General features: G+C 44.2%; 1 protein-coding gene across 2 annotated transcripts; it reads left to right on the top strand.

Moving 5' to 3' along the window:
• Nucleotides 1-20,598: 20,598 nt before the first annotated feature.
• Nucleotides 20,599-49,068, top strand: HS3ST1 (heparan sulfate-glucosamine 3-sulfotransferase 1). 2 transcript variants are annotated; one of them, XM_032333853.1, is made up of 2 exons: nucleotides 20,599-20,990; nucleotides 47,245-49,068. In XM_032333853.1, the coding sequence occupies exon 2, from the start codon at nucleotides 47,342-47,344 to the stop codon at nucleotides 48,287-48,289; it is 948 nt and encodes a 315-aa protein (XP_032189744.1). In that variant the 5' UTR covers nucleotides 20,599-20,990; nucleotides 47,245-47,341; the 3' UTR covers nucleotides 48,290-49,068. The 2 variants fall into 2 exon arrangements, with proteins under 2 accessions (XP_032189744.1, XP_032189745.1); XM_032333854.1 differs by lacking the exon at nucleotides 20,599-20,990 and adding an exon at nucleotides 20,997-21,105.
• The last annotated feature ends 23,021 nt before the right edge of the window (nucleotides 49,069-72,089 follow it).

Below are 72,089 nucleotides of genomic sequence, written 5' to 3'. Positions count from 1 at the left end.
CCCTAGAAAATGAAAAGCAGTCACAGTTCTTCTAGTCTTGACTTGAGTCATCAGGAGGTCACACATGAATTGGGCTCAGCAAGTGGACAATTAATGCTGGGGTTGGCCTTTGAGAGAGCAATGTTAGAGGTCAATTGTCATTGCCATGGTGGTCTGAGTAGGCCAGCCCATGCCCATGTTTGAGCTCTCCTATAGTCCTTGATGGTCAGCTCTTCCTGGTGATCACCCATCTCCATATCTGGTCCTCCTTGTTGTTCAACGAGCCCTGATTATCTTTCAATAATCCCTCAAATATGTTAGCACGCACCAGTCTTTGTTGCTTGTAAGGAGGTCTCTGCTTAGGCCCAATAAGCAGGGTCAGGTCACATGTAGCATTTTGGATTTTTTTTCTTTAGAGCAATAGAAAGCCACTAATGGGTAGGAATTCTTTCAGCACAGGACTGGTTATCTGTGGAGAGGGGAGGAGGATGGAGGCCTAGGGAATGAATGAGAGTTAAGAAGAAAGAGTGACAGCAGAAACAAAAAAAGCATATGTAGGTGAAGCCTTCAGGTCCACAAGGAGCAGAAAGCAGGCTGCTTATAGGAACAAGGGCACTCTCCCTTCTTCATTCAGAGGCTCTGGACACCAGGAAAGGAACATCAGGGGGATAAATGTGTCTGGAAGCAGTTACAAGGACAAATGAGAATGCCTGAAAAGGCCTTTTATGCAGCTCCTGTGTAGACTCACAGAACTGTGTTTCATCCACTTCATGGAGCAAAATATAATGAATAGTTTTATAATAATCTCTTCTTCTGACAGCTCTCAACCCCTCAATACTCATCTCTGACATGCTAGATAGAAATAGGCTACACCAGCATAATGCCACCTCTCCTAACTTCTAGAAGAATTTCCTAAGCTTCACTGATAAGATTCATCTGCAATTCTGGCTAAAAAACTTAGTTTCCCAGTCCCCTCCTTAAAAGGGGGTAGAACATGAGAAGGAATTTTAACAAGTTCTGTCAGGTAATCTTCGTCATCATGGAAGTTTGAGAAACATCCTTTGAGGTCTCTTACCTGGTGAAGGTATGGAATAGACACTTAGCAGAGATTTTTCCTGCTAGGTCCTCTGTAGTGTCATCCCACCAAGGGGTGGTTTGAAGACCGCAAGTAAGTGTTCTTGATTGTTCATCCACCAGCATTTCCAGGAGGGCTTGTAAAAATGCACATTGCTGGTCCCACCCCCAGAGTTTCTGATTCAGAAGGTCTCGGTAGACATCTGAGCATTTGTAGTTCTAAAAAAATCTCAGGTGCAGCTGAAGCTGTTGGTCCTGGACCACATTTTGAGAACTGCTGACATAGAAGGAACACAATATCCCCAGACACTCAAGACATAATTATCACTCAGTGATTCCTCCTGAGGAAATCCCCTCCAATCAACAACCCCTCAGAACAGGACAGGGAATCTTCTATACAGAGTTACACACTCTAAGGCACCTGAGACCTAGACCTCCTCTTTTACAGTATATCAGAAAATAAAACCTGGAATTCTCCATGTGGTCAACGGAGACTCAGAGATTCAGTCCCAATCCTAACCCTTGTTGGAATAAATTAAAACAAGTAGGAGATCAAAGGGAGATGAATACCTGCATAAAGGTAATGTTTCTATAGTACAGCTTTGGGAGACCCATAGCAAAGTTAAAGCAAAGAAACTGAGGCAAAACCACCAGGGCCTTGGGAAACATCCGCTCATGTTGGGAAGAGGCCAGCTGAGATACAGGGAAGCTTGTGCTGAATGTGGTGCCAAGGTGGGGGTTGGGGAGTGTTGACAAAGTCAAGCTGGAACTTCTCACTCTCCCCTACCATGTGCCATGCTCTGGTGGAACATAGAACATCAGGTACAGAGTTAGGACCACAGGACCTGAAGGATCTACCTTGGGAGGGCTTTGAGTAAGTCCCAGACAATGCAATGTCCTAAGCACTTTCCATGAAATAACTCTCTTAATACTCACACTAACCCAACAAGTAGATACAATAACCATCATCTTTTTTGGACTAAGAAACAGGGTCACAGAAAAGCCATGTGCCGTGGTGGATGTCATACAGTGAGCCCTCAGTGGAGCCACATTTCAAATCCAGGTCGTTTGACTTCAGAGACTACAGGCCTAACTCAATATACGGCTGTTGTTTCTTAACAGAATGCATATTTCTTGATCATCTGCTACCTCCAAGTCATTATTTTAGCTACTGGGGGTGGGGACTAGAGGAGGGGAAAATAAAATAGATACTTTCCTTGCCTTGAAAAGAGTAAAATCTGTTAGGATGGACAGACCCACTTACAGAACTCTGAAACTAGGCAGATTGCAAGTATAAGCTTCTATGTCTGGTTAAAAGCTACAGGGATTTGGGGATACAGAGAGAGAAATGGGGATGGGTGGATGGCAAGTTGTGGAGACCCTGGGAATCCTTTAATCGTGGCCCTAAGTGGATTGTAAGCAAAAATAAATAAATAAATAAAAATAAAAGCCAGTCCCTCTAGTGTTGACGCTTGAAAGAGGATATCTTGGAGGAAGAGGCAGCTGATTCTGAGGCTCTGACCTCATTTTTCAGATTCCCTTAGCTTTGCACCCCTCTCTGGTTCCTGCTATCACCATCCTACTGGCTTCTGAGGGTAGTAATGTTTTTCAAACACTCTGGCCCAGACAAAAAAAGATCTTTCTATTAACTCCCCACTGTACAGCTGAGGCCAGGCTGGAATTAACAAAAATGAAAATCAATAAGTCCTTCACTAAATGCTCAGGCATAGAAACAAGAAAATAAACTGTCCTATAATATCACAACTCTGTCTAATAGGACTGCTCTGTCCACACAGAACCACCCGGAAGAAGGACAGAACACCTGTGATGATACCTGCTCTTCTCAGACCGGGGAATCCTCAAGTTTACAAATGCTATTCTCATCCCTATCTGTAATCTGGACTCCTTGATGTCTAGACAAGGAGATGGAGAGAGGTCTTCCCTGGATCTGGTGCCTGACCTCTTAGGTCCAGCCTCCCATGTTCTATCTCACCTCTGCTCCAAGTAGTTGGAAGTAACTGACTTTCTCCTCCCGGCTTTTCTTTATGGCCTTTCAAAGAACACCATGGCTACCTTATCTGAAATCAAGTCTGGACACTTGTTAATTAACTGCCTAAGTTTGATCCAGATACCTCATCTTCCTGAGTTTCTGTTGGTGAACTTAGGGGTGTGAATTAGTGGTTAACTCAGTCCCAGTTCTGACCTTTCTATAATTCTAGGCCCATTTGTGGGCATGACTCAAGTTGCTCATCACATATATTTTGCCTCATCAGTAATACATTAAGGAAAATTGCCTGAACCTGAAAGGTCAAGTCTATGAGGAGGGCCCATGTGCCTAAGCTCAAAGATCCATTGCTTTCAAAGAATTAGACTGGGTGAGTAGGACCCGGGCTCCTGGATTCTCTATATCTACATTCACAGTATTGAAAGTGCATTAGGACTAAAGGAATCCTGGGGCCCTTTCCATCTCTGGCAAGCTCAGCCTCAAGTAAAAATAGTGTGGCCAGTATAAACACAAAAGCTGAGTCATCAGCTTCCCCTCAGGCCCCTGCATCCAGTCTGTAAGCCATCAGAAATGGCATGCAGGATTCAAGCTAGTGCTTTCCTATGATCTACAAGTCAACGCCCTGGTCACTCACCACAAGATGATTAGCATATATATGGAGGCAACAGAACTTGGATATGAGGATGAAGATGATGATAAGGCTCAAGCACTAAGAGGATAATGCCCTAGTGGAAATACAGAGTGGCCCAAGGTGACCTTATTGACATCACCATCATCATATCAACTGTGTGTTGAAGGCCACACCATTGGCAGAAGGCTTTTCACCAGTAAGGCACCTAGAACACTGTATGCTTCCACTTTGGCAGATTTGGGAGAGTCAGACCTGGAAGATACAACAGAACCAAGGTGGAAATGCCTCTCAATGACAGTAAAATTGGGATCAAAATCAGAAACTCTGCTCCAATGGAGAATCAAAGTTAGGAGACCAGGACGGTAGGAAACAAATATTGAGACCTGGATGCAGAACCAAAGAATTCGGAAGGTAGAAGAAGAGGAGAGCCAGGACCATTGAATGAGACAGAACTACATTCTGGACAAAAATGGAAACAAACAAACAAACAAACAACAACAACAATATACTCTATTTCTGAGGTTGGATATTAAGGTGGCTTTTTACATACTGGTGGAATACTACATGGGAATCATGAAAGTCTCTCTAAATCAATCCAACTCATCAAAAAGAAATAATGGACTTATGTTTTCTGGGTTCCATGGTACATTGGCTTCCAACTGAATTTGGTTTCTTTCTTCCTTCCTTCCTTTTTTTTTTTTTTAAGATTCTTATTTACTTATTTGAGAAAGAGAAAGAGAGAACAAGCTGGGAGAGGGACAGTGAGAGAGGGGGAAACAGGCTCCCACTAAGCAAGGAGCACAATGTGGGGTTCGACCCCAGGGCCCTGGGATCATGACCTGAGCTGAAGGCAGATGCTTAACCACCTGAGACACCCAGGCACCCTTGGATTTGGTTTCTACCACATAGTTGCAGGGTATATTACCTACATATCACTGAATAACAATTTACAACAAATCTAACAGCTAAAAACAGCACGCGTTTATTTTATCACTATTTCTGGGGATCCAGAGTCCAGACCCAGCTTGTTCTCTGCTTCAGAGTCTCCTCTGAATGCTATAGTCAAGGTGTTGGCAAGGGCTGCAGCATCCCTTCAAGATTTGACCAGAGGAAAAAATCCTCTTCTGAGCCCATGTGATTGTTGGAGACATTCTGTTTCTTGCAGGCCATAGGAGAGAGAATCTGAGTGTTCTGCTGACTATCAGTTAGAGGTTACTCTCATTTCCTTGACATGTGGCTTTCCCTGAAGGGCAGCTCAAAACATGCATGGCTTCTTTGTAGACAGCAAGAATGTCTCCTAGCAAGACAATTATAATCTCATATAACATAATTGTGTGCATGAAATCACCTATATGCCATCACCTTTACAATATTCTAGTTGTCCGAAGCAAGTCAGAGGACACATCACACTCAAGCAGAAGGAATTATGCAAAGGCTTAAATGGGAACCATCTTAGCATCTGTCACACATAAATAGACCTGCTAGTTGGGGTTGGATCTCAATGCTACTCTACTATTCTCCTTGAGGAATTAAACAAAGACACCATAGTATGTGATATAGTTACAGACTCCTAAACGAAACAGCATAACTCACTAGGTGTTCAGAGTTGGTGGGACAAGGTTATTTCTCCTTCCTGTTGGCTAATAGTTGAATTTCCATCACCAGGAATAAAAGCTTCCTTTTCCCAAATAGCCAAATGAGGCAGAGAACTTAACAAGGAAAATTATTAGGAGTTATATCGGGGTCCTCTAAACCTACTGTACGAGTTGAGGCAAATTTTGGTTATAAAGGCTTGTGAAGAAAGCTTAAGGGATTTGGTTGACTCACTATGAGTCAGTGGTGTGATGTGGCTGCCAAGAATAGCAAAGGCTATGTTAGACTCAGTGTAATTAGTCCAGATGGAGGATTAGTCCGGAGGAGATGACCCTTTCTCAATTTGTGCTGCTGCAGCCACACATGAAGGCTAGTGCTAATGTCAGATCCCACATTCTAGGAGGGACATGGTCAAAATAGTGTACCTGTAAAGGAGAGTCCCCAGGAGGTTAAGGAGGTTAAAACCATAGAAGATAGCTAAAAAAATGAGGACTGGGAATATTTAATCTGTAAAGATAAGCTCCTGAACTAGAAAGGAGTATTGTTTTGAAACACTAGAAGACTGTCTTATGGACAAGATATTGGGGAAGAAGTTCTTTATAGGAGCCTAAAGGTTAGAGCCAATGCTCTTAGTAGAAATCTTGGAGGATCATTTGTCTGCTCAGAGTGAGAAACATTCCCCAGGGGGTCCAGCAGTCATAGCAGAGGACAGATGTTTCTCACCAGAGGTCTTCATTGTGTCATTCAGTTACTCAACAAACACTTCTTAGGTCCAACTGATGACCAAGGACCAAACTATGCAGATGCCCAACAAAGAAAATGTATCCCTGTCTTTGACGACTGTACCTTGAAGACAAGAAAACAAACAATTTCAATGAAAGATTGAAAGTAACCAACAACCCCCAAGACTCAGACGTGCATTTCTTGGTCATGTCAAATCCAGGGGGCACAACTCACTTCCTGTGGCTCCATGTGCCTTCTCATTCTGGGACTTGGGACAGAAAAACAAAAGTGCTAGTAGGAATCTTGTGATGTCTTTGAAAATTTCCGCTCCAGGGAGGCTAATTTGCTCGCATTACAAAGGCCAGAGCGTGTCACTGCCAAGTCTTGCCACACAGCAATAGGCACCCAGGCTGTACAGGGTAAAGGAAGCAAATGTTCCTACAGGGCCCTCAAGTCATTCTGTGGGTGTTGAGGGGACATGATTTTGTGGAAGACACAACTACTTAGGAGGGGCTTCAAGGAAGAGGGGGTCACTCTTGGCTGTGTTAGGCCAATCCCTCTTTCTTTCTAAACTCTCTATGCTCAGACTTTTATGCGATATAATCCATTTCAGTGTGAATGTTCATAAATTAGTAATTTCTGGCCTGAACAGGATGGTTTCCTTGCCTGGGGAGAGGAGAGAAAAAGTAAACAAACTTTCCACTCAGGAAGCGAACTCACAGAAATTTAAATGAGGTAAATGAAATTTAACAGTTGAGAAATTACAACTGTGAAGAAGTAGGTTAATCCAGGGACAAAAGGGAGTGAATCAAGAGAAACATATAAGAAGTTGAATTTAATTAAGGGACCTAGAAGGAAGATATTAGTAGCCATTCTCCATGAGGAATAATAAATGAAGGATTGTGTGTCATATTGGGTTGTAAAGGCCTAAATTATGGTCCTCCTCACGCTCCCCTCCTGAAAAAAGAATTTATTTAATCTATCTGTGAAAATTTCACAGATGGAGGGAGCAACGCAGGCTGATTACAGTGTGTTTATTTGTTTGTTTTTAAGAAATTCTTATTGCCTTGGCCACCGGGAGCAAAGCAATTCCCAGTACGGGAGAAGAGAAAAATGGTCTCTTTTTCCTAAGTGTGGCTGGTGAACCAAGGGAAGTTGGATGAGGAAGGAATGGGCATGTAGCCCAAAATACTTCATTGCTCACATTGCACGTCCTTTAATTTTTAATACATTTTATTTCTGTGTTCAGGGAGGCTTTGTTATTTTAACCTCCTGATGCAAAACCATTCCTTTAAAACTTTTGGAATTAACATGCCAAACGCTAACTACAATGTGTAAGGGCTGTGAGATGTTTCTTCAGTAATTTTTAATTCAAAAACTACCTTGTTGTCCTCAGAGGAAAAGCACAATTTTAGTATTTTTAAAATAGTGTGGTGATGGTAATAAAATAACAGCAGTGTTTCCCTCCAAAGCTATCCTTGGGGTCTTGGGTGGGCACAGTGAGCAGTGAAGGTGGTGAATGCCTGTCCTTCTGGCCATGCAAAACAAAGTCATTTAGATAGAGGTGACTACTAGAAAAGAGGCAGATCTGAAGTAAGACAAAATCATTTATTTGGGTGTCTCAAAATCTGTTGATTTGGGGATTAGAGATTAGGGTAGAAATCCAAGTCATGCCGAGTAGGGAGCAAAAGTCAAGGGCTTTTAAAGGCAAAAAGGAATGGTTTTATAAATTGTTTACTAATAATTTGAATTGATGTCAGTGGTAGAAAACTAATCCTGGCCACCTGTAATTGGTTATTAAGGCTTTCATTCACTAAATAAAATACTATTACTGGGCAACTTGCAGGTTTTTGTGCATAGTCCTTGGATTACTTGCAGTTTGGCCCAGTTCAAAAGTTCATGGTTCTATCCAGTGAGAACATGTATAAGGCCCACCTCCTTAATGATTCCCCGGCTCCACTGTAAGCCCCTTGACATAAGTAACTCTATTTTATTTCAACTCTCACAGAAGGAAGAAGGCCTCTCGGGAGCTCTGTGTCCACAACCTGCTAGCAGTGATCTTGGCTAAGAATAATAAACATTTATTACACATGCCATATGCCACATATGATTCTAAACTTTTACATGGATTCACTCATATAATCCTGGAGATGGTATCATGGGAAGTAGGTATTATTCTTTGTCCTACTTCCTAGATGAGAAAACTGAGGCCCATTAACTTACCCTAAATATGTAAAGATCTTTTATAAGTGGATAACAAAAAGAGAAACAATCCAATGTGGGGGTGGGTGGGAAATGGGCAAAAGACATGAATTAGCACTTTATAAAAGGGAAAATCCAAATAGTCATTAAATGTAGGAAAATGTGATTGACCTCATTGTTCACCACAAAAATCCAAATTAAAACCAGAATGACACACCACTGCCTATTCCACTGAGTGCTTACAATTAAGCACCCTGATGGCACCAAGTGCTGGAGAAAAAGCAGAGCAATGGATACTCACACATCCCTAGGGGGAAAAGAGTTGGCCAAACCTCTCCGGATAACAGTTTGATATTAACCACTCAAGTGGGACATTTGCAAGTCCTGTTACAGAAATTTCACTCCCAAGTGTAGAGCAAATTTAAATATTTGCAAACAAAAAAACAAAAACAAAACAAAAACAAAAAATGAAAACAAAAAAACAAAAAGTGAAAAACATGCACAAAAAAATGAAAACATGCACAAAGGCATTTATAGAAGCATGGTCAGGAAAGTCCTAAATTAGAAACAATCTGAATACCATCAGCAGTATAGGATGACTAAGAACATTCAGTATACGCATACAATATAGTACTTTCCAGCAGTAACAACGAACTTCAACTCCAGGAAACGGCATGGATGAATCTCATAAACATCATTGAACAAAAGTGTGAAACACAGAAGAAAACTTTATGGTTGCATTTATTCAAAGTTCCAAAGTTTGCAAAATTAGTCTCCAGTTTTAAAAGTCAGGAGAGGCATGATGTTGGGGGAGGACAGAAGGAGTAATGATGAGGACAGGCACCAGTGTCTTGAGGAATGACCTCAGTGTTCTTTGCCGTGACCTGAGTGGTAAAGGAAAACCTCTCCATGTGTCTTGAACCACTTCTTTACTTCTGGTTCAAGAATTAGGTTAGGAGTCCCTGCGTGGCTCAGTCAGTTAAACACCTGACTTCTGATTTCAGCTCAGGTCATGATCTCAGGGTTGTGAGATGGAGCCCTGCTTCAGGCTCTGCACTTGGGCATGGAGCCTGCTTAAGATTCTCTCTCTCCCTCTTCCTCTGCCCCTCACCCCCTCCAAAACCAGATAATAACTGGGCTACTGGTCACTTGACCTTCTTCAGAATTCCACACACAATCAAATAAGAATTCTTTTTTCCTTCACCGAAAAATACTGAAGTATTATACAATAATTATTTTTTTTAAATCAAACAGCTTGTCCTTGTTTGCACCTATTTCCAAGAAACTGGGAATCCAAATGTTCAAGAAATGTTATGCTTAATAAAGTTAAACTTAGAGACTCTAACTACAATAAATTGGCAGTTTCAATTTCATTTTTTATTTTCCTTATCATTTACCAACTCTTAATCCAGGAATTGCCTTTGGGTGGCTAGTGGAATTATTGTCTTGTTTTGTTTTTTCCTCCTTTCTCATTTTCTGTGATTTTCCAAATTAGCTATAATGAGAAAATATTACTTTTGATAAAACAAGTAAAAAGTATACTTTAAAATGTAGCTTAACCCCCAGATAGGGAGAGGTGGAGATCTAAAAGTAGCATGGTCCTCTCTCATGTCTCACTCTGCTTCTGCAAAAGCTTCTTCTCTCCTCACTTTCACAGTAAACTCAGAATTCTGCCATTTCAAACTCCTCTGATGAAACCAAGCCATGATTCTAGGACTCTAGCCCAAATCCCACCTCTTTGTGAGGTTTTCCTTCCCTGACCAGCTAGCTGGAAGCTGGAAAGTCCCTAATGGTCAAGTTAAAATGATCTTCTTTCTCTGAACACATCAAACATTTTGAAGATTGGTACACATTCATAGGACATAGCAGTATCCATCTCTTGAATGATGGGAGGGCTTACTGATTGATAAGTGCTTCACAATTTGATTCTGTGTTTTTTATTTTCTTTATTAGAAAGGTCATGTGGAAGTTGGGGGAAGATCATGTGGAAGTTAGGGGGAAAATGTTATCAAACACGACTTAAAGGTGATATTCTCAGGATCTTGAAAAATAACACATTGTTTTTCATTGACCTAAAGATTTTTTTTTTCTTTTTACATTTTACATTTATAGAATTGGATTATTTTATGATGGACAGCATCTGACTATTATTGACAGTCATGTATCTATCATGACCCTAACATCATTTCCTGCTCATGGATGAACTGAATTCCATGCTTCCAAACTAGCCTCCATGATCTCTACTTCCTGGAGTTCATGCTTTTTGGTGACTTCAACCCCTTCAGCGTGGGCTGACTTGCTTCCAGCAAATAGAATATGACAAATGTGGCAGGATGTCACTTCTGATGTTAGGTTATAGAAAGATAATTCCTTCCATTTTGAGTGCCTTCTTTTGTTGTCTCACTTGTTCACTAGGAGGAAGCCGACTGCCATGTTTTAAACATCCCTACAGAGATGCCATCTACCCAAGGAATTGAGGGAGGTCCCTCCCTGAGGGCCAGGGAGAACTGGCCCTCAGTCCAACAGCCTGCAAGAACTAGATCATGCCAACCGCTGAGTAGTGAGTGATCCTCCCTCACTGAGCCTTCAGGTAACAACAGCCCTCTCTCACACACACACACATGCACACACACACACACACACACACACACACACATACACACACACACACCCCTTGCCTAGAATCTGAGCTACTCTGAGCCAGAGGACCCAGGTCAGCTGTGACTAGATTCCTGACTCACAGGCATTAAGAGATAATAAATGTGTTGTGTTAAAACAGGAAATTTGGGGGTAACTTATTATGCAGCAGTATCTAGTTATTTTTTTAAATACTTTTATTTATTTATTTTACAGACAGAGATCAGAAGTAGGCAGAGAGGCAGGCAGAGAGAGAGGAGGAAGCAGGCTTCCTGCTGAGCAGAGAGTCCAATATGGGGCTCGATCCCAGGATCCTGGGATCATGACCTGAGCTGAAGGCAGAGGCTTTAACCCACTGAGCCACCCAGGTACCCCAACAGCAGTATTTAGTTAATATACAACTTACTATCACTTCCATTGAGATATTAGCATTATTTGAAGTACATGTGGTAAATATAATTTTTTTTAACTGTCTTGAAAAAATGTACCAAGAATTAGCTTTGGAATAAAGAGGTAACATACATGCAAAAGAAACAGAAACAGAGCTTTGAGGTAATAGGACTTTAGGAAGGCACTGTCCTTATTTGTAGGAGTGTGACCCAGAGTTCTACATTCTTTTACAAAGGAAAAGCTGAGTGCTTTATGAGACTGTTCATCTAGGCCTACTTTAACAAGGTACCACAGACTGGGTAGCTTAAATGGCAGAAACGTATTTCCTCATTATTCTGGAACTCAGAAGTCTGAGATCAAGGTGATGGTAGGTGGGATTCCTCTAAGGGTGTTCATTCCTCCTTAGATTGCAGATGATCTCCTTCTCCACATGACTTCATATGGCTATTCCTTTGTGCATGTCTGCACCCTAATCTCCTCTCTTATAAAGACACCAGTCCTTGGATTAGGGCCCACACTAATCACCTTATTTTCACTTAATTACCTCCGGAAAGTCTCTAACTCGAAATACAGTCACATTCTGAGTGTCCTGGGGAGTTTTGGTATGGGCACCAGTCAACTTATAACATTACACAAGGTAACTAATGTAGTTCACCTTCTAGGTATGTAGGATACAGACATCTTTGGAAGTCATTATTCTGCCTTACTGTGGGTACATAATGGAAGAAAAAGCATGGAAAATTTCCTACATGTCCCAGCATCGAATGGCATGTCCCACATGTGAGGGGACTAGTGCTAAGCCAAATAAGAGGTAGAATACTGTGTTCTGCACAAGAAACAGCTCCTGTTCTGCATTATTTCAAAGGAAAGAAGCTAGTTGCTTGGTTTTCCATCCGGCCCTCTTCCTCTTGCTCTATTGTGCCCATTCAGTGTCAATCGCTTTTCAAGTGAATGTAAGTCAGCTCAGGCAATAATCAACACTCTGGTTAATGGCACTATTTAAGTCAGGCATGGAGGGTGCCTGGGTGGTTCAGTTGACTAAGTGTCTGCTGTAGGCTCAGGTCACGATCCCAGGGCCCAGGGACTGAGCCCTGTGCAGGCTCCCTGCTTGGCGGGATATCTGCCTCTCTCTATGTCCTTCCTCACCCCTGTTCATGCTTGCTCGTACTCTCTCTCTCCCTCTCAAAATAAAAAATCATTCTTAAAAATAAATAAAATCAGGCACAGAAATTAATATTTTCTGTATTCAACCAACTCAATATATATTTGCGATGTGCCACATAGTAGCTAAGTCATCTTACCTAAATCTCAAAGTACTGCATTCTGCAGGAATTACCATTGTATTTGTTTATTTTTTTAAAGATTTGTTATTTAAGAGGAGAGAGAGAGAGAGAGGTTGTGAATGAGCACGAGTGGAGTTGGGGGTTGTAGAGGAAGAGAGAGAATCCTTATGCAGATTTCCAAACTGAGTGCAGAGCCCAGGCCTGGCTGGATCCCTGAACCTTGAGATCATGACCTGAGTTGAAACCAAGAGGTCAGACACTTAACTGACTGAGCCACCCAGGCCACACATCTGCTTGTTTTCTAAAGGAAGAAATGAGTTCAGAGCAGATATGCAATGGACTGGAATCGCAAATAATCATACTCAGCTTGTCTGAACCCAAAGCTTTGCTCTTCAGAACTTGCTTTCTTTTCTCATCTGTGATTTTTTTTTCAAGCAACAGTGACTTCTAGGCTGATGTTGTCTGTTCACAAGAACTGTTTTCTTAAAGGGCCTGTAATCCAGAAGTCATTCAGGTTCTTACTAGTAAAGTAGACGGGTTTTGTTGTATTATTTTCTGCTAAGAAAACAAGGATCATCTGATTTAATTCATTTTTTACATGATTTTTCTAAAAATTTATTTGGCAGAGAGAGAAAGAGAGAACTAGCACAAGTAGGCAGAGGGGCAGGCAAAGGGGAGAGGGGAGAAGGAGGCTCCCCACTGTGCGGGAAGCCTAATGCACAGCTGGATCCCAGGACCCTGGGTATAACTGACTGAGCCACTCAGGTGCCCCTGATTTAATTCCCTTTTATAATAACAGCACATGTACCTTCAGTGTCCAATATGTGCCTGGTGCTTTGCAGGTAACAACAAGAGAAGGGTGTCATTATTCCCCTCCCCCCTTTTACACAGAAAGAAACGGAGGCTAAGAAACTCGGGTGAAATCTGCAATTTCTGCAGAGCTAATACTGCAGCACCCCAGCAATCTGATTCCATTACCTGCCCTCCTGGGGTTTGTGTTATCTACTGAATTCTGGGGGAGTTCATGTCAGGTTCTTTCTTCTAAGCCTAATAGGGCAGAAAGACAGACTATGAACACAATAGATTTACAACCACCCCAGGAAAAGACCATGGCCATGGTAACCATTAGAGAATAGGACAGGACATAATGAGCTCTGATTGTTGGCAAGGGGTCCATGAATTGACAGCCAAGAAAGAAAAGGATCAAGAGAGTTAATCAGTTTTGGGGTTTTAATTGGCCTTAAAAATGCCTTCCCTCTCCCCTGCCCCTGTTACAAAGACTAAGACAGATGAGAGATGAGTTAAGTCCGGTCTCACGGATAGAAGCTAGGTTGGACAACGTAATGGTGTGAGAGCCATGAGGCTCTGCTGGCTCAACCCCAGAATGGGTTGCACTTCCCCAGGGAGAAAGAGACACCTCCACCCCAGTCCAGACCTCCAAGCCACGTTGAGGACCCCAAAGGAGCAGGGAAGCCTCACAGGTTGGAGCTCCCTGCAAGCACCCCTGCTCCCAAGAGGAAGGGCAGAGCTGATGAAGCATCTACAGTTTCTCCTCCCCAAGTTTGCCAGTAACTTAGTCCCATCTGTCTCCCTAGGCAGGCAGAATATCCTGCCAATGCAAGCAACTTCCAGAAAGAGGTGAATCCATAAAGGCAGGCCAAGGGTACATAAGGAACGAGAGCTCAGAAGGGCATTGCGGCCACCGCAGGATACACTGACACCTTTCTGATTTCCAACCATGTGACGACTGTTTCCAGCTCACTTCTGATCTCCAGGGCTGGAAGAGAATAAGAGCTAAAGAACTTGGTGACACAGGGATGAGTGAGCAGGGACACCGGCGCTGAGATCGGAGGCACTGCGTGAAATCGAGGGCCCCAAGGTGAGATAAAGTTTGCCAGGAGCTGCATCTCTCTAGCAGCTTTTATTTTTAAGGGCTGATAGTAGGCGGGGAGAGAAAAAACGATTATACCGAGAATTGAGCTTTGTAAGCTTGGCTTTTCATTTTGTCAATTAGTTTACAAAATGCAATTATAACAATATTATGAATATTGGATTTAAACACCTTATGGATAGTTAAATTTCTAGAATGTGAGTACATTTTGAAGGCACAAAGAGGAACCCAGATCTCTGCTCCCTCATTGGGAGATAAAATATAAAATATACTGGAGACTTCTTTCTAGTTGTATAAAGTGAACACATGCAGTTAAAAGAGGAAAGAGAAAATTATATCATGAGACAGAAAAAAAGCATAGAAGGACTTGATTTTGACCTGGTTCTAAATCTAGCACTGCTAACTCGGTGACCCTCAAAAAATTATTTAACTTCTCTGCACTCATGTGAAGAATGCGGGTAAAAGAGAATGCATTCAAATCGCCCAGCATAAAGCTAATCAATAAATGACGTGATTTTTATTTACCTATACATACATCTTCCTTATTTCCCATACTGTTTGATGAATTTTCCTAAGTATACAAGTTAGCCAGTTTTACAGTAGTTCACAAATATTGCTACAAATAGATTGAGATATGCTCACTTGATCATTTAAAAAGAAAAAAAAATAATTTAAGAGTTATTTGCCTGAGCTTTGAAGCATGCTAAGAAATACTACCACCATAATGGGGGGGGGGGGGCTAGTTCTTTTGAGTATCACTGTAAACCTTTTCATAGGAACAGTATTCCAAAAACCTGAGGAAAGAGAACTCTAGTATCTTTCAAGAGATTCTTGCTTTGGCTTTGTTTTCAATCTGCAATCAAAACAAAGCTTAGAAAAGAGAAAGCAATGCTGTCAGTTTTCAGGGACAATAGGGCCACCCTGGAGAACTTCAGGAGGTACCCCCAGAGGAGAGAGCTACTAGAAGGGTGTGCTGCTTGAAGTTGAGAACAGAGAGGATGTTGGAGTTTGGTAGTCACAGTCCAAATGCTCCTTGGATCTTCCTAGTGTTCAGAGAACCGGGAGCTCATGAGAATTGTTGACTGAACTGTAATTTTTTTGTTCATGCGTATCTGTGAGCACCTTTATGTAAGGCATTAAATTTTATTCTATCCATAAATATACCTACTACAGGGCTGTGATACCTGATGGACATTGTCAGCAACCGTAAATGTTTCAGCTCATCTGATGGGGCTGGAGAGAAAGGAAAATATCTTTATTACTATTATTATTATTATTATCATTATCATTATCATTATCATCATCATCATCTTTTCTTTTTTTGGAGAGTTGAACTTTCCAGCATCCTTGAATAAGGCCTAAAAGAGAAACTCAGCAAGACCTGCTCATCAAAACTTCGGTCAGTTTTGGTCCCAGCAAACCTAAAACCAAAAGGAGTGCCACAATTTCCCACCTCCCTGAAGGCATCCCAGCACTCAGCAGGGCCTAATAATTTGAACAAGGGGGCCACTTCAGGCCTGCAATATTGTAATTTTTTCACTGATATGTGTGATTTGGGGCAAAATTTGACACGGGACCAGAAGTAAAAGCGATATGTTGCCTAGGGCTGTTTATCGAACACAACAAATGGACTGTAAGGAGTGTGTGGGAAATTGCGTTTATCATGCTTACTTCACCTGAATCAATTAGGCATTCACTCTTACATTAGTACAATGTCACCATCTGCACAGAGCCAATGATTTCTTCCTTAGAAGTCACAGGAGACCAGGGTACTTTCAGAGTCTCCAAAAATGTTTTTATTTCTTTTAGAGCTTCCAGGCCTCAACAAATATGGAAATAGATAAGAATAATATATTCATCTTTACACAAATGTGGTCATGGAACTTAATTTTTAATTTATTAGTTCATTTTGAAGGCTAGGTCCCACAAAGGTCAAAGTTATAACTCAACCCTGCAACCACACAGGCAGAAAACAAATCTGGTGTCACGAAAGGGATAAACATCCTGTTTTCAGAAAAAGGCATCAAATAATCTCTCAATCTGGATGGGTGGGTTTGTTTGTTTGTTTGTTTTGTTTTGTTTTGTTTTGTGTTTTGTTTTTAAGATTTTATTTATTTATTTGACAGAGAAATAGAGCACAAGTAAGCAGAGTGGCACGCAGAGGGAGAGAGAGAAGCAGGCTCTCTGCTAAGCAGGGAGCCCTATATGGGGCTCAATCCAGGACCCCCAAAAGCATGACCTGAGCCAAAGGCAGCCACCTAAATAACTGAGCCACCCAGGTGTCCTGGGTGGATTGTTTTTAAGGATGATAGTGAAGTTGGAAGTCAGGCTGGTGGGGGAGGCATGCAATGGGTGAGCTGAATCAGAAGAAATCTTGATCCTACATGTTTTCTGGATATGACCCTCATTCTCTCTCTCCCAAGCAGGCTGCTCTAGCTAATTAGCAAATCAAAAGAAATGGAAAAAAATTCTAGACCTGAGCACAATCAAATTAGCAGGAGTTATTTGAGGATACCATTTTCACACAGTGTAATCATGCTCTCTTTGTTTGGGTCAAATGAGCGAAAATCATCATGGAAACCCAATGCCCGCCTCCCCACTCCTGCCCAGCCAGCTCTCTGGATGGTGGCATTGCATATCTCTTCTCATATCTCTTCTCAGTTTTACACAGTCTTTTCTATAAAGACAGGGATGCACAATGTACAATTAGGCAATACACATCAAGCTTCCCCTACAACAGGACCTTTTAAAAATGCATCTGACTTTTCAGGTGATTCAGCAGTGAGAGCCATTAGTGCACCATCTAAATCGGGACTTGGAAAGTTTATTAAAATTGGATTTTTAACCTGATCCCAATTTCCTCTGCTTCTAAAGAATCCCATTGGACTCCTTAATATTCATGCTATTAACCTGAAAGATTCAAACTGTCATTATGGGAGGAAAGACGATCCAGGATAGGTAGCCCCACAGGCAGGAGTTGCAGATAAAGTCACAATGAACCCAGGCAAGTAAAAGGACTGTGGATCCTCCATCTTTAGGAGAAGCAAGCTCTCTCTTTTTCTCTCTCCCCTTCTTCTAAACTCCCTAGTCCATGACATATTTGGGGAAAGAAAGCAAACAGAAATAACAAAAGCAAACATAAGCAAACCACTTAATTACAGAAAGCACTAGACCAAGAGTCTAGTTTTTAATGGAAGGGTTGCTGCCTTGATAACTCATCTCCACTTCTGGTGCCCTAATTACTCCCACTCACTCACATCATGACTTTTAACTTCTGTGCCTTTGCTTTTGCAAGATGACGAAATCATAGGAACGCCTGTGTGGCTCAGTCAGTTGGGTGTCTGACTTTGGCTCAGGTCATGATCCTGGGGTCCTGGAATTGAGCACCACATAAGGCTTCCTGTCAAATGAGGAGTCTGCTTCTCCTTCTCTCTCTCCCCTTACCTGTGCTTCCTCTCTCAAATAAAAATAAAATCTTTTAAAAAATGAGGCAATTATAATTTCTAAGAGGTCTGGTACAAGGACAAAACATATACATACTGTAATTCATCTTGCCCACGTGCCGGGCCTCAAAGCTTTGAACGAATCCCAGCTGGTATTACTACTGATTGTTGGTTGAACGCATAGCTCATTTGGTTTTGTTTCCATTTTATTCTCTCAGGCTTTGTCTTCTGTAGAACACAGTTTGCCACTTAACTGATGCCAGTGAGTTTTGGTACAGTTGAGTTGTGGGGATCAGTCTGGTTTCGTCTTGAGATAAGACTTTCTGCTTCCCTAGGGCACAGATGGTGTCTTCACTGTCCACTTCTTGCTCAGTACCTGGCATAGAGTTGAACACATACTAGGTGCTCAGCAAAGACTCTGGTATCTTATGATAACAGGTAACAGATCATCTATTTAAACCATCTCATTTTCTAGTTGATGACACTGAGTAAGAGGGTTTTAGGCCAGACATGTATCAATGGCAGCCAGTCATCAAGAGCAACCACCACTGTGTCTCCTGTGAGCCTCCATTCTGACACCGACAGCCCTAATAGGGAAACACATCTGACCCAATCCAGCAGTCCTTGAGGGGATACACTGTTTTAGATACTGTGCAATGTTCTGGAGAGACAACACAGAGTTCTCTTTGGTTCCCATCATGGTCCCCATGATCTAGTGGGGAACCCAAATCTCTAAGCTGATATTTTCAATACAATATTTGTGCTGTTACACCAGAGCTGAGTTCTGGCAGTATGTAAATGCTAGGTTAGTAAACCTAACAGGACTTCCCAGGTTCGCCGCGAACGCAGAATCATGCAACCCACAACCCATGCCCAGAAGAGGTCAGAGAAGGCTGTTTAAGAGAAATGACAAATTCCTTGCCAGAGATATAAAGCTAACTAAGAACAAAAGAGCCAAATAATACTTTCTTACTTGTCTGAACAAAAGAATGCTGATCATTGATCAATGAACACTGGCAGACACTTAAAAAATGAGAGATGTTAAAATCCAGTCCTCAAATTCTTAATCACTTGCCAGATCTACTTGGGGTTGCTTCTTGCAAGTAAAGTTTCTAGCAGTGACTCAGGGCTGGGGCCTAAGGTTCTCCTTCTTTTTCAGGACTTGTAGTAGGGAACCAAGCAGATCTGTTAACCTGCTCTTGGCTCCCAGGGTGCTAATGGAATCACTGCCAGCATCCCTTTGCATCTGGCAAATGAGTAGTGAGACTCAGACTAGGTAACAGAAACACTTTGAACTCTCAAGGAAAAGTAACCATACCAACTTAGAACATCAAAGCCGCTCCCTGTTCTGAAGAACCCATGATCTGCACTGGGCTTAGTTGCTGGTAGAAGCTTAAGGATACCAGTAATTGGCAAAGGTTTATCTCAGACTACCATTTGACCTGTGCAACCTCCTGCATGATTTTATACAGCTTCATAGGATGGAGGGTGGGGGGGAATACTCCTCTTAAAGCTAACATAAATTTAAATGCTGAGGCTATTCAAAGTGGGGCTTTAAAGTGACTATATATATATATATATATATATATATATGCTCACATATTAACATTAGTCTGCTCAGAGAAGTAGCCAGGGTCACAGAAACCTCTAAAAGCTTATTTTCCAAAATAAGTCTTGTTCTTGGCCTCCCAGATGCTATTGACTTCATCAGATAGCCAGAGATGCTGGTCTTTGCTCTGCTTTCTTAAAGGGCAGTAGGTAACAACTCATGAGTAAAGGGGTCAACTTCCTATGGCAACCATTCCATAAATGGGAAAGTATTTTTAAACCAAGCAAAATTAATGACAGAATTTTTAAAAATTAATGACAGATTGAATGACAAAGTCAAATTCTTCCAAATACTTATCTTCCAATATTTAAGATATTGGAAGATCTAGTGAAACGTCAAATTACTTTGATGTTCATTTGGCAGTTTTCTTTTCTCTTTGCATGTTTCTTTCCTCTCTCCTTCCTTCTTTCTAACGTGTTTGCTGACCTGCCTTTGAGGGCAGCTTCCTTTGGCTCAGGAAAGCTGGTAAGCAGGCAGTGCAGCCTCTGTAAGGAGGCTGGAAATCTTAAATCTGAAGTTGAGCTACTTGGACGCTAGTCGAGTTCTCCCCCAAAACCTCCAGCTACAGGATCTACAGGATCGGGGAGGGGACAGAGAAACCCTGCTTCATTTCAGGACTGGCGTTTACCACCCTGGGGTACTAGTAAAAGAGGTGAATTCTCCAGGCTCTCCAGGTAAACCTGCATACACTCCCGGGCGCGAAACCGAAGTAGAAGAGCCTGTTCAATGGCGACCCCGGGGTGTTCCGAGGCCTGTTCCCTGTGCGGATTCGGGCTCCAGCTGCCTGGCCGCTGGCGTACCGGTCCGGAGGCGGTGTAAGTTCCAGGGAATGGCGCCTTTGGCCTCCAGGGCGGCGCAGGGAGCACCCGCACCAAAGGTTGGTTACGGACGAAGGAAACTGTGCAGACCACCTCGCAGGAGCACAGCTCCGGGAACACTGGGGCTGAGAGTGCGCAAGGCGGTGGGCTGAAGTTTGCGCCTACCCTTCCCCAGCAGGGGGTAGGAAGTAAACAGGACTTCCCAGGTTCGCCGCGAACGCAGAATCATGCAACCCACAACCGGCCCCACCCTCCTGCCGGTCTGGTCCCCCTCCTCCTGGACTGAAACAAGGAGCCGCGGAGCCGTGTGGCCAGATGGACTCGTCAGAGACACGGAGCCCTCCGGGCTCAGTGCAGCACCTGAGCGGGCCGGGCAGCAGTGGGCGCTCGCGATCCTCCTCTGCCCGGCTCTCTCTCCCTCAGGACCCGGCCTCCTCCGTCCCCTCCTCCTGCTCCGGCTCCTCCTCCTGCTCCTCCCCTCCGCGGGACTGTTCGCTGAGCCTCCCGCCTGTAAAGTCCCCGGCGCGAGGGCAGTCACCAGCCGCCGCCACTGCCTAGTCTCCGTGCGTGCCCGCATACCCCGCCTCGCCCGCCTGCCCCGAGGCGCCCCGAAGCTCGCTCCGCCAGCCGCCGGTTCTCCGCGGAGCTGCCCATGGCTCAGCCCGAGAGCCGACTTCGGGCGCCGGACCGGCTCCACCGCGGCGCTGCTCAGGTGAGTGCCGCGCGCTAGGGGCGGGGGCCGCCCAGCAAGAAGGAGTAGCAGGACGGGGAGCCGTCGGGGTGCCCTCAGCTGGCGCCGCGGATTTAGGGCGAGTGCAAAGCCCAAGGTGAGTCGAGGCTGGAGCAAGTGGAGTGGATGTGGGGGATACAAGGAAGGAGAGACACGGGGTTTTCCATCCTTCTCACCTCCTGTCTTGCTCTCTCAGGTCTGCAAATCCAGAGAGACTGTTTTTGTTGTCGTTGTTTTGTTTTAATAGGCAGGTATTCGGGTTTCTGACTTTGTGGATTGGATCCTCCCCCAGCAGAGTCAAGAGGCTCGCTCCTGCCCACCGCATCTCCCTAGGAAAGTGCGGGGCAGCCCGAGCGCAGCGCGCTCCAAAGCCAGGGTACCACTCCGTCTGGGAGCTGGGGCAGGGATACAGTCCCCAGAAGTCAGTGGGTCGAGTGAGCATTACGGGTGGGGAAACCTAGGTCTGTTTGCCCTTGCATTTGGTCGGAGTGGAGGAGACCTGGGGCATCTCCCGGGGGGCGGGGATGCTTGGGAGGAGAGATATTATAGGTAGCCTTTTTTACGAATGCCAATTCTATACCGTCCTGCTATTTCATTTTACTCTTTCCGATTTTTTTTTTCCTGCCTCTGTTTCTATTTCGAGCACCTTGGGTGGTGGCGGCAAATGAGGGTGCAGGGAGGCGAGGCGCCCACCCGCGGAGGGAGCGAGTACCCCTCTCTTAGATCCAGGGGCAGACTCGGCGAGCCTGACGTCTCCAGGTGCGCTCTCGGAGTCAGACCGCGGACTGCGCGCTACTCCCCCTTCTGGCCCCAGCCTGTCCCGGGAGCCCGAAAGCCGGCTTCCAGAGCCGGGAATAGGATGGGGAAGCCGGCGAGAGCAGAAGCAGGGATCCAGGACGCGGGTGTGGGGTGTGCTTCGCTCCGAGGTTGTGTGCCGGCGCTGTGCGCCCTCCTTTTCACTTCCTCGGCTGGCGGGCGTCCCCGTTTCCTCGCACACCCAGGCCCCTCTCTTGGGAGTGGGCTTGCATCCCTCCTCCGCCCTTCACTGTGCAGGACCAGACGTTGCCTTGCCTTGCCTTGCCTAGCGCGAGTCTCGCTCCTCCCCCAGCATTATCTGTCGGCTATTTTTATCCACTACTTGCAGGAAGATGCTTTTGGGGGGATTCTGGGGAGGAGACTCCAAAGCCGCTCTCTTCGCACTGCGCTCCCAGAAGCAGTACCCTGCTAAGAGGGAGCGGCCGTGAGGAATGGCCAAGGAATTGGGGATGGAGTGTACGCGCTCCTCCTCCCGCAGTCAGAGCTCTCGGAACCCGGCACCATAGGCTCGGCTGCGCGGCTCGCCCGGGGAGCCGGTCCGGGGAGGAGCCCCTAGCGTCCAGGCGCCTTCCTTGGCAGGCTTTTATGGCTGCAGCCCGAGCGCACGCATGATCCTTTGGGTCCTAACTCTTTTTGCGATTGCGCTTTGCAGCCAAATCTCACTTTATTGTATTGAAATGGAATTACCAACTTCCACTCAAGGGTTAATTACTGGAATTCCGTCTTTAAAAGGGGAGGAGGGACATAACCGAACTTCTGCCGGCTTGTATTTCTAAAACCCATCCTTTGGCATTTGGAATTATTCTTACTTTCAGTGTTTTCAGTAAAATTGGGTGCAATTGGAATAAGCCTAACCTCATGAAATTCCAGTAGATGGACGCCTCAGGGCCAAATTCCCGCTTTACTCTTTGTATTTCCAGGGCTTATATTCTTCTACTCCCGTAGGACTGCAGAACTAACACGTTCAAATGGACCCTTTTGTTACATAAGTTTTTCTCCCGCGCTAGAAAGAGAAAAAGATCAGCTTCTTAAGGAGTCTTCAGGGGCTTCCACGGGTCCCTCTAACTCTTGGCCGGCCAGAACTCTGCCAGGTGGATCAACAACTTAGTGACTAAGCACTCCTAAGTCCTAGCAGTTAATTAGGACAGGAGCATTGAGTGAGGATTGGTGAAGCTGCCCCGTGTAGGATGCAGTCTAGTTTTAAGATGTTTAAGATGGGAGTTTTGGGGTTTTTGTTTTTGCTTTGCTTAGGAAACTGGTGATAAAGAGGTACCTTGAATGTGCAAATGGGATCAGGAAAAGCCCAGGCCTCTTAGCTCTGTAATTGGTTCACCTACTATGAACCCAGTAGTCCTTCAGCTTGAAGCCATGCTTTGCGCAGTGTAGATGTTCAGAAACCCTTTTCTTGGACTCCAAAATATAGCTGAAGCTTGTGCTTTTATTGTCAAAAGAGGAAACCCCCTTCCTGGAAAAGCCCTGAAAGAGCCCTTTGAAGGGAAAGCCATATAGGAGCTTTTCTTACTTTGAATCACCATTTGATGGTGCTTGGAAGGGGCTGGAAATATGGACTGCCTTTCCCCTCTGCCAGGGCATCTACCCAGGGTAGCACATGCCTGCTGTGAGTACTGAGTCCTGTTCTCTCTGTTGAGGCTAGAGTTTGGGGAGAGCAACTCTAAACTGGATTCATGCCCTGATGGCCATGAACCTGTACCCAGGGTCAAGGCTCAGACATCAGGTTGCAGGGCTTGTCTTTAAGCCGGAGTCCTTGCAGTCTTAGAGGGGATGAAAGCACAGCTGGAGAGTAGTAATGTTCTAGCAGCTATGTAAAAAATGCAATAACTTTTCAGGGGGCATTGGAAAAGAAGGGGGTTGTTCCCCATCACTTTGATGTGTCCTCCTTCAGCACTAATGATGACCTAGTGCTTCCTGTAAAGCTGCCCTTTCTAAGTGGGGAGGCTGGGGAGTCTGCTAGCTGCTTTTGGAGCCAGCTTCTTGCCCCAGACCTGAAGCAAAGACTCCTTCCCTCACTAAGGGAAAGAATCTCTCGGTTTCTGTCTCTGAAAAATAGAGACTGAAAGGTTATTATGAAAAAGTGAGAAAATGTATGTGAAGAGCATTTTGGCAATTCTAAAACCCTGGTGGAAAATGTTAAGGGCTACTGAACATGCTTTTCCTTGCAAAGTTCATTTGGCCTATTTTAATTACAATTTGTGTATGTCTGTGTGAATTACATATGCTAAACATTAAAAGGAGGAGAGGCTTTCATGTAATGAATCAGTATCTCCTTGTGATCACCTGAAATCCATCAGTACCAGGCCTCAATACTTCTCAGAACAATTAATTTATTGTTTTCGGGGTCAGAGTTAATTTTTTAGAGTTTTTGTTTTTGTTTTTAACTTCATGGATTTTATATGTCCTCAATTATTTCTTTCTTTCTTTCTTTTTAAAGATGTTATTTATTTATTTGACAGACAGAGATCACAAGTAGGCAGAAAGCCAGGCAGAGAAAGAGGAAGGGAAGCAGGCTCCCCGTTGAGCAGAGAGCCAGATGTGGGGCTCTATCCGAGACCCTGAGATCATGACCTGAGCTGAAGGCAGAGGCTTTAACCCACTGAGCCATCCGAAGGCCCCTCAATTCTTTCTGTCTATCTTTCTACCTATCTGTCTGTTTGGAGGAAGGGCCCTGATACTGATTAATCAGAAAAGGAAGAAAGTTGCAAATGAGTGTATCAGTTAGGGAAAAGTGATACATGCTCAGTTTCAGGAGATAAGTTAGGTCTTCCTTGGCTAAAGCTGTCGCCAGTATAAAGGACTGGCTCTCTGTTGCATTTTCAGCTTTCCAGATTTGCCCTTAGGACCTAGCTTAGTGCCTGGTCACTTAGTAAAGTCTCCGTATTTTTGAAATAAGTGAATGAATGATTGAACAGCATCTTCACAGCAACCCTGTGTTGTGCACAGGCAGATGGCACGATTTCTATTTTAAAGATTTGGAATCTGCAGATCAGAAGAAAAGTTAACTGATTTTCTGAAGGTACAGAGGATTCCAGATTGGAGTTCTGGTCTGTCTGTTCTCATTCTGCTCCGCTGTACTACTTGCATTGTCCTACCCCTCCCTTCACAATTAAAACCCTCCTCACTCACAGTGGACGTTTGCATTTTGGAAAGGTGCTCACAGAGGGACTTCTCAGTGGGAGGTAAGGTGCTCTCTCTCTCTCTGCTTGTTCATCTGGGCCCTGCACGAAGGCTCAGTAGGATGAACTCACCTGGGACGTGGCATCTTGCGGGACTAGCTAAAGGATGCAAGGAGAGCTAAGTGTACGTTTACCACCCTGAGTCGTGAATCAGGTGGCGTCAGCCACAGCGTGAACATGTCAGGATTTCCCCAGAGTTCTGTTCCCATGGCATGATCCTGCCATATTCCCTGACACTAAAGTTCCCTCCATTCCTTCCCTTTTAACAAGCCTGGCTTCTCAGCTTCTCCTCAATTCCTAGCTGTAGCCCTTAGTCTTCAAGTCCATTCCGTTTTCTCTTTGAGTTAGCCAGAATTGTAACGAGCTGATGTGCAGCCTCTCCTGATCCATCTGCAGGCCTGCCTCTGGCATGATGCTTTCTCAGCTTCCTCCACCCACAGGGAATTAAGCTCATAGCTTTTTCAGTTCGTTAGAATAATATTTACTGGGCCATAGTTTTTCAATAGTTATGTGGTACCACCAGACTTCTAGAAAAATGAATACATTATTCTTCCGAGGAAATGCTGTAACATAAGGGAAATAGATCCCAGTTGGCATCTTTACTTTTTTTTTTTTTTTTCCCCCCATGCTGCCTGCTTTCTGGGAGCTTTCCAGCAGGGGTCACACACCGAAATGCCTTCAGTAGCCAGGCAAGTCACAGCCTCAGCAAACAGGCCTTACTGCCTCTGCCTGGGTAAGAAGTGTGTGTGTGTTGGGGGAACAGTGAAGCTCAGACCCAACATCGGTTGCCAGTGGGACCTCCAGCCCAGTCCTGCCACATCTGATTTTCTTTTTGTTTTTGGTTTTTTTTCAAGATGGGCTGTAAGTTCACAGTTTTATGTAGAATCTACTGAGTTTTAAGTGCCAGGAGCTAAGGCAATATTTTGAAATAATCCCATCTGGGCCATGCAGAACACTTCTGTAGACAGCCCTTATATCCGTGCCATGGGCCTCCAATATAGGGTCTGTGGCTTCTGGGGATAGAAAAGAAATGGTGAGAATATGAGACTCCGTGAAATCAGCTACCTGGCATGTTGGGACAAGGGTGTGTTGGGCTTGCTGTGTAGACAATAATCCAGTATATGGAGTGTTTGCTCCTGCTCTTCCTGTTCCTTTAGGAAGCAGTTGTAACACTACATTTAGACCTTTAATACATTTGTACTGAGTTCTGACCATGGACCCAGGATTGTGTGACGCCATAGGGAGTAACACAGATGGGAATCCTTGTCATTGTCTTTAGCTTCTAGTGGATGGGACAGAGGAAAGCAAGATAAACAAGTACAATCTGTCCTATGTTAGAGAGTGATGTGCTAAGGATAAATCAGGGGAAGGCCATCTGAAAATCCAGGGTGCTGGAGGTAAAACCTCAGGCAGGTAGCCAGGGATCTCAGAGTTCAGTCTCTGACACAACATATTCAAAGTGAAATGTCACCATCTGACATAAAAGATTTCTGAGTGTGGGCATTTGGACCCTTGATTATATTCTCGGAGTTGCTATTGTGGATAAACCCCCGATAATGGACTTCTCTTCTAATTTTAATGAAATTGACTACTGAGCCCATTTACTGAGTGCCCACCATGTACCAGACACTGGATTCAGTGCTGGTATGCATTAACACACAAAACCCACCAAGGACCACTCCTCAAGGAAATTGTAGACCAGCACAGAAGACATCAATAAATGATCCCAATAGAGTAGGTAACTAAGGTGAGCCAGCAACAGGGGAAGGCTGTCTTCACCATTGAGTCTGGGCACTCAGAACTCTGACAGTCAGCACCTTTTTACGAGCATCTGAAATGTGCTACAAAGAGTTTCCCTCTCTGTTGCTCTACCTAGTTGAAACAGGGACTCCATCATCAGTGAAGATATTTTGAAGCTTTCATTTCTTTACCTGGCAATGACATTTTGTATTATTACCAAAGCTCATTCTGCATCACAAAAATGAAATATTTAAAAAACTGATTCTATGTGTGAAACGTACTTGTGCCCCTTGGAACTCTGATACACCCTCCCCCAAATTGCCCCAACTTTTTATGTTGACTCTTGTCACCTGGAGCAGTTGTGCAGAAGAAAACAAACAAACAAACAAAACAACAACAACAACAACAACAACAAAAAAAACAGATCTTGTTCTTAACGAACTTAGAAATAGTCTTGCTGTCAGATAAATTAGAACATTTGTGCATGAGGTGGTGGTGGTGGTGAAGGCATAGTGCTTGGGCCTCTGCCTGGGTCAGTGGTAGCCCTTTCCGGGAGAACACCTCCTTGAAATCACTGTGTTTATTTCTCTCATTGCAGTCCTTTCTCTCACAGCAGGATTTGTGGCAATAATGATTATCTGGAGTCCTCTTGTTACTTTCTGTCTCTGACTCCACGTCAGAATCCGTGCCCTAGGCAAGCAGACATCTGGACCCACACCAGTGTTTCTCCCACCAGCTCCTAGAACAGCGTGCCTCCTTCCAAGTGGTTGCTCAGAAAAGAAACAAGAGGCAACGTTTCTGTCTGGGGGAACTAGGGAAGGCATCGTGGGGGAAGAAATATTTAAGGAAAGAGAGAGGCATGGAGGGAAAAGCCAAAGAAAGATGATAAAACATAGTCAACATGTGTGTAGACCACCCCCCCCCCAAGCCCTTGCTGAGGCTCATTTGTCCCAATTAGGGATTCCCCATGTGGTCAGCAGGTGAGTAACCGGCATGTTTACACACGCACCCTTCACTGAACAGATTCCGGTTGTGCAAAAGCACTCTGGTATGCAAAGAATGAAAAGAAGATTTCAAAAGAATTTGTAAAAGATGAAAAAAAAAAAAAGAGAGAGAGAAAAGAATGAAACTGATAATTCCTTATTTCTGTTTACTGGGCTAATACCCATGTTCTCCTTTTTGTACCTGGTGCTTTGAGGGACACAGGGAGCTTCTAGCATCTTCATTCTTATATTTAAAGAAATTGAGGTCTGGGCAACTTTTCTTAGATCCTCAGAATGAGGGCGGCAGACCCCAGATCCACAGCCGCAATTCTCCACCTGCAGTGAGCAGATGGCTCAAGGTGGAGACTCCTTAAGTCCCTGGAGGACCAAGGAGCCCATATTTTCCATAAATGAAGGAATATATTTAGATTTAAAATATTCGCATCTCCTTTCATTCGTCAAGAACCTCCATTTCAGCACTTTCCAGGATGCATTTTTGTGTCTTGTTGAATTTCCCCTAGAATTCCTGCAGATTAGGTACACCCTGCAGTAAGCTGTTTTATGTAAATGTCTCCACTCCTTAGTTGAGGAGAGTAAATCAGAGTCCTGTATCAGCAGTTAAATACAGCGGGAGAAAGGTGATTGCAGATGCAGCTGAAAGGAAAAGCACGCTTGCCTCGCTGTGCTCAGAAAAATAAATACTCAGGGTGAGGAGGAGCAAGTGCAGGCTGGGCGGGAGCGAGCCTGGTCTGGGCGCCTGCTCCGGAAACTTCCACTGGCACTTTATTTAAATTATGTCTTATACCAGATTTTCCTGAGTCTTGGAGAGGAAGGAGGGAGAAGGTGATGGTGACAGATTTCTGGGATTAGATTTGGAGTTATTCTTGTGACGGAGAGAGCATGGCTTTTGAAGTCACATCTGTCTGAATTTCTGATCTCGCCCTTACTGTGTCATCCTGAGAAATAGACGAATCTCTGGGCTTCAGTCTTGTCAGCGTTCTAATGAGAATTAGAGGGGATTGCCAATATAAAATGCTTAGCGTAGGGCTCAAGAAAATGTATATTCTTCTTGGGTAGCGTTGCCAAATTTTACAAGCGAAACTATAAGACATCCTGTTAAATTTTAATTTCGGATAAACAGCATGTAATATTTTAGTACAGGTGTATCCCAGATACGAATGTTAAAAAAAATTATTCATTGTTTTATGGAATTTAAATTTAACTGGAAGTCCTGTATTTTATCAAACATTCCTGTGCTTGTGGTGACAGTTCTGAGCAATTACTTTGGCGAAAGTCCTGTTAACTTTAGGAAGTTAGAGAGCAGGGAGCACATTGATCCTGATGGTGACGTAATCTTGACCTTGGACCTGGGTGTGGTCCAAGGAGAAAAGGAAGGGTTGTTTTCTCTGGTGAGCTAAGCCACCAATCAAACCAAGGCAACCATAATTATTTGTTTGCTCAAGGAAGTGAAAGAATTATGGGCCAAACCAGATCTCTCAGTGCATTTAGTAAATGAGACAGATTCCCTCCCAAGTGGTGAGGGCGTGCGCCCGATTATTCCCAACACCCTCTGCAAGACGGTGTTTCTCCCTGGTGAGGTCACCAGGGTGAAACACCCTCTGCAAGACGGTGTTTCTCCCTGGTGAGGTCACCAGGGTGGCAGGGAGTCCAGCAGCGCAGTTCCTTAATCCACACAAATATTGCTCAGAGCAGGTTCCTGTGGGGCTGGGATTGCAAAGATGAGGCCCACACAAGATCTCCACTGGGCCACTGAAGGGAACTCTGTGCTTTGAAAACCCACACCTGCAAATGCGTCCTCATCCGCGGAAAACTGTTCCGGGGCTTTCCAGACTGGCTCTTCCAAGTAGATGACCTCAGGTGATAAATTGAGTCAGAGAGCTCCCCTAAGACCCCTGGAGTAGGTTGTTCTGAGGATGGCAGTGAAAATGTTGTGTTTCCATTTTAGGTAATAACCTGGTGGGGAACTAAATTAACAAAACTTCTTTTGCATGTGGACGTTCCAAAGCAGTTTTATGCTCTCATCAGGACCGAGATATTACTCAAGCCCAGATCATTAGCTTCTGTTGCAGAGCACATTACTAACTCTTCATTTAACCCGAGCTGCTCACTAGCTGTGTGTTTATGGACAGCTGGGACCAGAAAGTAGGCAGAACGCCACAGCCCCTTGCACACAGGCTTACCCAGCAAGAGATCGGGTCAGAATCCACTTCCCTGCTCCTCAGCTGCCCTGCAGGGGCTGAGTTACTTCTCATCACCAAGCCTCCATCTCCACATCTGCAGAATGGGCACAATTTAAATGATCACAGATCCTTTACTGCACATTAAATCAAATGAGTATGACAGACATTGCCATGGCATCTGAATCTTAGTTAACATCACAAAAAAAAATGCTGTTATTAAGATGACAGGAGAAAGCCATAAGCTCTAGATTGCACACCCAATATCATCTGTAAAGACCAGGACATATCTCACATATATTCATGGGAGAGCATCTGAGTCTTTTGCTCTTTGTTTCTGTTGTCTTAATGTATATAATCTAAGCACAGGTTATTTCATTTTCTGGGCCAAGAGATGAGAAGCAGCAATGTAGAGAAGGTATAGAAGGATCTGTTAGGACAGGCATCCAGTAGACAGAGGAGGCGGATCCCCAGTGAGAGGGAAGGGAAGATAAGGAATTGGAGGAGAAGCCAGGTCAGGGAACCTCTTAAAAACAGACGGGAATTCGAAGAACGTGGAATGTTACAACGTGTTGTAAAGGGGAAGTCTTCTTAGTCTCTGCCTAAATCCCCATGCTGTCATTTAAGTAAATGCCACACCCCCTCCCTTCCCCAGAGTTTCTCAGGACCCCACGTGAATGTCCATGGCCTTGAGGGAAGTTCACAAAGTCTTCATGGGGATGCTGGGAAGAACAGGGAGCGGGATATAAAAAGTGAAGCTCTAGTTTCTCTCCAGTCTGTGACAGCAAAAACTCACAGATAAAGACTGAAGATAAGGGGACCCAGTGCCATCTTGTGGAGGGACTGGCCACGGTGCCTCTCATGGTCCTCCTCTGACTGCAAGGGGCTTAGTTCCTCTAGTTTGGTTTTAAATTCCATTCACTGAGCATCAGCTGTTATTAAAGAGGGTGTCGGGGGTATCTATTTTGTCCTGTTTCTCCCTGTGAAGTCATTATGCACTTCGCGTCTCCAAGCCCCGTCTATATACAGCTTAGGAACTGATCCTTTCTGTAGGTTGGGTGCATCCTCTTCAGTCTTTCTCCAGAGGAGAGCATCCTCTGGAGTTCACAGTGACTCTGGGCACAGGAGGACACCCTGCTCCAGAAGGGAGTATATCATTTGACTTCGGGGAAATGACTTTGTTTTTCTAAACTTATTTGCCTTACATGTTCACTGGATGCATGTCCTCACAGACCTTTGTGGTGAGAATCACATTGCATAATACCTGTAAAACACCTGTTTGAGAGCCTGATATGGACTAAGCCTCCATAACACAATTCTTGGTAGTCCCCTTAGCTGTTTGTGCTGGTCAGGCTGATTACATTTGAAAAGCAGGAATGTCCTTAAGGATCTAGCCAGGTATCACCTTCCTGTCTGCCTCTTCCTTCTGGCTGACTGTCTTGACTGTAAGGGGGTCATGCTGTCCCCGGGTGGCCTGTCTCATCATCCTGCTCTAATTTAGGTAGAGAACGGGGCGGGGGGCGGGGGCGGAGGGGACTTTCTTCTTTAAATCAGGGAAGGAAATAATTCTTAAAAAGCCTGTGCAAGATTCCTCTGTAGGGGGACACCCAGTTAGCTCAGTTGGTTAATCATCTGCCTTCAGCTCAGGTCACAATCTCAGGGTCCTGGGATCAAGGCCTGCGTTGGGCTCCCCCCTGAATGGTGAATCTGCGTCTCCCTCTCCCTCAGACTCTCCCCCTGCTTGCTCACTCTCTGTCTCTCTCAGGTAAATAAATAAAATCTTTAAAAAAAAAAAAAATTCCCTTGTAGGTCCCGTTAGCTAAAAACTAGGGTCACATGCCTATAGGTTAGAATTACAGAAGAGGAAACAGAGGCATACAGACACCTGACACAGTGGAAGATAGCAGTTAATCAAATATGGTAACCCCGGATGGTCTCTCTTGCCTTTGAGCAACTATTATACTCATGTTTGTACATTGCAGTCGGCAATTGATCCTGCTCCATTTCATAATGTCTCTTTTATTGCTGTCTTCAGCTGAAATACAGATCTTGTCTTTTTTCTGCTTTCACTTTTATTTTCCTGCCCAGCACCGTAACTTTTACCATCCTTTGCAATCTGTAGTAATTCTCTGCGTTAATCCTTCCCTGTGACCCAAGCAAATTTTGCAAAACCTAATCAGGTCCCTATCCAGCCCTCTGCCCACACTAGACTCTAGTATTTCAGTGCAGGACCTTAAACACAAGGAGAGATGCGGGGCCAGCCGTGTGGCTTCGTGGCAACATCCCCTTGGGCAAGGTCATAATCTCTCTAAACTTCACGTATTCTTCGTGACTTTTAATGATGCATTTTATACACTTACCTTTTTAATGCTTAATCTGTTTCAGTAGATTACATTGTAGGAGGCTGGAGATGTTGTTTAGAGCCCCCAAACCGGCATCAACCCCAAATCAATGCCTGGCCTCCAAGAAGTAATTAAGACCCCTGATACCCTCTGTTTCAGAGTGGTGGAGATGAAATGTGGTGATTCGTACAGAGTGTTTAATGTACATAGTGGATGACCAAGGGTGAGCTTTCTTTTGCCTTATTTTTTTTTTAAATAAAAGTAATGAAAATTCACATGCCGCAGCACGTCATTCAGGTTCCCATCTTCCAAGCCTCACCCCTGCTGCTATCTGTTTGATGCAACACCTCACATTCAGATCACAGCACTACCGGCCAGTGTTCCCCCAGATAAGCCAGGAATGTGGACTTTTCCGCCCTGAGCAGGAGACGTGTTCCCTTCTGCCTTCCTCCCTAGATTCAGACTCTCATTCTTTCAGGCTTGTCTTGGATGCTCTCCCGACCCAGGGCCCCCACCCCACTGCCTGATGAATAGCTTGTGTTTGTGGTTGCCCTGTGGACAGATGGGAGGGTTGCACTTTTTCCGTCTGGAGGTCAGCGTGGCCGTGTGACTTGCTGTGCACAGGGAAAGTAAGGGCAAGTGATGAGTGTCGCATCTGGCTCCATTTCCTCTTCCCTCTGGCTTGGTGATGGGCACTATTTGAGACAGCAGGTGTTCTATCTTTCTAGGTCTCAGAGAGACTTCAGTGAGCAGAGGCCTGCCACCAGCCCCCGTGGGACAGGCAGCCAGGGGAGGAGGCACTGCTTGGGGAGGGGGTATTTATCTCCCTTAGCATTACATGGCCCAAGTAAGGCCCTGCCTTTTCATTTGTCCCAGAGTGTGCCTTCCCACACAGGTGACATTGGTGCAATGACGTGCCAGGTCAGGAAACGGCTTCCCCGGAGAGCAGGACAGAGGATGGCTTCTGGAGCAGAGAAAATATCCACCATCCTCTGTAGAATGCTCCCCACGGCTGTGGGCCCCATAGCCTCCCCTAGCCTCCCCGAACCCCTCATCCCAGGGACATCTTTACACCTCCAGTCTTGAAGGTCGGGCCTACATTGCTGGCTTATGATCCCCGTCTATCTTTCCTTCTCCTGCCCAGATTCCAGCAGAAGCAGCAGAAGGGCTGTGGGTTGGCATGGAGCCTCCTGTTAGGATCCTGGTTACACAGGCCGCAGGCCCTGCTGATTTCAGCTAGCCCGTGTGTTCACAAGTGCCTTCACCTGCTGCCTTTTCTCACTTGAATCGTGCTTTATGGCCCTCTGCTAAAGATGGCACAAAGGCTAATTATCTCATAATAGTTGTCCTTTAAAAACATTACACGAAGAGCCACTTTGTGTTTTGAATCCTGGCTTTTTCTTATCATCTGCATCTCTCTGTATAGCTATCCGCACGGCAGAATTTTCTGCTTTCACCAAAGAACTCTTTTTCTGATTTGCCAATGGGGGAATGCTGCAGTTCTTTCTTAGGACAACTATTTAAGCAGCCTAGTTGTTCTAAGACCTAAATCACTGCTGTTAGTGCCCTTCTGTTCTTCTCTCCAAGCTAATGTCAGCTGACTACTGTTGGTTGAGCAAATACTATTGAGGCCTATGCATTAAGGATCAACCTGTCCTGTGTCGGGTGGGCTAGATTTTTTGTTTGCTTGTTTGTTTTTCCTGTGATTTTTAATTCTGATAGCCACTCAAGGTGGTAGGAAAACCATTCCCTTTCTTTTGTTGGGAAAACTGAGGCCCAGAGAGGAAAGTAATTGTTCCATGGACAAATGACTAAGGCAGGGGCTAAATCCCAGTAGATCTGAACTCCCTTACCTTGATCTTCCCTCACGATTCATTCATTTCCCTCTGTCCCTGTTCCTATGCTTTAACTAGACTTCGGTTAAAAGCACTGAACTTAGTTTTTGCCTCACCTCAGAATGCTTCTCAGGGGTCTCTTCCATGAAGCATGTCCCAAACTACCGTCTTGTTGGCTGATTTTTAAGTTGTTAAAATAGTGTCTGTCCCATAGCTGTGCATGTCTCAGGGGGTTGGAAGTATTTGTCTCCTTGCATTTTCCCCTACACAGTGGGTACCCTTGGGGGGTTAGAAGGGACCCGTCTCCTTCCTTTGTCCCTGGACAATGCCAGGGAGAGGGCTAGCACACAGGAGGCCTGGTATCTGTGTCCTGAGCGGGTGACCTATAATCCTGGGTAGCATCTGAGGGAAGAAGGAGGTAAGCAGCTGTAAAAGGAAACCCTCTTGGAATCCAGTTTGATGACTCACATAATTCAATGTCTTTGTCTCTAGGACTCTAAGCATTTGAAGACAAATTACAGAAAGCCAAAACCAGAAATCTCAGCATGATCTTCAGAGCCTTATTTAACTGGAACCATTGTCCCTTGTCAAGCGTACTCCTTTTCCATGGCATGTCAGACACTAGTAAGCCTGCTGGTTTAGGTTTGGTACCAGTGTGGAGCAAAAAGACCCACTGCGTGTTCAGACCAGTGGGTGTGGGAGGTGATGGTGGTTGTCAAAGTCAAAGGACAGTGTGGCTTCAGTCAGTTTTGTTCTTTTGACACCTCTGGAAACTCATGACCATAGAAGCGTCCCATGGGTTGACAGATTGCAGGGCCTCAAGGAGTGTTTTGGCTTCATTAATGCAGTTAATGGCCTTGAAGGGGTGTTAGAGTAGCAGGGAGCCTCAAAAACGTTCATCATCGGAGCTCTCACACAGGTGCCTACACACACGTGTGCAAACATGAACACGCAGGCACTTGCAGACACTCATACAGATTTGGGGCAATGGATTCCTTTTGGGAGGAATTGCCTGGGGTACCACATGAGTGAACCCTATTTGGGTCCCTGCAAATCCAGATGACATAGCTCCATGCACTCCTCCCCCACCAACGCCTTTGCTTTTTCCTTTTGGTTCACCAAGAGTTAGAGGGAAAAATACAGTCAGTGGGACATGGTCGTGCATTCCCACATCGTTTTTCATTAATCTTGAAGCACAAACATGAACTATTTCTAAATGTAATTCTGTTACATTTCTTATCTCATGACACATGAATGTGGACACATGATTTCATATATGATGCATGTATGTACATTATTCTGTTGCCCGTGCTTCATTCGGCCTTGCTAACAAGCAGCCTGGAAGCTCCCTTCCAGCCCTAAGCCCAGTGCCTCCTCCACACTCTTGGTGCCTCCTGCCCCTCGATTTCTGTCCTAACCCTGCACTCTGACATGTACCTGAGGTGTCTGAAGGAAGGGACAGGATGTCAGCTTTGTCTGCCGTTCCAGTGTCTGGTACATAGCAAGTCTGTTTATGCCTTGACTCTGAATTGTGGCTTTTCTGGGCAGACTGATGCTTTGGTTTTCTCACATACCACTATTCTTTGAAGGTTACTTCTTCATTTATTTAGAGAGAGGCTGTTCGTTATATGTGGTAAGAGAGCAAGTTATGTGACCCTGTGGGCCTTGTTTGGCCCCCTGAAATAGAAGGTTGGTAACAGCAATCAGATCCCTGTGGCAGGTCTCACCCATCCTCTGCTGTCATAAGCAATTGTGTTTACCCCCAAACTTCCATGCCTCGCTTAAGTAAGCAAAAGCCCTAGAGTAAACTGCCTCCATCCAACCTGGAAGGTCATTAAACTGACCTTTGGGGGCGGGTAAAGGGAAACCTTAGCTCACTACATGCAACCCCTCTGTGCCCACCCCAGGCTGAAGGGCTTCTTCTGATTGTATATTTTATCATCCCTAAGAAACTTTTCATATAATACTCGTTTCCTCATCTTGTTTTGTTCCAGTGATGGCTCAGCATTCCTTATAGATTATCCCCCAATCTAGCTGATCCACCTTTTAGTCAGACCTTAGGTTCAATTAATATTCACTGAAGGGACACTGAACATGATCTGAGCAGGAGCAACGGCAGCAGGTGCCGTTAGGGAGATCTGACCCACGGAAACATTCTCTTCCTACTGGAAGCTCTCTTATTTTCCATTATCCAAAAGACCTCAGCAGTGTAGAAACTTAATATATGTTACCACCTTTAGCTTAACTAACATTTCTAACATGAAGTGACGCATGGCACAAAGATGGCACAAGTGACAAAATTATATGGTTTACTTTCCATAGTAATCGTTTTGTTTGGAATTTTGTATAATAGTATCCTGCCATGACAAATAATTGTGTTTCTCGATTTCTCTAAAGCCTCCCCAGGTCAGATAGATAAAAGAGGGCAGATGATCGTTGGATTTATGACCCTGTTATTCCCCGATGTAAGTATTTCTGCATCCTCACCAAGGTCACACAGAAGTCAGGGTAGAACGTGGGACTAGACCTCAGCTTCCAAAGCCCCAGCTCAGCATCCTGTTCGCATGTGTGTATCATTGGCCCTTTTGAGCAAAGAAGACTTTATGGAGATGCATTTTATGTTCCAGTTTCTGTTAGCAGTATTGACTACCTGAGTAGGACCCTTCTCAGCTAGAACAACGGAGGCTAGAGATCAGTGACAATAATGGCATTTGGTAGGGGTGTTCTTCTTAGCACATCGTGTACTAAATTTTCTTGAATCCCCATGACAATCTACAAAGTTGTTGCTTTTGCCAACCTTATATTTCAGGGGACCAAACGAGGCTCACAGGATCACATAACTTTCTCCCGGTCACCCAGGGGGAATAAGGGATGAGCTAGAATTCAAACCCACCTTCTTAACCACCAACCTCCCCCATCTGAGCACTTGTAATTTATCATGATGATTCCTGAACGTCTTCACCTAATGCCAGGTTGTTTTATATGCTTTTAGTCATAAGAAATGAATAATATTTAAAAGCATAAGCTATAAATCATTTTGCATCAACATTCAGAAAGAATAAATGATCAGGCTGATGATGACTTAACCCTAGTATGATATTGAATCTGAAGATACTAGAACAAGATAACAAGAGATCACAGAGAAGGTTGTGTCCAGTGTGAGGTCTTGGTGCTCTTCTGGGTAGATTGCATGGCCCCTTAAGAGCGAGATAATTAGACTGGTCCTACTTGTTTAAGTAAACTCCTTATAAAGAAAGTAAAGCGACAGAGTCAGAGGAGATATGGACTCATTTCGTAGAGCTCAGAGCTTCAGAATAAAGGAATATTCAGCTTGATTGGTGTTTAATTTAAACTTTAATTTAAAGTTTATTAAGTGTGGGATAGAAAGAAATCATAGTCGTGTGTGTGTATGTGTGTTCAGTAGAGGGAAAAAAAAAACAAACATGTGTTCTCACTTTATCCCATGCCATCACATGAAGAGCAATGATTTAATTCAGGACGGGATGAAACATGGGAGAAATAAAATCAAAAGCAGCCAAGGCAGCCTGCTCTAATTGTCCCCATTGCCCATTTCCCCCTCAGCTCCTCCCAGACAAGGCCAGCTTGCTCACTGATCAGCTGGTGCATTTCCCGGTCCCTGTCAACGCTAAGTGCTCACTTAAATGTCTGTTTTTAAATGATCCCGTTAAACCAAGAACAGGCATATTCAAAAGGAAAGACAAAATCCTGGGCCAAACATGAATAGTACTTTCCACGATTTTCCATTAACTCGCCCCAGCTTGGAGCATGTAAGTGATGTTGCTGGGATTCAGGGTTAGGTCTTGATTCTTGATGCCTCCTTCCATCTCCACTGCTCTTTCCCCTCCCTGTCTTTCTAAATCCCTGAGCCCGAAGCCTCTCAGACACCACACCTGCTGGCTGGTGTAGTCCTGTCTCTACCACCGTGTCCCGCAGAGGGCACCTCCACACCAGACCCAGCACAGGAGCAGACCCCGAGTCTCCTCCCAGATGGGTGCCCAGACATCGGGGGCCTTTTCCAGAGGGACCGTACGGGGAATCCCCTCTCTACCTCCAGCTCAGTGTCATCCCTGGGCTGTCTCAGAGCTGTGCCCAGATATATGCTCACACTGAACATGGTGACCACTCTCCTTCCAAATGTGTCTTCTACTTTACAGGGTGCTTTGAGGACAGCGGCTGGATTCTTTTTCTATCCCCCGTAACTCAGAACAATTAGAGACACACTGTGGGTGCCTTGCGGAAGCGATCACCTCTGGGCAGAGTCTGGACCTCAGGCATCACCAGTGTCTGCAGGCTTACCCATCAGTCTTCCCCACCCCCCACCTTCACCTTACTTGGCAACTAATACCTGAGACCTTCCTAAAAATCAGGATTGCTCATGTAAATATCCAGTGGTGAACCTTAACAACTTCAAAGATCGGACCACCCTGGCCCTTCATCTCCACATCTGGGGAGTGACAGCAGCTGCATCCTTAAGACAAATCCATACATGGCTGCTTGGTGTGGTCCCCACCCCCCCCACCCCAACCAGCCAGCTCTGTCCCTAGATGTCACCTGTTACCCCAGGAAATACACAGTAGCCCCAAGAAAACCCCTTGTCTTTGCTTTTACCTGTGAGGGCTGTGTATTTGTTAGCCTGGGCTACTGTAATGAATAGCACAGACAACGTGGCTGAATCAATAGCACATTTTTTCCTACAGTAGTGGTGGTGTCTGGGAAGTCGAAGATCAAGGAGCCCCCAGGTTCAACTCCTGCCGAGAGCTCTATTCCTGGCTTGCAGGCTGTGTCCTCACATGGCAGAGAGAGCCCTGGTCTCTTCTTCTTATCACTAATCCTGTCCTGGGTCCTTCCCTTATGACCTCATCTAACCCCAATTATCTCCCGGTATCCCTACCTCCAAATATCACCCCATTGTGGATTAAGGCTTTATCATACGAATTTTGAAGGAACACTGATACTCAGTGCATAGAAGCAGGCTCAAGAAATGAGATAAACCCTCCCTGCACTTTGCTCGTCTAGGGGAAGAATGTCCTTTGGTTTGCTCATATTTACTTCCAGCCACAAATTATCCTAATGTTCTCTACCCTCACACGAGAGAAACACAGATTTCCATGTGTCTTGCGTCCAGTGGGGGTGGGAATCAGGTGACCTGGATTTCCAATTCACTTTAGCCCCTGTGTGCTTCACCTTGGGGTTCCCGTGCTCCTGCTCTCTCACACCCTCCTCCTGCAGGGATAAGGACCGGACAAGATTATGGCACGTGGCCCTTGAGCTTCTGATAGCCTGTGTTTTTTGTTGGCTACTTCTGGGGAAATGCTAGGGATTCATGGCTGTTGGCCACCTGCGGGATAATGATGACTGTCTGCCCAGCTGTGGAAGTGCCCACAGTCACGCAGCCCCCGAGGGGAGGTTGGGTCACACCCAAAGCAGGGACTGAAGCTGTACACCCCCAGGTACCCCAAGGCGACGGGTCTCTGTCTTCTTTCGGCTAGCGCAGTCCGCTTTCCAGCCAGCTGCACCGAGTAATAAGAGAGGCCCGTCCGCCCTCCTGTCACAGAGCTCCGCTGTGCCCAGTGTGTCTGCTTCTAATGAAGGATTTATTTAGGTCACCGCTGCCTTCTGTGCACACCATGCAGATTAAACATGTCAAGGAGCTCCTCCTCCTCCTCTTCCTCCCTCACTGGGGCCTTGCCGGGGCTGCACACCTGGCCACTGCTCATTCGTGCAGAGGGCACTTGTGGGGGACACACCATGTGGCCCTCCACAGAGAACCTGAGTCCTTTCTCCAAGTCACTGTGCTTTCTTCCTCGAGCCTGTCTGGTTGAGTCACTGCAGTACTCTGGATCATGAACAAATGTGTTTGACTAATTATCATCCCCAGATCCCATTTATATACCACACAGCCTGCTTTTTTTTTTTTTTTTTTCCTTTCTTTTTTTTTTTTCTTCTAGGGACAAAAATAGCTACCAGGATTTGAGGGCTTACCATGGGCCAGGCAATATGGCAATGTCCTCAGCTTCCACACAGATCGTTTTAGCTAATCCTTGCAATTAGTATATAGAGCCAGTGCGCTCTGTCTCAGGCTCCAAGTTTCAATGCCATTGTGTGGATGTGAAATTATAGAGCTGAGATTTGAGCTGGCGTTTTTGGCTCTAAATCCTCTGTTCATTCCAGTACGTCCCCTCCACCCCCCTCTGCAGCTAATTCCACCTCTGTGGCTGGGCCGATTCCTCTCTACTTTGTCTACCACAATGGTTACCAATCCTGGAACTAAAAACAAACTGCCCCAACAATAGGAAGGAACAAAAACCAAAGACACTGGCTTTCCTTGTCCGCAGGCCAAAGGGATCAGAGTCTGTACCCGAATGGGGCCAGGGATTTGGAACCCTTGCCCTTCTAAGGGCTGAGGGTGGGCAGGCCAGTTCCCCAGGGAGCTTGTTAGAAACACAGACATGTGGGCCTCTCTCCAGACCTCCTGGATTAGAATCTGCGTTTTGAACTAGATCTCCCGGGGAGGGGTTTGGAAAGCACCATGCTAGGCGATGGCAATGCGGCATCCAGATCTCCTAGGAAGGGCGCTGACCTCACCCGCCACCTGCAGCTCCTCATCCAGATCCTTTGGCCCTAACCTCTCATCTCATCTGGAGAATGTTGTGTGGGTTGGCTTCAGACGTCCTATGGGACAGTTTACATTTATAATCCTCATGGGATCATGGAGTTCTCAGAGGCTCAGAAATCTTCTGGCCCGAAGCCCCTGCCACGGTACGCTGCCCTCTCTGGTGTGCCCAGGTACCTCCTTCCTTCAGTCCTTTGGTGTGCGGTGTTCTCTCCATTACCCAGGTAGACTTTTGTAAATATGGAAACGCCCCGCACTGGTGTGGAATGCTAGGCAGTGCAGAAAGGCTAGAGGAGTCAGTGTTCTAAAAGTCCTCTTCTTTCTCAAGGGGAAAACGGGGCCAATTACGCTTCCTTTCCCCAGACAGTAAATGTGACCCAGGGAAACTTATTTACATGATGTGGGCTGACCTTGGGTCTTTTCTGCCCTGCTCCCTTTCCACGCCATGTGAGGTAGGCCTCACAGCAATTACCATAAGTCAATCCAAACAAAAGCGGGTGTCAACATTTGTTGAAAAGTGTCATGTGCAGGCAATTTCAAGAAAATAAATATTTATGGAAGTCTTGAGATATCACTGTCCTTTCATAGACTGACAGGCACAAGCTGAATCTGTTTCCTCTTTCTTGGTTTCCAAGATGACTTGCCAAGGATGGAAATTTGACACCACTGCAATGTGCCCTTAAGTAGTTGCTTAAAGGTGAAAGTGAAGATGTTTTTGACTCTTGGAGATGAACAAAAACAACAGAAGAAACCATACACTGTTGATTACTCAGAAATTTGGTTGGAGATGGAAATGACAGTTCTGTTGTGCTTACTGAGGTTTCAGTACATTCCAGAAAATTAAATCACTCAGCATCCTCGGATGCTTGTTTTTGTCTGGCACTATAATAGCCTGGGTAGGCTCTGTCCTCTGCCTGGAGTACACTCCCCACTGCCCTTAGGAAGGCATCGCCATTCAAAGGAAAAGAAGCACAGGGCTTTAGAGATGGCCCATGGGATGCTCCTTCTCTCACTTCTTAGGTCTGTGACCTTGAGAAGGTCATTGGACATGATACCATGTTTGCATATCTGTCATGGGAAGAAAGGCACACCATTCCCATTTGTTGATTGTCTGCTTTTGGCAAGTCCTATGCTATATATTTGGCAAGGGTAGTATTACTTAACATTGATGGCATCCATGTGAAAGTAGGTTTTGCCCATTTTGCAGAATGATATGTTGAGTCCCAGACAAGGAAGATATTTATCTGAGTTCAGAGAGCTAGGAGATACTAGCCTGCAGCTGCCCAGTTGCAAAAGCGCCTTAGCTTTTCCACTACTACAGGTTACCTTTTCATTGCTACAAAAAAGGAAGATAAAATGAGAATAACCACCATTTAGTTTTGTTGTGGGTATTAGAAGAGATAATTTACGCATTCGTGCTCACCACCTGGGTGCATTGGGTGCCCAGTTGGTAATCTCCTTTCCACCCCTTTTGTTAAATCCCTTAAATGACTTGTGGCTGAGTGTTTTGAGCATCCCTGTTATCCTAGAGGATCTTCCTACCTATGCCAGCTGTGCCACTAGTTTTTGTTGAGGGGCTGGAAGGGTGTCCTGCAGACAGAGGGATTATAGGCAGTGCTATTTCCGATGCATTAAATTTACCGCTCGTGGAATGTTCTAGTTATTTCACTTCATGCACAAGTATGTTGCAGTGGTGGGACTGAGGGAATATATTGTAGTTAATTACATTTGAAATCTAGGTCATGATGTGAATTATGTAATAAGAAGATTTAAGGAGAAAATTAAAATATTTTGAGGGCTTATTTCATGTTTTCCCCTCCTTTTTAAACTAAAATATATTCTAGACTCTCAGGTGATCTTGTCCAGTCACCACTAGAAATCTTGACATCTGGTTTCTGCCCGATTCTCTCGGGATGAAGAACTCACTACCGTTTGATACAGTCTTTTTCGTAGACAAAGTGTTGAGGATGTCTTTCTATTGAATTAAAAGCCTTCCTTGGTACCTTGGGCCATTTGCTTAACCTTCCGCTACATTCGACATGTTCATTCAGCAAGTAGGATCTCTAGCCCCTACTGTGCACAGAAATCATGCCAGGCCCTGGGGGATGCAGCAGAGAGAGAGTCAGGACACTGTCGGGAGGCTCTGAAATTGACGTCGGGTGGAGGGGCAGACCACAAACAAGCGTATATAGTTTTGGATAGTACATGAGGAATGTATAATGGGATGATGGGAAAGCATGTGGTTAAAAGAGAGTGCGTCGGCCCATGTTGTAGGGAAAGCCAGTGTTTGAAATAAAATCTGAATGACAGGAAAGAGCCAGCCTCCAAAAGCCTCAGACCCAGCATCCTGGAAAGAGGGAGCAGGAAAGGCCAGGGCCCAGAGCTGGCATGACCTCAGGGTATTTAAAGAAACAGAAAGGTCAACGAGGTGGGAGCTTGGCTTGAAGGAGCAGATTGACGCCAGAGGGACAGGCAGTTCTCATCCTGGGGGATCCCTGGGTCTGGAAAGGAATTTGGATTTAATTTCAGGTGCAAGGGAACCTCCATCTAAAAAATGCTGTGCGTGTCTCTGGGTCACCCAGGTCTGGCATGCAGTCAGCACCTTCAGCGGGGCCCTAGGAAGCCTGGTGTCGCTGATGGGGAAGTCTCTTGCCTTTTGAGTTTTTGCAACTCAGGGCTTGGTTTAGCACTGCAGGATCAAGAAAACAGCATCTTTGATAAAGGGAAGTGAACTGAGAGGGAGCTAGATCTCTCTTTGGGAACTCTTAACCCATCTACAAAGGAAAGGGGAGGGTTTGTTTTGCTTATCCTTCCAAGAAATCCTGTCCCTCTTTGAAGGATGGTTACCAGATATGAATGTCCAACAGGACCAGAAAAGCTCCCGTCAGTCCCAGGAACTACTTGTACCCTAAGTCCAGGCATTGTCAAGGGGCAAAGTGGCCGTGACATCCCTGGCTTTGCCTGCTCAGACTGAGTTTTGGATACTAGTTCAGCCTCCACCTTTTTGGACAAACTGTTGAATTTCCCTGAGCTTCACTTTCCTGTAGTGAGATCAGTTCTCTTAAGGGCTTGCAGTGAGCATCCCAGGGGCCCCATATGCAAGGTTGCCAGCCCGGCGCCTGCTCCGTTACCCATGGTGTGGATGGGAGCTGCCACCACTGCTTCTGGTGGGGCAGGTGGCCGGGGTTCCAGGTGCTGTTGAGCCTTCTCGCCCAACCCATGCCAGCTCAGGGCTCTAAGCTTCCAGAAGGTTCCAGTTGGGGTCCTGGGCTCACAGGTTCACCTGAGCTTGAGGGTCATCTCTTTTCTGAGAGTCTTACTAAAAGGCCCCAAAATTCTGGCTATGTCACTGAGGTCAAATTAGCCAACTACCACAGGAGGAAGTTGGCCACAGTGGCCACTCTGTGTGTGATATGTATGATATATATATATATATATATATCATACATATATATATATATATATATATCATACATATCCCTACTTCTCTCTCTATGTGTAGTATGTGTGTATGAGACTTTAGTTTAGTTGTTTTTTTTTTTTATATATACTTCAAGTATTTTTGAAATGTAGAAGGCTTTAGACATTTAATACATTTTTAGGAAATATTAAAGTAGAAATGAGGAGACTTTAAATTACTAATGGCCCCTTTTTTGTTTGTTTCAGTAAAAAGTGTGTGTGTGTGTATATATATATGTATATATATATACATATATATATATATATAGTTTCTTCTTTGCTGCCTGTTGGTAATTCCCCTTTATAAAAAAAAAAAAGAAAGAAAGAAAGAAAGAAAAAGAAAAAAAAAGAAAATTGGATGTGCACTATATTATTCAGGATGCCTCATAATAGAGTAGAAGAAGTGTGAATAGTTAGACCAGATGAATTTCATATCTGGCCTCCGGTTCTCCCTAAGGTGTTGAAGGATTGGGATCCGTGGCTGCTTTCTGAGTCTGAATATGGAGCTGAGAGATGGGGTCAGCCACACTCATCACTGAGAGTAGAGTGATCTAGGGATGCATGGGGGACTCAGTCAGTTAAGCACCTGACTCTTAATTCAGCTCAAGTCATGATCTCAGGGTCATGAGATCAAGCCCCACATCTAGTGTGGAGCCTGCTTAGCTTTCTCTCTCTCCCTCTCCCTCTGCCCCTCTCACCTCAGTCTCTCTCTCCCCACTTTAAAAAAAAAAAAAAAAAAAAGTATAGAGCAGTCTAGTGTCGAGTTGTTTTTCTGTCCTGCACGTCACACGGCCCACCCCCACAATGCGCACACACATACAAGAGTGTACACACAGGCGCAGACATACACAGGCATGCATAAGCACATGCATGCGTACCCCAAACACGTAAAAGGCAAGCACAGTGGATCCATTTTGTCAATACATACGGGGCAGACCGTCACTGAGAAGGAAATGAAATTTGATTGAAACACGTCAAAGCATTCAATCAAGTAAGGAAAAGTTCTGTTAAATTGAGCTCATTCAATCAGTAGAAAACTTAAGACCATATCTTGATCAGTCATACCTCCTTAAACGTTTTCTTCCCTTTTTCTTTTTTTTCCCTAAATAGTTATGTCAGCTTATCTTGCAGGTCCCTTCTCCAGTTCTGTGATTCTCTAAAAAAGTCCAGTTTTTAATTGCTTTTCTCAGTTAAGACATTTTAATATGCATTTTTCAAAGCTGCTAATACAGTTGCTATCTGAGGTAGGTAGTGCAATTGGTTTGATTATAAAAAATGGAAGACCATAAAATTCCTCATTTATACATTCTAGACAACTTTTAAACTAATAAAGTGAATTTTAAACCTGGCATATAGAAGACGATGGGTTCTCTTGATGGAGAACATTTTTACTGGCTCTCTAAAGCCCATAATCCCCAAGGAAGGTCTGTCACTCACCCTTTCCTGTGTTGGGACAGAGATGACTTACAAGAACTTTCAATGCTCTCTTCCTGGGAGACAGTCAAACATGTCCTGATGATGGTAGTTTATCAGTTCCCTGAAACATGGACGTGGCTCCTCTGTCCTTGGGAACCCCACTGCCATCTGGCCCAGCAGTGCCTGTGTCCTTGTGGGACTCCAATTCCTAAGTGATATGAAGTTCAGATATAGAGCTGAACTTTATAAAGACGAGTAGGTATAAAGGAGGCAGTTTAGGGAAACAGCCCTGCATCCAGAGTTCTGAATTTGGGCTCTGAATTTTGAAGTGGATTACATTCTCGTGTCCTTGGGCAAGACTCCTCTCTATACTGTCCCGCTTGTTACCTTGCTCTATTTGGTCACGGTGCCAATGGACTGAGCAGACTGCGAAACCACTTCATGAGCAATATGGCTTTGCACACGGGAAGGAGTTTTGCTCGTTCTAGCCACCTCCCCTGTTTTTCCCTCTAGGCTAACTTCAGACACTTTCTCTACCATCCCAATTTGTTCCAGGTGAAATGAGTGAACGTGTCCCCTCATATTACCCTGTCTAAACTATAATCAGAACATATATAGCGCTGATGACTGCAGTCCGGTGATATCAATTGACCTTGGCCACATTTATTCTGCAATACCAACTATCCCAAAATTCAAAGCCACAATGGTGCATTCTCCCTCACGAGCCAGTATGGCTGTGTTGAACACAGTAGACTTGCATGGTGTTCTGCTGTACATGTTTTTCACCTTCCTCTGGAGCCCAGGGCTGGGCAGGGCCCATTCTGCTCATGGTCATGGCAGAAGCACAAGAGGGCAAGTGCAAACCCACAAGGCTCAAGGCCGAGGCTAGGGACTGCCATCTTGTCATTTCCACTCGCAGGCCATTGGCTAAACTGGAATAAAATTGGCTGGGAAGCACACTAACTTCCACCGTGAGGCCACAGCAAGAATTGGATGCAGGGAGGAGTAAAGAATGGGGGGCTAAGCATTCAGTGTTTCATAAGGGTTCACCTGTCCTTTTAGATCAGGAGCCCCTGGTGGGCGGTGAGGGACATGAAAAAAGTCTGCTTCTATATCCCCAGCCCCTCTGCCTGGGGCTGGCAGGTAGATATTTCAGTGATGTTTGCTGAGGTCCAGAAGACCTTTCCACCCTTCCCAACAGCTGAGGTGGCAAACTGACCACAGGGCCAAATCTGTCCCTGTTTTTGTTGCATAGAGAGCTGAACATATAAATTGTTGAAAAAATCTAAGGAAATCGTATTTAATGATGCATGAAAATTTTATGATATTCAAATTTCAGTATCCAGTAAGTAAATTTTATTGGATGCAGTTGCCCCCACTGTCTGTGGCTACTTGAGCAACAGCACACTTGGGAGTTGCCATAGGGACTTGGTCTCACAAAGCTGAGAACTTTTCCTATCTGGCCTCGTATGGAAATGTTGCCACCCCCTGCGGCCACAGGATAAGAAATGGAGAGAGCCCCAGGGAGGTGAATTGCGGTACCCAAGACTAGAGTTGCAAGCTTCCAGTAAGCCCTGTATGCATTTGGAGTTAATATCTCCCCCCTCCCCTTTGTTTCCTAGTAATTGGCAGCCTGCGACACCCATGTGTCACTGATCAGAAGGCATTCCCCGCGGCAGTGCTTCATGACCCAGCGGCACCGTGTCCCGTGAAGCCACCATGGTGACCAGCACGGCCGCACTGCTCCTGGGCGCGGTGCTGCTGGTGGCCCAGCTCCAGCTAGTGCCTTCCCGCCCCGCCACGCCTGGGGCCGAGCCGGGTCAGCTGGAGCTTGCACGCAGAGGGGCCACCCTCCAGAGCGAGGGCCAGGAAGGTGCGGCCCCCAACGGCTCGGCCCAGCAGCTGCCTCAGACCATCATCATCGGTGTGCGCAAGGGCGGCACGCGCGCGCTGTTGGAGATGCTCAGCTTGCACCCCGACGTGGCAGCTGCCGAGAACGAAGTCCACTTCTTCGACTGGGAGGAGCACTACAGCCAAGGCCTAGGCTGGTACCTGGGCCAGATGCCCTTCTCGTCCCCGCACCAGCTCACAGTGGAGAAGACCCCCGCGTACTTCACGTCGCCCAAAGTGCCTGAGCGCGTCCACAGCATGAACCCGGGCATCCGGCTGCTGCTCATCCTGCGAGACCCGTCCGAGCGCGTGCTGTCGGACTACACCCAAGTGTTCTACAACCACGTGCAGAAGCACAAGCCCTACCCGTCCATCGAAGAGTTCCTGGTGCGTGACGGCCGGCTCAACGTGGGCTACAAGGCGCTCAACCGCAGCCTCTACCACGTGCACTTGCAGAACTGGCTGCGCTTCTTCCCACTGCGCCGCATTCACATCGTCGATGGCGACCGCCTCATCAGGGACCCTTTCCCGGAGATCCAGAAGGTTGAGCGGTTCCTGAAGCTGTCGCCGCAGATCAACGCCTCGAACTTTTACTTTAACAAAACCAAGGGCTTCTACTGCCTGCGGGACGGGGGCCGGGACCGCTGCTTGCACGAGTCCAAAGGCCGGGCACACCCCCAAGTCGACCCTAGACTCCTCAATAAACTGCACGAATATTTTCACGAGCCAAATAAGAAATTCTTCGAGCTTGTGGGCAGGACATTTGACTGGCACTGATTTGCAATAAGCTAGGCTCGGAACCTTTCCTATTGTAAGTTCTGGTGTACATCTGGGGGAAGAAAAAAAAAAGAATTTTAAAAGGGCATTTAAGCTATAATTTATTTGTAAAATCCATAAATTACTTCTGTACAGTATTAGATTCACAATTGCCATATATACTAGTTATATTTTTCTACTTGGTAAATTGAGGGCATTTTGTATTGTTTTTCATGGTTGTTAACATTGTGTAATATGTCTCTATATGAAGGAACTAAAATATTTCACTTCAAAAAAAAAAAAAAAAAAAAAAAAGTCCTGGAGACCCTGTCTTTTTTGAATATAATTAACTTGCCCCCAACTCAGAATAGCTGTCTTTGTTGTACTCATTGCAGAATCTATATTCCTTTGTTGCTTTAAAAAGAAATGTTTTTTCATGGCTATTATGCTTCTCTCTCGCCCTCTCCTTTCTTCACTGTTCATTTTAATTTTTAATGTCTCTCTGTGGTCATCAGATTTATTTTTTACTTGCATTGTGAGATTTGTCTTCACTCAGATCCCCCATTATTCTGGAGGTGGCAGGTTCACCTACTCCTGACTTCAGCCGGTCCCTGAGTGTGGATTTTAAACCCCTGTTATTACCCCTGAGTGGAAAAAGCAATATTAAGACTGGAGAAGTAGTGAATACTAGCAAGAAGTTCCCTTGTCGCACGTCTTTGCCTTGAAGAGTGCTTGCATACATTTCTGATCTCAGCAATGGGTAAAACCTACAATAAAGGGGATGAAACCATTGGCCTTCAGAATGGTCTTGGGGCTTTGTGCTTTGCCCAAGGTGGCAGTGGGTCTCTGGAAACTCGTTTCTCTTAGAAAAGAGAAGTTGCGAATTGTATGTGTTCCCATCTTGTACATTTTGTGGAAAGCTGACTCATGGTGTAGACAGACTTTTGCTTAGGTTGGGAGTCTGTTTATCTATTTCCTGAAAGATCGATATGCATTTATAGACACATATTCTGTATGCATTGAGACATAAATATGTGTGTGTTTTAAAATCAACTCTGAATGTGTAGTCCTGAAATGGAAAGGAAATTTAAGCTCCCAGGGGTCAAAACTGCAAAGAGAAAAACACAAAGTGGAGGTAGAGCCTAAGGCAGCCCTTTCACCTGCACCTGGAGGCAGAGGCCTGACTGCAGTTTCATTTCTACTCTAACAGCTGGCTTCTTGGAGGTGGTCATGCAAGCCCCTTGAGTCTTGATTTTCTCAGGCATTCCCATTCAGTCAGCCTTTTACAGAATTATATTCACTGGATGGGTTTTCTTTTTATGAAAGCAAAACATAATCATTATGTAAAACAAAAACAAAAAAAAAAAAAGAAAATAGAAAGAAAGAAATACAAAGAAGCAAAATAAACCCATTTCCTGACAGTTTATATTTAAGGCAAAGGAGTGAAATGGACATTATATATAAGAACTCATTGAAAATGACCCCAAACAACCTCAGGAAGTAGGAATTATTATGGTGAGTTCAAGGAGGAAGAAATAGGCAAGGAGGAGATAAGGAACTTGCCAAGGTCACACTGACTCCAAGCCAAGGCTAGAAGTCCACTTAGAGCCAAAGCATAGATTTGCAGTGTTTTGGTTTTATCCTGCCCTACACCTTCTGAACTCAAAAGGAAAGGCCCATACTCAGAGACCGTTCTTCTGACTTAACCTGACAGATTCCTTCCCTGGTGCCAAATGTCTTCCACCTCAAGAGGTGTGCTCGAGCCAAAGGAGAAGGGCAAGAAAGAACCTGCGCTTCTCTCAGCGGTGCTATCAGGGAAGTGAGTCACCTTGGTTAGAGGCCACAGCTGCAGCCTGGCCTGACCTTGGCATGGCCCAGGCCCCACCCCTGGCCTTGCAAAGGCAGCAGGAAGAACGCCTCTCACCTCTGAACATGTTAAGGTTGTCATTACATAACCAACTCCCTAGAGGGTGTGGCCAAAATATTTATAGCAAGCTTCCCCCGTGGACATGGCACTTTGCAGTCTGGAGAGAGCGTCCCTCCACAGCACAGGGTTGGAGGTTAGATCTTGCTTCATCACACTCATTAAGAGCTAAAGAGAGGAGAGGCCTGAAGAGGGTCCAATTAATTGCCAGGATTGCCCAGGAGTTTGGTGTGGAGACTCGAAACTGAGTCTTCTGACTTTGCCACAGGATTTTTCTTTTTCCTTTCTTTTTTTCTTTTTTTCTTTTCTTTTTTTTTTTTTTTTTTTTTTTTTTTGTAAAATACCCACAGATGCCTGTGCCCTAAGGGGGATGCCACACTTGAAGCATGCAGTGTTGGCATCAGAGGTGGTGGGCAGGAATGGAGGAAGGAAGGACTGAGCATTGGGGACATGACCTGGTGCCTGGAGCTAACACTGTTCCCCATAGGAGTGGTCCAGTGTAAAATGACAAGTTGGTGTAAATTCAGTAATTGTTGATTTGGGGTACGGGGCCTTGACTGAGGATGTGTTCATAGAAGTCTACATGGGCAAAGGGGCCGGGGTCCTAGTGGTTCTCTATTATTCCATTTATGGCAAAAGTCCAGCCAGTCCTTAGGAAATACAAGGAGTACTTGTACTCCAGTAGCCCAGGCATTTCAATCTCAATTGAGCACTCCCAGATTCAGAGAAGGCCCTGTAGGGGACACGGACCTGCCTTCCCAGGGGCACAAATGCAGGGACTCGGAGCCAGATGGGCACCTGATCCCTCTCTAAACCCATATCAGTTCTATTAGAGAGAGGTGCCAACTAGAGGGAGTGAAGTTCCTCTCTGACCAGCCCAGGGCCAGCAGCTGCCTGGGAGCCTCCAGGTGGGGTGGCCCAGAGAGGCAGCTAGGAGCAGTTGAGAGTGGGGCCTCAGCCATTGTGTTCAGAATATTCCCTGCACTTGATGCTTCTGCATCTGGACAGCCCATGCCCCCTCCCTTCCTCCAGGAATCAGGTAGTGCTGAAATCCAACAATCCAACAGACAATATTTACTTACCAGCTCATAGTCTAAAATGTGCTAGTTTAGCACAAATGATGATGCATCTCTGAAGAAAGGGTGGCTTGCTCTTTCAATCCTGGGAGACTGCTATTTAGCTAAAGGGATATGTAGGGCAGAAGAGTCCCAATGTGCAGGGTGACTGCTACTTAAAGAGGTAGAATCTGAGATCACCACCCACCTAGAGTTCAGGTGTTCACTGTAATTCTATTTTTCCTTTGAGCCCTACTATGTGTTTAGCATGGTGTTAAGCCCTCAGGAGTATAAAAGAAAATATGATAGGAGTTAATGGTCAGTAACTCTTCTGAGTTTAAACAAAAAGCATGGAGGGGCCACGAAGGCAAGGGGATGGTGCTTAACTGTGTTTGGAGTGGCCAGCAATATGTTCTGTACTTTCTCATGTCATTTCGGAACATCCTTGGGAGGAGTCCGCTAGCCCCACTATGGAGAGAAGGAAACTGAGATGGAAGAAATGGACCTGCCCTCATTGTTCAAGAAGAAAGAGGAATATCACTCAGCCCAGAGTGATAGTTGTCCCCGAAGTGGGGAGTGTGGTACTGAAGGTCATAAACAGAAGGTGAGAGATGGTAAGAGGTGTCTCTCAAAATGCCACTACTCAGAAGTAGGAAGAGAAGAAGGATCTTCCCAAAGGGCATGATCACTTAACTCCTGGGCCATAGGACCATGTTCTTCCCATGGAAAAGTTTCTTGAAGGAACTGCCATGATGCTGGGGAATGGAAGGCAAAGGATGTAACCAAAGCAAGGCTTTCTGGACAAGGGCAGCTTGAGGAATCAAGAGAGTGGTGATGGGGAGGGGAAAAGACGAAGGGGATGTGGGCAACAGACTTTAAAACACATTGAGAGCTCACTATGCAACAGACACTTGTGGCCTTGTCATCTGCTTCCCAAGAGGTGGAAGCTTTCTTAGCAAGCAACCATGTATCTCTGTCTCCTGTGCAGGTGTATCCGTCACAGAAAAATAACTATCCTTTATTGCACACCCACTATGTGCTTTGTGTTTTAAGTATGTTGCTTCCAGTCCATGTGATAATTCTGAGAAGTAGGAAATGCCATGGTGCTGATTTTGCAGAGGAAGAAACTCAAACTCAGATCATAAAGGGCTTGTCCAGGATGCCAGAGACAGTGATTTGTTACAGTTGGAACTTAGTCTCTGGATGTCCTCTCTCTGCTACTCTGTGGTCCCTGCAATCTTGAGTGAGGGGAGGGAGAAGTAAAGCATAAGCATCTATTACGCAGAGCAGAGCATGGAAGAAAAATGATGGGCAGACATAACAGATATGGTTATACCAGACGGTCTTCAAGTGAAAGAGTGGCTGGGGACTTGACACAACAGACACATGCTAAAGCAGGCTCCTTCCTGGAAGACCTTCATTTAGGAAGTCTGCACTTGGGCTAGCATGGAGCAACACGGTGGAGCTCTCCAAATAGCAAACAAGGAGTGAGGACCACAGCTACAAACACTCAGCAGAACTTTGAGCTGCTTGGCTGAAATACGTAGATGTAGGAAATTGCCCTGGTTCTTCTTCAGTTCCTGCTCATATCAGCATCTTTACTCCTTTTCTTCCAAACTCCCCTATTAGGTCACCTGAAAGCAAAAGCATTTAGAACCAAGAGTCCTGGGTGTGTATCCCAACTTTGCCAATTATTGGGCAAGTGAATGGGATTCAAATTCTCAGAACCTCAACATCTATCTCAATATAAGTGGGCTGAGATTTACTTAATTTTGTTTTGGGGGAATTCAATGAGACAAAGTAGGTTAAAAAAAAAAAAAGTAAAAACTCTGTGAGGATATGGCGTAGTGGTTAAAAGCATTTAGGATTTTAGGAAACAGATCAAAACTGATTTTGAACCTGTCTGCAGGCACCCACAGCCTTGGCCTCCCTATTCACTTCCACTAAGGAACTGTAGCCACTGCTGTTAGCACCACATCCAGATCCCATTACTAGGAAGTGTCCCACCTCCAAGTACCAAAAGAATTGGCTGCTCAGGGGTCACCCTATATTGCTTTCCTGAGGAGTTCCCTGAGTTGAAGGAGTTGCCTTACCTGAAGGTGCTTGGGGAGTTGAGCTCACTCAGCTTCCTTGCTTTCTTGGGGATTGCCTGTGACTAATGATTGGTGGATATGGAGAGGCAGAGGGTTGAGGGATAGCAGCCCAGCCTGCTGGTCCTGGGGAAGAATGACCTCTGTGGTACAATTCATGCTCCAGAACTCCTTGAATTATCAAACTGATGCCAGACTTCTGAAACCACACTTTTCTTAGCTTCTTTCCCTACTTTGTCCTGTGTCCTTCATTGCCTTATCCATTTCTTTTGTAATCCCATTCTCATTAGGTGACTTGCCCAAGAATACAGGGATCCATATCCTAGGTTTTGCTTCTGGGCATCCAATCTAAGATAGTCAACTTGCAGAATTTTTTTAGTGTCTCTGCACTTCATGTAGAAAATATGACCAACACACAGGATTATGATAATTCTTCTAGTTAAATGAAAGATGAGAGGGAATGAGTCTATTTTATTGACTGATACAGAAAAATGGTGAATATAATAGTAGAGGCAATCTTTACCAAGTAATGGGTCTCTTTTTTGGTTTATCACACTGTCAAAATAATGTTAATGCATCAGTACCAAACAAACTTCCCCTTCCTGAAAATTTCCTTGTTCTCACAAATATGAAGGCATCACTCCAACTTACTTATGTTATAGGACATTGTATCTCCACTGTTTGTTGAATATTTCATGTGGAGCTTATTCATAGATGTCCCTTCCTCTTTATTGCAACACCCTGGGACCTAACACAGTACCTGGCACCTGGTATGTCCTGGAGGCAATTTGATGTGAAAACCTCCTCTACCATATCCTAGCTTTGTGGTCTGGCTGCCTCCTGGGAACACCTTCTCTAACACTTCTGAATATACTAGCCTTATTTAATCCTGACAAATCTCTGAGCAAAGAATCCATCCAAGCTCCGTGCTTTTGCTGACCATAATATTCCCAGCAAATAGGGCAACGCTTGACACAGAAGGTACAAATATTTACCAACTAAATGACTCATGGAAGTGCCCAGGCTCTTTCCACTATGCCATCTATACAACATGTTTTGAATATTGCACTAATGGAGAACCTAGTATGTTCCAAGGCAACCCATCACATTTCCAAACTGGCTTTAGGCACACTCCCTGTGCCTAAACTTCTGTTCCCTAGCTTCCTCCTGTGAATCTGAGTTCTACTATGAAGGACAAGCCTCATACTACTTTCTCATTTTGGCACACTGGAAAGAAAGAACACTAGCCTTGGATTCTAAAGACCTGAATTTATTGTTTTGGCTTGGCCTTTTCCATAGCTATGTGGTGTTGGGTGGTTCTCCTCTCTGAATTTTGGTACTTACCTGTTAACAGGATAAATGATACCTTCTTTGCGGTATTACATGGCTTGTGGATAATGTGAAAATAAAAGACATCCTAATTCTATAAACACTCTTTTCATATTGCAAACTAATTCAGCTCTCATGATAGGTGTCATCCCCTCTAGAGAGTAATAGGATAATAGTTGAGTGTTTACCAAAAACTAAGCATGTATTATCTCATTTAATCTTTGTGTCAGCCTAAGAGACAGGTACTACTATTAACTTTTTATGGCTGGGGAGTCCAAGGCACATAGCTATTAAATGTTGCACAGCTAGTAAATGGTAGAGCCAGGTTTGTTCCCTGGGTAGTCGTCTTCATGGCTAGTGTACTTCACCTCCAGGCTACTTTCCCTTTCAATGCAAAAGAGACCTTCTTCAATGTACCTGCCCATGGAAAGGGCTACAGCACAAAGAAGACAAAAACAGAAATCAAGATCTTAAGACAAATACCAGCAAAACACTATAGTAGGCAGAATTCATGAACAGTTCCCCTATGCTCCCAGGCCTGGCTGAACATAACCTGTCTAGTCCTCACCCCTTGAAAGGTCATAGGACTTGCAAATAAGATGGGATATCTACTCTCTTAATTAGGTTACTTAGTATGTTAAAGACAATAGGGTGTGACTGTATATGATATATAAGACTAACAGTGGGCTGGAGAGAGAGTCTCTCACTAGCTTTGAGGAAGTCACCTACCATGATGTGAGAGTCCTAGGAGGGGAGTCAGTGTAGCCAGGGACTGTAGGGGCCAGTAATGCTGAGAGTGGTACACCCCTCCATGCTCTGCCATCCTCCCCACCAGCCAATATCCAGCAAGAAAAACAAAGCCTGCAGCCCCACCTTTGCAAAGAACTCCATATTCCAACAGCCTGTGAGCTTGGAGGAGGACCCCAAGCTCCAGATGACAAAACAGCCTGGCTGAAACATTAGAAGCTGCCTGGTGAGATGGAAGCAAAGCTAACTAGGGCTTGTTCAAACTCTTGTCCTTTGGAAAGCGAGGTGCTACCTGCATGTTCATTTGCACTGCTCTGTTTGCAGCCATTTGTTATGTGTAGATAACTAATGCAAAGACAAGTTTACTCTCTTGCCATTCATCTTGGCTTAAGCTCACATTTTTAATGATTTTGCTTGTAAATAAACCCAATCCAAGGCTGTTACCCAAGGAATACGTGTCTATTGTATGACAATCAGATCCTTGAAGTAAGATTATTCAGAGATAATCATTGCCAACATCTTGGTTTGTATGGCTCCAGTGTTGTTGTTGTTGTTTTTTTTTTTCCTCCAGCTCATGCATGTATGTGTATCTGTGAATGAATATTAAAATCAAGTTACATCTTTTTGATAATTCATCCAAAAACTGAAGGGGAAAAAAAAAAAAAAAAAAAACAGTTGCTATCTGTTGATGCAGTTCAAAGGACTCCTAGAAGCCATTTAAGCCAATTTTCTTGTTTTATGGATGAAGAATGTGAGGGTGTGGAGAAGTAGTCACTGGTCACACTCACAGAGGTAATAGCAAAAACCAGACGGACACTCGGGACAACTTTCTGGTGTCTGTCCAATCACTTGTCTAACTCCCAACCTGAGAGTTTGTACCCCAGGTGGAAAATAGTGCCTCACATGGTCATTTGCATAAAGCAGATATCTAGTTAATAGTGGTCTAGGGAAGCTACATTCCTCACTTAGTCATGTGTTTGGTACAGTGGGAAAAGTAACAAAAGCTAAAGAGACTTGGTGCTCTAGTTATCAACGGCTGTGTAAGAGACCACCCCAAAATGCAGTAGTTTGATGCAACAATCTATTACCTCTCCTAGTCCTGGGGGTGCTTTGGGAACACCTTGGCAGGTCTTGCTTGGGTGTTCCCCTATAGTCAGGCAGTGGCTAGGACAGATGGTGTCTGAAGACTGGCCTGGCTTGTATGTCCAAGAGACTTCCTTCATTGCACATTTGATGTCTCAGTTTGGATGACTGCAGCACCTGGGGCTGCTTAGGCACCACTGTCTCACTCTCTTCACGTGGCCAGCTTGGACTTCCTTGCAGCATGGCAGATTTAGGGTCATGGCTTAGGGAGTTCTTACAAGGCAGTTGGCTGTCCCAGGAGTGAATGTTCCAAAAGACCATAGCCAAAGTTGCAAGGGTTCTGTATCAAATGATTGTCATATCTTATTGTTTCAATAGGGCCAGCCCAGATTCATTGTGGGAAAGGACTACATAAGGAGCTAAATAATAGGGGGTGTGGTTCTAGGGGGGCCCTCTTTAGACACTAGTTGCCATACTTGGCTGTTCCTTGACAATCAGATAGACAGAACACCTACCTAATGGATCTTTGGTCATTCTTAAAAGGAAGATTAATATAGGTATAAGCTTTCATGAACCTCAGAGTCCATTATACTAATGTAAGGTGTCATTATCGGTGTCATTATCGTAAGTCCTTAGGCCTGCTATGCAATTTTAACTATTCTGACCTAAGGCATTTGTCTATTTTCAGCCCAATCCTTTGATCATATGTGATGAAGATTAAGTGATTTTGCATAAGTCACTCATTCCACGAGTAAGACACAGGCATGCACACTGTGTTGCTTTCGCTGTATTTTGACAGAGCCCAACCAAACCATTTGAGACAAAAGGATCTTCTCAGAACAAACTGGGGACTGAGGTCGGAATGGAAAACTTTGTCTTATGTGGGTGGAAACCCTGGCAGACCTACACACTTCTTAGATAATTTGTCAAACACAAGAGAATGTTGCTGAGACATTTAACACTGTGTGTTAAAAGCTGTACACAGCATTAAAAAAGAATGCATGACAGACTCCATTTCCACTTTCCTTAATTTGGAAGTTCTATCTTTAGTAGCAATTTGCATTTTCCACACAATTAAAGACTGTACCTAGTTCTGATTTGCACTTCAAGTATCCAATTCAGCCGTGATTTACATTTTTTCCCTCTATTTATCTGTTTATCTGCTTCCCAGTAAGAATGCTGGGGTTTCTCAATTTTGCCATAATCCTTTAAAATGTGAGTAACTCTGGACAAATTTAATTAACCATCTCAGAGGGTCAGTTTTCTCATATATTAAATGGGAATAAAATTTTATTTAAGGAATTGCTGTGCATCTTAAAGAGCTATCCAGAAACAGAGTAGACATTTGATACATGCACATTCACGGTTCTTTTAATTCACCCGTTGCAGACCTGTCCAAAGGATCTGTGAATGAAAACTCACTGTTGATAGAATCGTCCGTCAACCATCACCTTCCATCATGAACATCAAAGTCAGTGAGTTTTTCTGTGCCTTTAGACATCAACAATCAGGTAAATCCAAGCCATGACAAACAAACACAATATTTGAGATGATTACCTGGATAGGTCTGTTCATTTTCATTAAATGTTCTGATAATGAAGAAGAAAAGTTTGAATGGTCTCTTTGTTTCTTTCTTCTCTATACATGACAGATGCAGATTAGAGGTAATTTAAAAATAAAATTTCTTCCACTGAATAGTTTGGAAATTTTCCCTTCTGGTGGAGAAGGTTCTTAACTGTTTCCCAAAGACACAAAATGACTATTTTGCAATGAGCTCCCATATCACTCATTTTTGCCCAAATTGCTCTTTAAAATCAGTTTCTCCACTTTCCTGATGTACAAAGTCCTACCTGCTTAGTAACCCCCCTGCCTTGGTGGGGGTGGGTATGGCAACTTTGGAAAATAAACCTAAAGAGTTCTGGTTTTCAAGGGGTATCCTAGCTGTGCCCATTTATTTGTTAGATTCCAATCTTATTCACAATCACCAGAAGGCAAAAGCAATTCAAGTGTTTGTCAGTAGATAGCTGGATTAAGGAACGTGATCTGACCATACAATGAAACAGTATTAAGCCATGAGAAGGCAGGGAGGAGTGTCTGGGTGGCTCAGTCAGCTAAGTGTCCAGCTCTTGATTTTGGCCCAGGTCATGATCTCAGGGTCATGGGAAGGAGTCGAGCCCTAAGTAAGGCTTAGGATTCTCTCCCTCCCTTCTCTCCACCCCTCCTTCCATTTGTGTACTCTCTCTCTCAAGTAAATACATAAATAAATAAAAATCTTTAAAAAAAAAGTTCTGACCTGTGCTAGGACATGGATAGACCTGGAAAACATGCTAATTGACATGAACCAGACAGAATAGGACACATATTATATGTTTCTAATTATATGGCATGTCTAGAATGGGCATGTTCTTAGAAACCAAAAGTAAAGCAAAGGTGCTCAGGAGCTGACGAGAGAGGAAGCAATGAGAGCCATTGCTTAATAAGTGCACAGTTCCTGATCAGGTTATGACAAAGTTTTGGAAATGGCAATAGTGACAGATACATATTTTTGAATGCAATTGATGATCCTGAATTGCACACTTAAATATATATATATGAAAAAATATATATATGAAAATATATATATATTATATGTACATGAAATATTGATATATATTTCAAAAAAGGAGAATGAAAATCCAATCTTAGGCTGTATTTCATTGCAAGCAGCTCAACCCTGTTGTTGAGTCACTGGCAGTGTATGCAGAAGGACTTCCGCAAAGTGCTAACTCTACACACCGTCATTGCATGACAATTCCAGTTTCCAACTGTTGCATTATTTGACAGTTTATAGATGGGAAATAAACATGATAATGTGAAGCAGACCTAATTACACCCACTTTTCATGTGCCTAACTTGTGGCTTAGCTTCAAACCAATCATTCATAGTCATCATTTAAGCTACTGTACACAGTTTTCAAGTTCTCGCATCCTGAGAAGGACATTATTGTCTATCTAAATAATATTGTTCCTTACATACCTGGGAAGTGTTCAACATCACAACTGCAAGGTATACACATCATCAATCAAATATTTCCACAGTGAAAATTAACCTATGGCCTTGTCAATTTTGTTTGAAAACAATTCACCATTGTAGATTGAGCCTCGCTGACCAAACTGTTTGAAATAAATGCTAAAACAATGAGATCCTTAGTAATGAAAGACAGATAATGTGCTTAACCTCTATTAAAAGTAACTGGGGGAAAATGAAAAAAAAAAGTAACTGAAAGAACAGACTAACGGTGGGAGGTACATTAAAATACTAGCTTTTTGTTTGTTTGCTTTGTTTAATTTTTATCCATCAGTCATGGGCAAAGTGATTGAAGAGGTATCATTATGTCTCATATACCAACTTCCTAGATACTGAGTGTGAAAAAGTTTTAGAACTAGAAATAGGATGGCTCTATATTTAACTTCATAGAGAGCTAATTGTGCAAATATTCATAGTCTTACAGAGAGAGAATTTGACACCTTAGAGTTTATAGTGTGATTTCTAATATAGCTCAGTAATTCAAAAGAAGTCCCGGGCATGGGGGCATTTCTCTTAAGAGGGGTTTCTAGGTGTAAAGGGTTCAAGGGATTTGGGGCTGGTCAAGGAAAAAGATTGCTTACCAAGTAGCACTTGTATAGGATAGTGTGGTGGGACTGCATGCGGCATAAGCAAGGGGCTCCCCATCCCGATGGGGAGGAGGGCCGGGGAACCTTGGGGGAGAGGGGGTCTGAATGGGACTTAAAAGTCTAGGGGATGTCACTCAGTAGCACGGCCAGGAGTCTCTGAGTCTGAGAACTCTGACAGGCAACAGCTGCCTGGGGACTTGTAACTATAAGTCTCTTATCAAGGGCTAACAGTTGCTCGGTGAGATTTTCGGGGGTACACAAAGCAGGCAGTGTCCACATGGCTGAAAATATGCTTGTTTGGGTTATGTTAAAAATAACTGGATGTGTAAAAATTTGAGTTAGGAGCCCGTGGGCTTTTGAGCTAACAGGTCTCAGCCTGCCATGAAGTAAACAACGTAGGTGCCAAAGCACACAGGCCATCTTTGAGTCATTTTTTTTTTTTTTTTTTTTTTTTTAATAGCAGTAAGGTTCCAGAGTGTCTGTCTTGTGTAGGAATGGGTTTTTCTCCTACAAGTGGGTTTCTGTGAATCCAGAAAATACAGCAAGGCACCTGTACTAATTTCCTATCAACACAAATAGATTACCATACATTTGACTAATGGTGTAAGACAACACACATTTATTATCTTATGTTTCTGGAACTTCTAAGTCCAAAGTCAGTCTCAGTGAGCTCAAGTCAAAGTGTGACAAGGGAGTTGTCCCTTCTGGAAATTCTAGGGGACAATCTTTTCTATTGTCTTTTCTAGCTGCTGGAGGCAGTCTCATTCCTTGGCCAGTTGGCCTCCCATCACCGCTCTTCTTCAGACCCCTGCTTCCCTCTTACAAGGACCCTTGTGATTACACTGGGCTCACTCAGATAACCCAAGATGATCTCCCTACCTCAAAATTCTTACCTTGATCACATCAGCCAAGTCCCTGTGCCATGTAAGGTGTCATATTCACAGGTTCTGGAGGATTAGGGTGTAGACATCTTTGGAGCCATTATTCAGCCTCTCACAGGGCTTTAGACACAGCTCTGATGTGCCCCAACATGCAGACTCTAGATCTCTGAGGGGTGTCTAAGGTTTAGAACACAAGATAAAAGGAGATGAATGCACTCCTTTCAAGGACACTCAGTAGCCACACCCAGGGGCCTCTGGAAGGGAAAGCAGCTGTTTTGCAAATGGAGGTGGAGAGGATAGAATTTATGGTTTTAAGGAGTTCTTCCAGCTTGAGACTCTTTTTCAGATTCTCAGCCTTGGGGAAGTTTGAGAAATGGGAGCTGGAAAAGTCAGGCTAGTGTTCACTCAGTTTCACTCCTTCCCAGACCATCTTGCCTTGTCTTCCCTTCTTAGTTTCAGTCTTTCTGTCTGCATCCTGAAATCCTACTGAAGGATCTTATTGAAGGACTTCTGGATATTCTTTCAACACATCTCATGAGGCTTCTGATGTGTGCAAAATGGAAACAAATGGCTGAGACAGTCTGACAAGTGGCAGGAGACAGAGATGGAGGAAGACCACAGTTCAACCTACAAACCCTGCTGGAGTGGGGGACAGTGTCCAAAGGGAGCATGACAGTCACCTGGACTGGGGAAGGTAGCACAGGATAGGGGATATTTATTTATTTATTTATTTATTTATTTCAAGATTTTATTTATTTATTTGACAGAGAGAAAGATCACAAGTAGGCGGAGAATCAGGCAGAGAGAGAGAGAGAGAGAAGCAGGCTCCCGCTGAGCAAAGAGCCCGATGCGGGGCTCGATCCCAGGACACTGAGATCATGACCTGAACCGAAGGCAGCGGCTTAATCCACTGAGCCACCCAGGCGCCCCAGGATAGGGGATATTTGACCCAAGATTTGACAGATGGTCCTGGGTTTGCCTCCATCCCACCAAGGGTCATAGCCCCCATTTTTCAGTAGATTCCTAAAGGTTGTCTTAAATTCCTTCTGTTCCTGCATCAGTGTTCTAATGATGGCTTATACATGCAAGGCACCAGAGAGCTTTTTAAAAAGTTTAACTAAAGAGCCACCTGGGTAGGTTAGTTGGTTAAGCATCTGCCTTGGTCTCAGGTCATGATCCCAGAGTCCGGGAATCAAGCCCTCCACCTGGTTCCCAGGGGCTCATGGAGAGTCTGCTTCTCTCTCTCTTCCCCACTATGCTTCTTCTCACTATGTCTCTCTCTTTCTCTCAAATAAATAAATAAAATACTTTTTAAAAAAGTTTAACTAAGAAGACTTTACTTCCGACAGATTTTGAGTCACAGGGATAGGCCTGGGCTTTGGGAATCTGATTTTTTTGTTTGTTTGTTTGTTTTAAGAGCCACAGGTTTTTCTGAAACATGTCAAAAGATTCAATGTCATTCTGTGATTTGGATCTGATGAGTGATACTTGAGAGTGCCTCCCTGCTTAATGGAGTTTGAGGCGGTGTCCCATGATGGTGGAATCATGGCCTGAGTCAGACTGCTGGGTTCAAATCTCTAGGTTCAAATTCTGTTTTCTGTTCATTCCTGAATCCTTGGGCCTGCCCCAGTTCCTGGTCTATGCTGTTGCTACTTAATGAATGAATAAATGAATCAACTCTTTCATCTGGCACATAGGAACAGACACCAGAGAGAACAGGAAGGCAAACTCCAAAGATCAGCGAGAGAACTTACATGATGAGAAGCATCTCATGTTTCAACCTCATGATACGCTGTGGTGTGTGCTTTGTCCCTGTGGTCAGCTGTGGAAAGTGAGACTCAGAGACAGGGAACGACTTCCCCAAGGGCACACAGTCAGACAGGGATAGAGTCAGAATTGTAATCTAGGCCTATGTGACCAACCAGTAGCTCCATGCTTTAGCTACTACATATGTTCAGAATGACATAAACTTGGGGTACCTAAGTGGCTCCATCAATTAAGCATCCAACTTTTGATATCGGCCCAGGTCATGATCTCAGGGTCATGACATCCAGCCCCCAATCAAACTCTGCCCTGAGCGTGGAGTGTGCTTAAGATTTTGTCTCTCACCCTCTTCCTCTGCTCCTCCCCAACCCCACTTTACAAAAAAAAAAAAAAAAAAAAAAAAAAAAAAAAAAAGATGCTGCACAAATGTACTCATTAGTGAGGGGAAGGAATGGTGAAGGATTGGCAGAGACACACACAAAATCTCTGCAATATGGGCACCACCACACACACTCCATGGAAAATTGATAAATGCTGGGATTTCTAAACAGCTAGGGTTTAGATAGCTGAAGAGATGAATCACTTCGGGGTTTATGAAAGAAAGAGGAGAGGAAGAAAGAGAAGAAAGATGGGAAGACAGGGGAGAAGTGGTAGAGGACTTGAAGAGAAAGGACAGGAGGGACGGAGGAAGAAAAAAGAAAGCAACGAAGTAGTGCATTAAATTGACTTTGTTCACATCAGTATTTCATCCTCTGCCAGCAGTTACACACTTGGAGTTGTTTACCACCCTGGAGGGATTTCTCAATAGCTCCCTGTGAAGGATTCCTCTGTGCTCCTCAGTGGAGAGCCAAGACTCCTCCCAACTGGGAGGCTCCCTCCCTTTCTCCTTGGTCCCCCTGAACCCTTTCCAAGAAGCCTGCTTCTCTGGCCCTTGGCTCTGTTCTCTCAGCACCGTGGCTGCAATCTCTGTTGCAAATCTGGGAAAGATACGCATTGGAGCTGGTGTTTCTCTAGACAACATGCGGCTATGCAGAGTGAGGCACCAATTTTTAGCTCATCTATTCACTGGTTTTGTGATTTGAGACAAATACCTTTACTTCTCCAAGGCTCAGATATCCTTCTCTGGAAAAGGCCATAGAACTAGATGTCTTGAAGGTCCTGGCAAGTTCTACAATATTGTAACCAACTGTAGGTGAAATAAGGAGGGGAGTTTTGTCTGTTCCTCATCCTGTTTTTTTTTCCCTCCCTTCCTTCTTTCTTGTTTCTCTCTTTTTCATTTCTTGTCATGTGCCAAGATTTTAAGTAACAGGCTGTTCTAACTGAAATTAGTGCCTTAGATTTTTTTTTTTTTAAATAATCCTGGATGGGAGCCAGAAAAATGATCTCTCAGAAGCTATGGCCATTTTGTGATGCTCTTGGACGAGGAAACTGGAAGACTCCTTCCCAGTTGCTCCCTCTGTCCCGAGAGCCATCTTATTCACACACCTCATTCTCAGAAAGTCACTCCCACCATCCAGGAGGTTTAAGTGGAGGCTTCAGCAACGGTTTGGGAGTGTTTGCTATTTTTCATTTCACTGGGGGCTTCTGTCAGTCATTTCACAGTGGGAGTGGCTAAGGCAGCACCGTCTGGGTCTCTAGTGGGGCCTTGGCAAGAACTGGCAAGAGGAAATGCATGTAGGATGTGTGCAAACTGCACTGTATCACTGGGGAAAGGGAGCTGGTGCTTAAAAGTCTTTTTTCTAGAGATTTGTATGCAGGAAAGTGTACATGAAGGACAGCAGTTCAACGAGCTGGTTTCATGAGAGATTTTGTGGGATTATGGGAGGATCTGGGTTTCTTCAGGATCCAGTGGAATGGTAATTCCTGGTGCACTGTCCAACCCCTATCCTCCCTAGACGTATATACAGTAAGGACAAGTGGCATGAGGACAACTGTGCTGAAGTCATTGGATGCTCTTTGGATTTCATGTGAGCTAGAAACGAATTTTTGCACACAAAGCCTTTGAGATTCAGGAGTGCTGCTATTGTAGAAACCTCAGGTTGTATGATACAACCTGAGCTTCAGCAGACAGACAACCCACAAGGCAGTGAGAACGGGTGATATGCACGTGATATGCTCCTGCGGGGGTGGAAGAGAGAGTTGGAAGTCATTGATGAGAGGAACCAAAAACCTGCAATCACACTAGGGTTTCAATGTCACTATTGTTTTGGACCAAATGGAAATGTGAGCTTGCTTGGACATGGAATTGACGTCTTTGGTGTGTTCTGTTTCTGTGAACCTTGACAATGACTGTTTGGAGGAGAAGAAGTTGAAGCTGGGGTTTGAGCCCAGGACCATCTCCTGCTACAACAGATTCTCCTTGTCACACAACACTGAATCTGTCCTCAGTTTCTCTCTGTTCTGTTCCCTGTGCCTGCACGTGCATCATTTTCATATATGCATCTAATATATGTATAATCATAGCACATTACGTATTTTACTACCACTGTACCAGAGACAATGGACCTTTCCTGCCAAAGACCTTGGCATATTCATGGCATACAGAGCACCAGTTAATATTTGGAGTATCTCAAGCTTGGGTTCTCTTCTTTTGGAAAATGCTTGGAGTTTGAAAACCCTGAGCTCTTGTTTCAAAGCCACAGAGCTGGTGGAATTGAGAGGGTTTCAAATGTGGAGGAATTTGTTTTTCCTTGGCAATCTTATCATTCAAACAACCTCCAGTTTTTAAATACTGCACTTCTGTGATGTACTCTAGACTGTCATTAATAAACATGAATGGGTTTTTTTAAAGACTTATTTATTTTTGAGAGAGAGAGAGAGAGCACGATGGGGAGGGGCAGAGGGAAAGATTCTTCAAGCCGACTCCCTGCTGAGCCTGGAGCCCTACCCAGGGCTGCGTCCCAGAACTCATGAGAATATGACCTGAGCCAATTCCAAGAGCAGGACGCTCCCCCGACTGAGCTAACCAGGGGCCCCCATGAATGGGTTTTTGATGTATAATAAATGGCAGTGAATAAGGGATGGGAGCAGAGATGCAGAAAGCAGGTGGACGTGTCCGGAGTTCCACTTCCTAGGCTGGCTGCCATTTGCATGGCCTTCAGCTTATCTACATCGGCTGTGATCGTCACAGGGCAACCACGCCCCTTACCGGCTGATCACTGACGGAAGGCCCATTTGCTCTTTGTTTTTTGGTTTTTGAAAGTAGCATTGAAGGTATTTTGCGAGCTTGGCCTGACTTTACCTGCCTGTCCCCTTTCTCTACTCCACCATGTACTCAGCCATACTTCAAGTCACGAGAATGCCAGGCACACTAGCCAGGAATCCCAAACAGAACGTAAGTTTTCACACCTCTATGCCTTCTTTGCTCAAAGCATTTTCCTCTTCTTGCTATACTGGCCCATGAGACTTTCAGAGCCCAGCTGAGACACATTTTGGATTTAACTTCATAGGTAGAGGGACAATACCTTCACGACATCTCCAAAGCAGTTTTTAAGTGTAGGCCTGTGGAGTAGACTTAAATTCCATTCTTTGTCATGGTCACTTCTGGCCAGAGTCCCCAGCCAGACAAAGTCCAGCACTCTGCCCGTGTCTCTCTTTTACTTCACACAGTACTGGTCTCATAGCAGAGAATCAACAAATATTTACTGAATAGCTAATGGAGAGTGTTGGTGTTCCTCCCCTTGCCTACATGTAATAGTTCTTTCTCCACACCTGGAAGAGGACTTGCTTGTGAATCTAGTTGTACCAAGGGCAGGCAGAGGGAGCTGTCTGCCCCAGGTGCTGACATTGAGGAGCACAGTGTCTGCAGAGTTTAAAAACAATAGTGAAAGAGCCCTGATGTGTGGATAAAGAAGATGTGGTGCATATGTGTGTACACACACACACACACACACACACACACACACGTATATGGTGGAATATTATGCAGACATCAAAACGGATGAAATCTTACCATTTGCAATGATGTGGATCAAACTGGTGGGTATTACGCTAAGTAAAATAAGTTAATCGGAGAAAGTTAATTATATGATTTAACTCATATGTGGAATTTAAGAAACAAAACAGAAGAGCACAGAGGAAGGGAAGGAATAATAAAACAAGACATAATCAGAGACGGAGAAAAACCACAAGAGAATCTTAAATCTGGAGAACAACTGAAAGTTGCAGGAAGGAAGACAGGTGGGAGGATGGTGTAACTGAGTGATGGGCATTAAGGATGGCACGTGACGTAATGAGCACTGGGTGCTATATGCAACTGATAAATCAATGAACTCTACCTCTGAAACAATAGTACACTATATGTTAATTAATTGAATTTAAATTAGAAAAATAATGAAAGCAAGTAAAAGTCGGTCTGCTTTTTATCACTGGCATATACAGTTAATGCTACCCCTGCCGGCGATAACATATTCCTTCATATAGACCAGTCTTACCACTCCCCCATTCTATAGGCCACTGTTTGGATTACTCATGACTTTTTCCTCTCACAGAGTGCTTCAGTCCTGCATCCTGTTTCTGCAGGGCTTTCTCCTTCAGTTGATCCATCAGTTCATAATTTATTCACTTGACAAATATTTACACAGTTGCTAGTACATGGGAGGTGTTGGCACATAGTGATGAACAGGGAAGAGGCATTCCAGATCTCTTGGGGCTTGAGTTCTAGTTCGGGGCCCAGAAAAGAAAGTGAGCATGCATGCACACACATTTGAGGGGTGACCACTGCTTCAAGGACAACATCCTAGGACAATGTCATCACAGTGCAGGAGAGGGGCCTTTACATAGGGTTATCAGTGCATCAGGGGCAGAGTAAGATGTGAGGCTGAGGTCTGAGTGCAAAGGAGCCAGAGACTGGAGTGCAAAGTTCTGAGGTGAGAAAAGGTGCTGTAGGATAAGACCCACAGGAAGCATCTGGAAGAGGCTGTGGACTTGCTTTGTCTGCTAAATCCCACACCCAGGCCCTTCTCTTCAGCTCAGCTGTACTCTGCACACACTTCTGATCTTTTATCTGGGTGCAGAGCAAAGACTGGCAAAGACTGGCAATGAAATCAAATGTGTTCTGTCCCAGTGCTGTTTCTTTGCAGCTAGTTTTTATAGGGGGTAGAACTGGGAGAACCAGGCATAGGCGCACTTACAGAGGGTTTGATGTCTTCCCTTTCAAGCATTGTCACTTGTTCTTCACCATAAGACCCAGATGAACTAAGGATGTGGGTTGAATAGCTCCCCATCATATCTGGAACTCTGGCTCATAGATTTTGACTCCATTAAGATACTGCTTGAATATTTTGCAAGCATCAGACCCATCGACATCATATCTGCTCTAGTGGGCTACACTTCAAAACTTGATACCCTGAAACTTTGGGTCAGTAACCATGTGTGTAACTGGTTCAGCACCAGCCAAAACCACAAACCACAGCAGAGAGGGTTAAATGGGAACATTAGAACCAATAATACCACCCAGTTGCAAGTTGAATATTCCCCTTCTTGACTCCCATGCTATCTATTCTCTTCAGTTTGAACACTGGGAAACTGAAGGGTGGTGTGGCCAACTGTAGGAGGAAGAGTAGGAACACTTGTCATCAAGGCCTGTAGTTTTAGGAGCAGGAGGGAAAAATGTATGCTTCCCAAAGGTAAAATAATTACTATGCAAAAATATATATAATTGCTCAGATGCTCTGGAAATATTTTTAAGTTAATTGTAATAAAAGTGAATGACTATTCCACCTATCTAATTACTAAATATTTAAATTATACACACATGTAATTGGCATGTGTACATATTTATACATACAATTTATATTATTGTAATGTATATTGTATGTATTCAAATTATATATGTAAATTATGTGTACATGTATGTATAATTGATAAATATTGGATATTTAGATCATATATGATTAACTTATATGTAATTTATAAGTAAACATATATGTGCAATTTATATGTATGTAATGTTTAACAGTGATACAGATCTCTTGATACGTTAAGATGAGTTCATACAAATTCAAATGGTACAAACATTCCAGAAAGCAACTGAACAATATGTATTAAGGTCCTTAACAATGATCAGAGTCTTTTGCTGGCTAATTCTGTTGCAATGAATCTCTCGTTTTTTAAAGATTTATTGATTTATTTTATTGAGAGAGAGAGAGAGCATGCACATGTGCTCTCATGCATGCACAGCAGGGAGGGGCAGAGAGTGAGGGAGAGAAAATCCAAGCAGACTCAGTGGTGACCACAGAGCCCATTGCCTGCCTTGATCCCATGACCCTGTGATTATGACCTGAGCTGAAACCAAGTCAGATGCTTAACTGACTGGACCACCCAGGTTCCCCTCAATGAATCCCTTTTAAAGAAACAATACCCAAAATAAAGACTTATGAACAAAAACAGCATTAAAGCAGTGTGGTAATAATGATACTGAAAACAACAGAACTGTCTATTAAAACATATTTTGCTATATTTCTTCATATATAAAATAAAAATGTTATTGATCACAAAATACATAAAATGAGAGATCTCATTTAAAACATTTATAAACATCAGCCCATCTGGCACAGAGTCTGGCACAAATTCTGGTCTGGAAAATACACTCTCTAAACCATTAGCTTTCTCAGCCTTGGGTCACTAATAATTTGTATAACTTATGCAACATTATCCAAGACCACAAACAAGGCCAGAAAGGCTAGAATTGGAAAGCTATCAGGATTTGCTTTGATGACAGCATCTCTCTGGCCAAGATGTGGATTTTGCAGAAATTCTTATACTTTCCATGGTGCTAGAGATGGATGATTGTTTAAATGTTTTGGTAGCTAAGGTTAATTCAGAAAAAAAGAACAGAATAGAAAAGCAAAGAAAGAACAACAAAGGGCAACGATGGAACATCTTCCAAAGACATCCAGGGTAGTTGTTAAGCTCAGACTATTGTCTGAGCTTAACAACAACAACCTCCATATCAAATGGCAGGGTCTGGTTATATAGCTTGTGGCAGAGACATCCCATGCTGGATCAGGTCATCTGAATGGAAGATTTTTCAGAAAGCAGCATAAAAATATGGAGAGATGCTTAAAATGTTAATCAGAAGATGCACATAAAAGTGAGTATATAATTGCAATAAGTTAAAAAAATACTTTTCTGTACACGAAGAAGACTATAAATCACTCAGAAAACCTGTAACTAGGTGATATGTGAGGGAAGGGGGTCTGTAGATTTCTGTCTTTCCTTTTCCCTGTTTTTTCCTTTCTTTTTTTTTTTTTTTTTTTTTTTTTTTTTTTTTTTTTTTTTTTTTTAAAGATTATTTATTTATTTATTTATTTGACAGAGAGAGATCACAAGTAGGCAGAGAGGCAGGCAGAGAGAGAGGAGGAGGAAGCAGGCTCCCTGCTGAGCAGAGAGCCCGATGCGGGACTCGATCCCAGGACTCTGAGATCATGACCTGAGCCGAAGGCAGCAGCTTAACCCACTGAGCCACCCAGGCGCCCCGTCTGTTTTTTCCTTTCCCTGCACTCCCCTCCCTGGCTTTCTTACTGGTCGTTTAAGATGAAAAATTTAATAACATTAAAGATGTATAATTCATCTTCAGAGGAAGCTTAAGTACAGTCAATGAGGGCAAAGTAAAGGCTATTGTGCTTCCTACGACACATTCAGGGAGAACGTGTAGCCTCACAAAGGTACACGCACATGAAGTGTGTTTTCTCAAAAAGTGGTGAGGACCAAAAATGTAAGTACGTTGTTAAAAGACACAGATGATTTTTTTTGAATTGGAAGGTATACAAAGAATGTTGAGCCTTCAATGTATTTAGGGAAAACACTTAGTTCAAATTTGATTTTTCACAAAAATGCCTCTCAAAATATTTGTCACAAAATCTGCATCAAGAAAGTGACAAAGTCCAATTTTTTTTTTTTTTGGTCTTCATTGAGATCTAGTCTGTGTGGACTTGAAGAGCTACCATTTTGACAGATAGGTGAGACCCTTTCCATCTGACAGCAAAGGATGGAAGAAAGGGTCCATCACCTAGATAAAAAGGAACTTTCTATTAAGTTAGGAACAGTGTATGGCAGTCAGGGAACCAGTAAGTGACAGCAAACTTAAGTTGGGATAACTTGAGATAGGCTTATCCATGAAACTAACTCTCCAGGAATGGGCAGCTTGTAGGGGAAACACAAAGAACAATGTGATAATTTGGACCAATAAGGACAGGATAAGATAGTTACAAGCACCCACTGCCTTGAGAGGAACAGTGACTTCTATCAGAGACCTGCCTGTCCTATATCGCTCTTAATGGTAGGACCCTAGGAAGTAAGTAGTCTGACTTCACTCCTCCCACCCACCAAAATCCTGCTGGATGTTGTCTAAATCTAATGGCTAAATCCAATGAGAAGGGTGAATACATTCCACAGAGATTGCCTCATGGAGAAAAGCACTGGGTGGAGAAGAACGGGGAGTAGATCTAGAGCTAGACAGAAGATAGACTGAATACAGTCCAAGAAAAGAAAGGCAAACTTTGTGAAACACTTTGTTTTTCATCATTGCGGTTGTGAAGAGAGGCTGAAGGTCCATTTCTTTGGGAAATGTAAGCATGGTGTTTGACCAGATGGCTTAGAATTTTCCATTTAATTCTCAGACTTGGTAATGCTAAGGCACCTCAACTGAACTGGAAACACATAAATAACCAATACAAGTGCAATTGCATAATACGGTCACTAGCCTCAAGTCAGAAACATTGAGTTCTTTTTTTCCCTTTTAGAGAGCAATAACGTTTTCTAGCATCCACGCTGATTTTTCTTGGAAGATTTTTACAAAGCAATAAAATCAATGGTATATTTAATTGAAGTGTAAAGTGATGTTGATGATCAACAAGCCCAACCTGGGATGAATATGTAATTAGAGTTCAGGGTCACCCAAAGACCACAGTGCATGATAAGTACATTTTAATAAGAGCTAACATTTATTAAGTGCTCACCATGTGCCAGGCACTGAGTCATACACTTTATATTAAATCAGTTAATCCTGACAAGGGTCTTTTGAGGTATGTACTATTGTTAGTTTCTCCTTCTTCTCTATGCACAGAGCAGCCAGGGAAAGGTGCTCTCACTGTAGGATGCACAATTTGCTCATAATCCCAGCTGCTGCCCCTCTGAATCCACCACCATGTCTGATAAAACCATACTTCCCCTGAACTACTTCCAACCCAATGACCAAAAATGGCAGGGCATTCCACTTCCATCCCAATGAGATGCAAAACTCCTCCACTGGTGACTGACCCAAGAATACCTATTAGCCCAGCCAAACTTTCCC

The sequence above is a fragment of the Mustela erminea genome, chromosome 2, assembly GCF_009829155.1.
Source record: "Mustela erminea isolate mMusErm1 chromosome 2, mMusErm1.Pri, whole genome shotgun sequence".
Lineage (NCBI taxonomy): Eukaryota > Metazoa > Chordata > Mammalia > Carnivora > Mustelidae > Mustela > Mustela erminea.
The sequence above is the reverse complement of the archived record's forward strand: the minus strand, read 5'-3'. Positions and strand labels throughout refer to the sequence as shown.

Excerpts from the sequence above, each read along its gene's own strand:
- HS3ST1 (XM_032333853.1), top strand. The coding sequence starts at position 47,342 with ATGGTGACCAGCACGGCCGCACTGCTCCTGGGCGCGGTGCTGCTGGTG.